Source organism: Peromyscus leucopus, chromosome 4, assembly GCF_004664715.2.
Source record: "Peromyscus leucopus breed LL Stock chromosome 4, UCI_PerLeu_2.1, whole genome shotgun sequence".
NCBI classification, from domain to species: domain Eukaryota; kingdom Metazoa; phylum Chordata; class Mammalia; order Rodentia; family Cricetidae; genus Peromyscus; species Peromyscus leucopus.
In genome coordinates, this window is record NC_051066.1 from 35,312,606 (window position 1) to 35,384,694 (window position 72,089).

The 72,089-nt window shown below is 39.8% G+C and overlaps 1 protein-coding gene across 1 annotated transcript; it reads right to left on the reverse strand.

Annotated features, from left to right (window-relative positions):
• Positions 1–760: 760 nt before the first annotated feature.
• Acvr1c (activin A receptor type 1C) lies at positions 761–44,881 on the reverse strand. Its single transcript, XM_028873479.2, has 8 exons — positions 44,282–44,881; positions 23,282–23,521; positions 16,993–17,223; positions 13,915–14,082; positions 12,433–12,589; positions 10,088–10,212; positions 8,703–8,833; positions 761–3,380 (listed from the first exon to the last, which is right to left on the reverse strand). The coding sequence occupies exons 1-8, from the start codon at positions 44,433–44,435 to the stop codon at positions 3,255–3,257; spliced, it is 1,332 nt and encodes a 443-aa protein (XP_028729312.1). The 5' UTR covers positions 44,436–44,881; the 3' UTR covers positions 761–3,254.
• Between the last annotated feature and the right edge of the window lie 27,208 nt (positions 44,882–72,089).

Below are 72,089 nucleotides of genomic sequence, written 5' to 3' on the forward strand. Positions count from 1 at the left end.
ATTGCCCTGAGTTTGCTCTGCCCCAGTAAGTCACATGGTGGCAAAATTCCAGGACAGTAGACTTCTCTTTTGTTTAATCATTCTGCAACACTAGAAGCATTCGAAATGATAAGTTATTGTGAAACTTCTGATCTAATGAATGTATTGTAGATTTTTCATTTTAAAATAAAAGCTGATTTTAAATTCTTCAGACATTGCAATCAGGTTACTATTTTCATACAATTATGGAAATTTAAAATGCAAAGTTAATTGAAAGTATAAAGATGAAAAGCAAGTGCTAGGCTTAAAATAGAGCACGACAGTCATGTTTCACTTAACTCTCAAGGCAGAACATAAATTAAGAATTCTAGATGTGACATGCCAAATATTTTAGACACAGAAGAATGCATACAACAGAATTGGTACTGATTACAAACTTAAACGCACGACTTATAAGGCAACGAATTCATGCTCAAATGTCGACAACAAATAATGTGCCTCATATTTCAAGAAGTGATGCTGTGTATAAGTCCCATCATTTCTGCATACAGTACTAAAATTCATAATAGCATTCCTAAGCTCTATGCTATACCCAGAGCCAAAATATCCATAAGGCGCAAAACAATGATGTCACTGTGCACCTAGCCTAAGGAGATATTTTTGCTCACAACAATATTTAAAAGGAACAATTATTACATGACATTCCATTTAAAACATGTAGTATCAAATTGAACTGCATAGGTATGTACAGTAAATCTGCCTTATTCTCTAAATGTTACTCTATTTTTAATAAGTGAGCGGTTTCTATGTCTAACTGTGCTGAGAGTTAAGGAAAAACTACGAGTTCTGCTGCTTCCCTTACACATTTGCCGCTCTGTCCTTTAAGATTATTTACTCAGGAATTACAGTTCAGCAGCATAAGAACAAGCGAAACGTCTCAGAACACACCGATGTGCAGATTTCTCCACAGTGAAATCTGAATCAATAAAATATAAGTTACATTCGCATACTCTCAAATAAATTATAAAACATAATGACAAAAAATAAAGATGATAAAACACCCTCTCTCAAAAATCTAGTAAGTATATTCACAAAGCAGTGTGGTAAATAGAACAGGATGTATTAAGTTTTTATTAAAGATTTGAATACAATCATCTAAGTCAATCATTTCATTTCCTTCATGCAGAAACTGTGTGAAGTAAGGTAATAAACACAAGCCAGATCACCCCTTCACACAGTTCCTTTTAATATCCATTCACATAGGCGCACCTTTTCGATACTGATAATATAATTAGACTATAATATCTAAATAAAGATCCTTTCTAAATGTGTTGCAAATTGGAAGTGATTTTTTTCAGACCTATTCTAGAAAGCATTGTCACACAGAACTCAAGACATCCCACTGCATATTTTATCTGTCAATTTACTTTCTTCCCTCATACTCATACGCTTTTTCCCACTCCCAAATTAGACTTTAAAATCCCTGAGGGCAGGACCTATCTATCTTTTTATTCCCTCTTGTACCCAATATTGTGGCAAGTGAGTTATGGGGTGCTCTGTGCTTATAAATGGATGAATGCATGATTGAGAATGGAAATATAGGCAAACCCCATAGTCATCAAGGCATTTTGTTTCTCTTATCTCAGCCTAGACAAATGAAATGAATCCCATATCATATTGCCACGGTGAAATGTACACACAAAGTTGTATTCTTGTGGAAAACTTAGGTGCATCCTTCAGAACGGGACCCCCCATGTTATACTGTGTAGAACATCTAAAAGCCAAAAAGTAAAATTTTGCCCTACCTGTAATGAAAAGACTGCACTATGCTTGATCAAATATTTGCCCTTTTAAATATCCAGGTAATGTGTCTTTACTGCCAGAACCCTCAAAGGATGGGATGTGCTAGTGTGCAGCGTCACTCTGCAAGATCCTGTCAGAGAACACATCCAGGCAGAAGAATGTTCTGAGTAATGGAGTTTGGGAACACTGAAGGACATGCTAAATCACCTTTACTAAAGCAGTATAGTACATTGGAATGAAATATCAGGTGTCCTGTTAAATATTTCATACCTCAAAAAAGGAGAATAGAGGCAGAGCCTCCAAAACTCTCTACTCACAGTTCTCTTAAAAGGCTAAGAATGTCTTCTAATAACCAATGTTGTCCTCTCTGTACCAGTCAGAGGTTAAACTCTTCTGGGAGAGTTCTCTTAGTTTTTCTCAAAATCTTTATCTTCTTGTCATTTTATTTCTAAATATGTACCCCAAGGTAATTACATCTTAAGATATACATCTCTAGACAATATATGTTTATACTTGGTCAGTCTTTGGCAATGTTCAGAAAACATTTTTCTCATTAAAGAATGGGATAACGATGACATTTTTTTATGAGGAAATGATAGTAGATTGGTTTTGAGATTCTAGCAAGCCCGTTCTGGTCTTACAAAATACTCTATATAGTGTCTCTATGACTAAATTAAAAGTATTATGACTGAAGATGCTCCCTCCCGCTTAGGGAGAAAAGAACTGTGGGACCTGAAGGGAATGTGGAGGGCCAGCCGACTTCACAGTGTTTGATGTCACAGGCGTTGTCACCATCTCTGGCATGAGCTCTGTGACTCTGAAACAGTTCACAGTGTTCAAGACGTCAGGGACTTCTTTATGATATCACAAGCAGCAGCTCGGGTGGCTTTCTAACTACTTTGGGAATGCTGTCATGGTAATGAAGAGAGTGGCCAGCAGGGAGGAGAGCGCATGCACGGAGAGAATCACCTTGCTCTCAGAACCCACTGATGATCTCCACCGTTTCAGGCTTTCGATATTAACATTCTGAGCAAACGTTACTTTTCAAGGGTCCAGATAGCTTCTAAAGTTCTATTTTCCTATAATATGCCCTAGTTCACATTTTTTGTATATTTTCATCGCGTTTGTGTGTGCTCCTGGTTCAAGTAAAACAACAATTTGTTTTGTTTTGTTTTACTATCTTATGTAGCTTATTTTATATTCATAACATATTCCTCCTTAAATAAAAAAATGAGTTGTGTCACCTTTAAAAATAAAATTAATGACAACATGGAGATTGGAAAAGTCAAGACCTGCCCATGCTTAACTTTAGAGTTATCTTTTCATGCTGCCTTTGAGACACCTAAACACTGTCATGAATCATCATTGAGGTAGAACTAAAACAAAACACGGCAAAAAGAAGCAAAAACATTTACACAAAGCAGGAGACACAAAAGGATGCTGTAGCCAGTTTCCTTTTGTCTTCTGTGGTGCTAGACTTTGCAGTCTTCCTTGACACATAGCTGAGAAATGGTCTTCTTCACACGCAGGGCTGTCAGGCGGGCTGCCCCATTGGCATACCAGCACTCACGCATGATTCTTCCCATGACCCGGAGTGCCTTCAGGAGAGAAAGACACCAAAGGGTTAAAGGTGCACACAACAGAGTGCAAAAGAAGAAGCAAAATCATGAATTGGGGGTGATTGAGGAAACTGGGCTAAACTTCTGTAAAATCTTTTTAAAGAGCACAAACATCAACCTTTTAAAGATGAGCTTAAATGAAATCATTGATTCCGAGACATAATGATGGCAATGTCCAAACTCTTCTAAGAAGAGCAATGATCGCTAAGCACTGTGGTGCAAGCTCACAGTACCAGTACTTGGGAGGTAGAGACAGAAGCAGCAGGAATTCAAGGCCAGGCCAGCCAGATAAGGCCCTGTCTCAAACCAAACAGCTAAAAAGTGGCATGAGCCATGGAAGGGTTTGGCAATGGTATGAATTCCCAGTTATATTTCATCAGATGTGCACACACATGAAAAAAGTCATCAAGCTGAAAACTAAGACTTCCACTTTTACCATTCATAATTACATGTTGCAACTGATGATCTTAGAATAAATATAAAAAGTCAGTATGAATGAACTGGCAAAGAAAGAAGGCAGATACTGTGGTGGTTTGAATAGGAATGCCCCCATGTACTCATGTGCTTGAATGTTTGGCCTATAGAGAGTGGCACTATTAGGAGGTATGGCATGTTGGAGTAGGTGTGACCTTGTTGGAGGAAGTGTGTCACTGTGGGAATGGGCTTTGAGGTCTCATATTTGCTCAAATTACCCCCAGTGTGGGATATAGTTCATTCACTTCCTGTTGCCTGAACATCCAAGATGTAGAACTCTAAGCTCCTTCACCAGTACCATGTCTGCCTGCACGCTGCCATGGCCATTGATAATGTCCATAATAATGGACTAAACAGCTGAAACTGTAAGCCAGCCCCAGTTAAATGTTTTCCTTTATAAGAGTTGTCCTGGTCATGATGTCTTTTCACAGCAATAGAAACCTTAACTAAGACAGTTCTTAGAGGAACAATCAATGTAAAAGCGTGAGACATGAAGAGTCCCAGGGAGTCACTGAAGCTGGCGGAGCTCCAAGTGGCATGTGCTCATCTTCTGTTCTAGAAAAATCAGAGATGAGGACCATGTGTGAAAGACAGAAAAATCAGCCTAAAGCAAAGAGAAGATTTAAAGATGCCAAAAAAGGACCTGAATGTAAATATGAATCTTGAGCTGTTAAGATTGTCCAGCAGGTAAAGTCATTTGCAACTGAGCCTGGCAACCTGAGTTTGATCTTGGGACCCACATGGTGGAAAGAGAAAACTGACTCCTGCAGGTTGTCCTTTGGCCTGCAGCGTGTGCCCTGGCACACATATGCATTCCCACTTACATACAAGAAAATAAACATAATAAAAAATAAATGTATGTTGATGAATCTTCCCCCCAAACCGAGTTTGTAAGGAAAACACTTACTTTAATTTTGAGTGAAGAGAAAAATAAAATCTGCCCTAGTTTCTTAGTAAACCTTAACTCATAATAAAATTCTGCACTCAGTGATGGGGAGGGATACCAATAAGTAGGAACCAATCAAAAGACTAACTAGCAGGATTAGATCCATAAAACATCAGTGATAAGAAATGTGCATTAAAAGAGAAATAGAAAATCTCTTAATAAAAAAAGGAGAAAAAAAGAGAAATAAAACTTGAACAACCTGTAGGGGAAAAAACAATACTTTCAGAACTAGTGAAAGTTCTTGGTATGAAAATAAAGAATCCAGTGGCTAAGTTAAATGGCAGATTAGACATAACTGAGGCAGAAGTAAAGAAGTGGAAAGAAACCTAGGGGATCAAGAATACAGGTGCCAACGTAGGGAATATCCATGAAGCAAAGTAGAATCTGGAAGGTTTAAAAGCAGCCAGTGAGTTTCCAAAAATAGAAATGAAGACAAGAGAGAAGAATTATCTGAAGACATATTATTACAGAACTTTCTAGAAGAGAGGAATGTCACAAATCCTTAGAATTAGAACAGTCTTGGTTCCAAACAAGTTTAACCTCAAAGCTGAGTGTAATGGTGGGGCATGCTGTGTGATGCCAGTACTGAGATGCTGAGGCAGGAGGATTCCTACAAGTTCGGGCTACATAGTGAGAGCTTCCTTCAAAATTCCTATAGCACCTGTGGACAAAAAGGCTGGCCATATGAAACAGAGAAACTGCAGAGCACAAAAGACAGAAGTCCTTAAACCAATTAGAGGGGCTGGAGAGAAGCCACAGCCGTTAAGTGCATTTGTTTCTCTTGCACAGGACCTGGGTTTAATTCCAAGTGCCCATGTGGTGACCATCCATGACTCCAGTTCCAAGACTTCCCTGGCCACCGGCTATGCACATGATATGCATACATACATGCAGGACAAATATTCACTCACATAAATATAAAATAAATTTAAAGTCAGTAGAAAAAGCATTAAGAGGCAAATATTTATTAAAATCAGAGTCCATTTTTATTTAACCTAAAAAAATTGTATGGAGCAGTTATCACATTCAAGAGTGAGGAAAAAAAAAGAAGTTTTAAGGAGAAAAGGTTGCTCACCACCACTTGCAGGTAACTTAATACCAGAGATCCCAGGACCACAGTAAGAAAGAATAAGCAGATTGCTGTGCCTGTCTAAGTGGACACCACAAAAGAATAAAGAGCTATATACCTTCCAAACTTTTTGAACATATATATTTACATACTGTGATGAATAATTCTCTTTTTAGATTTTTTTTTTTTTTGTGTGTGTGTGTGTGTACCAGAAGAAAACATCAAATCCTCTTGAGCTGGAGTTACAGACAGTTGTGAACCACTAAATGGTAGCTGAGTCCCGAACTCTGGTTCTATATGAAAACAGCCAGTGGTCTTAACCACTGAGCCATCTCTCCAGCCCCTGAAATAGATAGTCTAATTGTCAATTGGGCAGAATTTAGAATCACCTTGGTAACACATTAATTTCCAGAACGGTTGAAGAGAAGGAGGAGGATCTACCTCAAATGTAGGTGAAGCATTCCATGGGCTGATATCCCAAGCCGAGTGAAAAAGAGAAAGCAGCTGAGCATCACCATTCTCTGTGTGCTTCCTGACTCTGGACACAGTGTGTAGTGGTTTGAATGAGAACGGCTCCCATAGACTCATATGTCTGAACACTTGTCCACAGTTAATGGAACTGTTTGGGAAGATGAGGAGGCGTGGCCTTCTTGGAGGAAGTGTGTCACTGGGAGAGGGCTTTGAAGTTTTAAAAGCTCCCACCATTTCTTTCTCTCTCTCTCTCTCTCTCTCTCTCTCTCTCTCTCTCTCTCTCTCTCTCTCTCTCTCTCTCTCTGCCTCATGCTGATGGATCAGATGTCAGCTCTCAGCTACTGCTCCAGCACCATGCCTGCCTGTTGCCACATATCTTACCGTGATGGTCAGGGACTCTAATCCTCTGGGACCATGAGACCCCAATTAAATGCTTTCTTTTTTATGCTGCCTTGGTCATGATGTCTCTTCATAGCAATAGGAAAGTAACTAAGACACCCTGTGACCAGTTGCCCCATGTTCCCGCTGCCATGCCTTTTCCTTCAAACATGAGCAACAACTAACTGTTCCTCTTTAAGTTCTTTTTTCATGGATTCTGTCACAGCAACCATAAAATTCACTAATACATATGGCAACAGCACCTTTAATAATGGTAACTAAAAATCTCATATGATAACCAATACTAGAATAGACAAAGAAATCCTATTATATCCACAAGGAAAGATGTTACACAGCAATGAAAATGGACAGATTTCTCTTATGTACACACATATGGTAAAAAAAATTAAAAAGAATATTTGTAATAAGCTTTACTCATAATTTTCATAAGTACATAAATGCAAATATTTTTCAAGATACACACACATATGGCAAAATAAATAAGATCAGAGAATAATAAGAAATTATTAATATTAATATCAGCCACTCAGCAAGGCAGAAAATTCCTCAAAGATTTTGGAATGTTTTGCTTTCCAAACTGTGTATTCATGAGTTTTCATCTAATTATTATAGTTTAAACTTTAATAGTTTATATCCCCATGTACTTAAAACTAATAGTAGCTGGGTGTGGGGGTGCACACCCTTAATCTCAGCACTCAGGAGGCAGAGGCAAGTGGATCTTTATGAGTTTGAGGCCAGCCTGGTCTATAGAGTGAGTTCCAGGACAGCCAAGCCTACACAGAGAAACCCTATCTTGAAAAAAAATAATAATATTAGAAAAATTAATTCTTTCACTTACATTATACAAGGCTCAAAGCTTGCTTCTCAAGTAAGCAGAGTTGAAATAACTACACAAAAGACAAAATTACTAAGACTTGCCTTCAACAAAAGAGCTAAAATCATGGAAGAAGGAAACGAATAGGGTAAAAAGGTAACTGCATAAAATGATCCTGTAACTACGAAATAAAAAGCAACAGTGTCACACAAAATGACCCTATTTTTATATTCAAAGAAAGCAGAAAGTAAACAGTAGTGGTTGGAAGGGGAGGTTGGAGCACATCATACGGGGAGAATGCTGCCTTTTCTCCCTCTGTCAGAGCTTACGGGAGGCAGAATGAGGACTGAGGACTGTGTGTCCACTATGCTTTGGCCACAGTCCTGCATTGCTTATGATGACAAGACAGATAACAACGGGATCTAAGGTGAGGGGCTTTTCTGATGAGAAGGGTTAAGCTTCAGGCAGCTAGAGATTAGGCATAAGTTACCGATTATAATATTCACTAGCCATTGGTTTGGCCCATGCCCCTCACTTCCCAGCCCCTTGCAGTGTGGTGGGACCATGTGACTGGTTCTATGAGGCATGAGTGGAAACTGTGTATCCCTTGTGCCAAACACTGAAAAGCCAGTGTGTGCAGCCCTGTTTCCTCTGTTTGCCGGATACAGAGACCAGGAAACTGCATGGGGATGGCAACACCAAGGGGCAGTGAGGATGACTATTGAACCACCTCGGTGAAGGCATATGTCCCAGACTGTATCACTTAAGCTACAGAGGACTTCAGAGAAACACTAATGCCCTGTTGTCAGAAGCCACCAGGGCTTCAGGGGTTCATGCCATGGACACATACTGCTAAAATAAATAAATCCCTCTAAAGACATTTAAAAGAAGGCATCCCTCCATATATGGAATAAATTGTGCAACTGGGTTAAGAAAGAACAGCATATTCTCTGGAAATCCTCACTGATACTAATCTGAAGAGTAAAATGGAAAGATATACATAAGAACATAGCTTGTGTTGACCTCCGGTGGATGAACAAGAGGAAGGGAGGGAGAAGAGGGAGGTGGAGGGGGAAGAAGAGGAGAGAGGAGGAAGAGGACGCAGGAGGGGGGACATAATAGCCTTACTTCACAGCTTTGCCACTGGTTTGGAATATTTGGTCGGAACTTCTGGTCACAAACAACCTTCCTCATGTCTTCTATTGAAGGATCCGAAGGCACCATGTCATAATAAGGCAACTGGTACTCCTCAACAATTCCTACAAGAAATTTACAAAATAAATTTTCCTACATATAGAATCCATAGTGATGTGTATTTCAAATTAGTACACTTAGTTCTGCAAGGCACACATCATATCCTGGAAAAGTAGAATCTCACTTTTGTTAAAATAATATATCACTATAAAGCAGGATTCAGTTCAAATTACTCAATTAAATATTTATGTAAAGTTATGACATAACTTTATACTATAAAACAAATTTTATAAAATGTAAAATTAATGTAGTTATTATATGTAATACCTAAAATCCTGCATTAATGTATATAATTTTATAATACACAATAAAGTAAATATGTCTCCAATAAAATGTTGTGACTTTTATTTTCATATATTATCATTTCATGGTTCAAAAATAACCCTAATTGCCATATTTATAGCATAACATCAGTGCACTGTAAATAAAGTATATTTATCTATCAAAACAGCATTTTGGGTTTTTAGGTTGCTGGCTCAGCCCATGAAGTACTGCTTCCAAGCCTGGCAAAGTGATCCAATCTCCAGATCCCACAGGGTGGGAGGAGAAAATCCAATCTCAGAAGCTGTCCTCTAACCTCCACATGAGCTCATTACCATAGCATATGGAGGCACACAGACACACACACACACACACACACACAACTGCTAAACCAAGGAAGGCTTAATCCTAAGTGTGTCTCATAAGAGAATACTCGGTAAACTGCTTTATATGAGCATTTAACTTTTTCTGCACTGATGCAACAATTTCATTAGACTGCATTAGCAGGGGTTCCCTTACCAATTTCTAAGCTGCAGGGAGCAGTAGAGGGCAAGAGGTGAGCTATCACTCACTTCCCCACTCCATTTTATCCATCCCTGTGTTGTATTTACATCAGAGGAGAGAAAAGAGGAAAAGCCTGAGCAGCGGAAGGCTGCCAGGCCTGCTGCCTTGGCCAGTTACTTAGCTTCTTCGGGATAAGAGTAGGGATAGCAGCTGCTTGCAAACTCCAATCAGATCATTTTTGAAGGACTCAAAAGAATCATTACAGGCATCAGAATGATCAGAACTGTCACCCACATCTAAGTAAAATTCAAAAGATACCCCACACACACACTCTCCACAGGACACTTCACTTCTGTCCTGAAAAAAAAATTACTGAAAGGAATTCTCTTAACTATTCAGAAACAATCCAGTGTACTAATGGGAAAATACAGAAATTCACATCTTGTACTCGGTGTTAAAGGAAAGGTAACAAAAGAATATCTCCAAAATCTTACCTCCAATCGAACACCTTCGAGCTATTTCCCAGTAAACCAGCCCCACAGAATAGATGTCAGCTCGCTTGAAGGACTCAAAGATGCTCACATTCATTGTATCATCAAGCATTTCAGGAGCCATATACCTTCAAAAATGTGCACATTGAGATTCGGTCCAGTAAACCACAATTTTAATGCATCGTGATACAAAACATAAATTAAGATTGCTCGTATCAATTTCAAAGGTACAGCTCAGATACCATAATAGGGTGAAATTAAAAAACACAGTTATTGATTCAACCATCATTCTTAAACATTTTAAATGAAATTAAAGGTCACATGGTTTTACATTGTAGAAAGACCACCAGTAGCCTAGTACTTGGAAAGAATAAACTGGGAAGGTCAGTGAGCAAAGCATTCAAGAACAGAGATGGAGCTCAGCATCCTAAGAATCTGTCATCACAGAAAGTTCCTGTCTGACAAGCGGTGGGCTTCACTCACCACAGGGAGCTCAGTCTCCAACACAAGGAAGGCTAGATGCTCTTCCACAAATACCTTCTCAGAATGAAGAATTCTACTATACACTGTGCCAAGAATAGTATAGCCTTGTTTGAACAAAGCTTAAGGGTAGAAGTCCTGGAGTCACAGGGCCTGACTGAGCCCAACTGGCCCATACAGAGGTGGGCATTTTCCCAGAATATATACTCTGGAGTTCTTTTTCAAAGTGTTGGACTCCCCGAAAGGAAACCAGCACCCAAGTCCTGCCTGAGGGCCCCTGATGCAGAAACAGTCCGGCGGGTGTCCTTAGTGAGAAAAGAAGAGGGTCCATTAAGACTGCTCATTCTGTGCATGCTTCCCTGGAATGTCTCTGTGACCTCAATCATGTCTACCAGTAGACAGCCAATGGCTTGCAGGCACTGTCCTGAAATCTCAGCTGGCTTAGAGGCCAGCTCTACCTCCTTAGAAATTCTCTATTCTCCTTAGAAACTCTCTATTCTCAAGTGCTGTAATAAGCTCAGGAAAATATATTGATTGTTGTGAATTCAAGCTCAAGAGCTCTGGAATTATGAAAAAGTAGCATGAAGCATGGAACTCAGGTAAAGGAGAGAGAGAAGACAAGCTAAGGAGCCACCTGGTGGTCAAAACAATGAACACACCAGAAGTTCCTGACTGATGATGAGCCTGTCGTGGCCACAGCTGTGTGGAGTGTGCTCCTTATCACTCCATGCTTTCTCCTAGCTTTATTATCTTCTGTTCCTTGAAAGTGAAAATTGTGTTCAAATGCATATTATCTCAAGTGCATCATTCTGGGAAACCAAGGACAAGTTCAGCTATGGGTAAGATATAAATTGATACACTATATCTTTGTGTGTTAAGGTAATAGACTATCACACATGTGGTTTTATTATATAGAGTCCCTAACCTATCTCCTCAAATACATTGATTTTGCATGTGTTCTTTAAAACCTGAGCCTATACATCAAGACCTGACTTGTAGCTCACTGATGAGGCATAAAAGTGCTGGAGTTCCTAAAAGGATGAGTATCAGCTCAGGACTCCCAAGGCCAAGTTCTCAGCACAAAGGAGATTGATGTTATGGGAATTTGGTCATTAGGGGCAGGGAATAAGAGACAAAGATAGAAGATAGAGGATGAGGGAGAAGGGTAAGGGAACAAGGGAGAGGGCAGGGGTATTTGTCCTGGAGGACAAAGGACTTCCTCTGGATAGAGAGGAGACAGATGTGGGTAATAGGAAAATGATGTCTTATAAAAGTAGAGGGGAAACCGCGTGTTAGGATGAGGTGTTTAATTTTAATTGGGTGTGTTTATTAGGTGAGCCAAAGGAGGCTTTTGATTGCTGGACCTCAATACTTTGATAGCTGGATCATGGTAGTCAGCTTCCAGAGGAGGAAGTAGCCAAATAAGGGGATAGAGCTTGGTGGCTGGCTTTAGGAATGCAATCTAATAGTTTTTAGCAAGGCCAGAGAATGGGGAAGAAGTTCAAGGCCTGCCAGAGCCATGTTTGCCATGTTCAAGCTGGCTAGAGTCCCTTCAGTTCCTATATACGACTGAGGTGGTTTCTTTTCTGCAGGAGAGACATCCAGAAACTGTGTCACATAAACATGGCATGCCATCTTCTCTTCCACCACAACCCTGGACTAGACTCTGCACTCAATGGCTACTTCACCAGGACAAAAAAGTCAGCTCTCCCACTCTGTAGTCATTATGGCTTCTCAATGTCTCCACAAAGAATTCTTTTTTTTTTTTCAGGTCTAAAGTTCTTCACATCTGGATACACACTATAGGCACTCATGGTGTTTGATCAATCATATAAACTCTAGGAAGCTACCAGCGAAAGTCATCTTACCTCTTCGTTCCCACTTTGGGATTCTGGGGTATGTCTATAGTGTTCATGATTGAATCATGTTTCACAGCCAGCCCTAAGTCAGCTATGGCACAAGTGTCACATTTTTTCACTAAGATATTCTTTGACTTTATATCTCGATGAGCGATAGCAGGCTTACCTACAAAACATAAGAAAAGTGTATTCATATTGTCGCCTACTGAAGACAGAGTCTTCTGAATCCAGTCACTTAGAAGACTTAGTTCAAAAGTCTTCCTCTCAGACACATCTTCCCTGACTGCACCCCACGTCCAGAAGAGCAGCAGTTTGTTTTGGAGGGACATGCAGTCTTCTGGCTAAACTCCAAGCTAAGTGAGGGTAGTCTCTTGCTTTATACTCAAGCAGTTCCAATGTACAGAGCACCATATGACAGTTGTGGACACTAACAACGAGGTTTTCAATAAATGAGTTCAGGTTACTACTATGTGTGTTCCACAAGAGGGCAAATGTTTTCTAAAAAAACACATCTCAAAATCTTACTACTCTACTCTAGCAATTCTCAAATAAGAACAAAAGACCCATAAGGGTCCTTAAAATTACTACATATATACCTATCTGGTTCACGTCATCATTTCTCCAATTACTTCAACCAAAACCATATACTGGGACAAATGGGATAAAGAGCATGTGTGAAATAAGCTGGATATTAAAACTATTTTTAAAAATGTAAAACAAAACCACTATTTCCACTACATTGCGTTAGAAAAAAAAGTTGTAAAACATTTGGAAGCTGTTATTTACATTAATATTCAATTGGATAATTACAGTTCTTGAAATAAATAATTTTTTAATTTCTCAATGAAAAGTTTTTAATATGGAATGGATTAATAAATATAACCTACAGTTACCAAAATTTTGGGGAGCTCAATAATTTCTAAGAGTATAAAGGGGTCATGAACTGGGTGACCTGTTTGGACTAATGACTTTTGAGTCAGTTTCCTATAGGCTCAGTAAACTGGCAAAGCAGAGGATATTATTTGACTTTCAAGTAGGATATTCAAATATTCTCTTTTTTTTTTTAATCTTTTTGAGACAGTTCCAGCCTAGTATGGAATTCACATGTAACCCAGGATGGCATCAAACTCATGGAAATCCTTCCGCCTCAGCTACCCCCACCCACCCTCAAATATTCTTTCATGGTCTTGTTATCTTTCCCAGCCAAATTTTAATTATCAAAAGCAAGCATTTATATTTGCAGAATGTGGATATATAGCCTTTGCCGGCAAAAGAACACCTTTTGGTGTACGGACTAATGGCATGGATGGAGCCACCAGGGATAAAACTACATCATGAATAACGTGTGGTGCTGAGTATGAGAAACTTGTTTGCAGCATGACAAGAACCTCACTTTTATGAAGTACCTCCATTGTTTCTCTGTGTTTGATGACTGTAAAGAACTAAAACAAAGTCAATCCAAGGGCCAGCTTTCTGGAAGGAGATACGTACCTTGAGTACCAACAATCTCCATATGTAGGTGAGCCAGACCACTGGCTATGGAAAGTGCCAGCTTGATCATCCCAGCCACGGTTACTATGTTTCTATTCAGATAGTCATATAAGGAGCCCTGTTCATGATACTCTGATACAAGCCAAAGTTGAGTCCAAGTTCCATTATCTAATGAGAAAACGTCACTTGTTGTAAATGTTGAGAAAGCCAGCAAGCACTTTTAACAACAACAGTATTTAAAGTTCATCTGTGCCATTTATGAAACAAAGTTAATTCTTTCAACAAGGAAGCTGAAGCTGGAGAAGTAAAAGTTCTCGATGAGTTATTGAAGGTGTGGGTATGGGGGAAGCTTCCATGAAAACGCAAAGTCGTGGAAGGTGGTTCTAACAAACAAGCAACTCTTTGCCTGCTTGCCTTCATCAATAGTTGTTGGTGGGAGCTTTCACAGTATATGGGAAACTTTGGAAAGGTGAACTGTGGGAGCAACTTCTGAGAGGCTCATTTGGCCTCAGCCTTGCCCATCACTCTTAAGCTTTTCAGAAAGATTAAACTAATAAAGACAATACATATAACAAATTTACACAAAGTACTATTTCTACCACAGGAGTGTTGATGTGCTAACAATGCCCATGATGTTTGCCTTGAAAAATAGGAAATGAATGCTCCAAACAGTTTTAAAAAGAGCTATCTTCTATGATATGATGGCTAGATAGTCTCAGATAGCACATCCATTTAAACAAAAACCTAGCATTTTATGAAGACTTTTAACAGATGAAAAATTAGCCCGAAGTTTCTCTATGTCGCAGCACTTCAACAATTAGTTGTAGCTTTCGATACCAAGTGTCTCCGGCGGCATAGGCAGCCCTGGCCAGTTCTGGGACTCAGATGGACTCTGCAGTGAGCGTTTTGCTGAGATGTGTTCCTGGCAGGTGCTGTGTGCTCAGCAGCTGTGTGTTCTCCAGCCATTTCATTTCCACAACCAGGCAGGAAGAAAGCTTCATGCCGTACAAAAGGCAGGACAGTATAAAGTTCGCTAATGACCCACCCCACACTAACCTCACCCTCAGACTCTCCCTGCTGACGCCTGCACCTGGCTGTGCTCTCTCACAACAAGGTCCTTGTGAGACACTCCGCTACAATGTAAACTGTAAATGTTACATGAATAAAGAATTTGTGAAGATGAATGTGATGTTAGAGACCATTTGGTATTCGTACAAAATGGCTGACAAGGAAGGACATGACTGAGAAAAGCCAGTTAAGCAGAAGGAAACAGGAGCTGGAGAGATGGCTCAGCCATTAAGAGCTCTGGATGCTCTTCCAGAGGACCCAGGTTCAATTCCCAGCACCCACAGTGCAGCTCACATCTGTAACTCCAGCTCCAGGTAATCCAACACACTCACACAGACATCCATGCAGACAAAACACCAACACATAATAAAATAAAATAAAATAAAAACAAAAGGAAACAAAGATGAAAGATGACCTCTTTGTGACAGGTTTGTATGTAAGCCAGTAAGCACTGTGATTAAAATAGTTCTTCAAGGTGAGTTATGTGGCTGGTCAACATTGTGCTGATACCACTGCTTGTTAACCTGACCAGGAAATAACACAGCTCAAGATTAGCAGAGGGAAGTGGTTCTGAACCTTGGAACAGTGTCTGTTTTTTCAAAACTCTGGATATGGTGTTAAAGTATATGTCCTTAAGAACTTGGAAAAGGGGGCTGGAGAGATGGCTTAGCAGTTAAGAGTACTGGCTGCTCTTCCAGAGGAACTGGGTTCAATACCCAGCATCCACATGGTGGCTCCCAATAATCTGTAACGCCAGTTCTAGGGGAGCCAACAACCTCTTGCAGCCTTGCTGGGCACTAGACACAGACATACATGCAGGAAACTACCCAAACACATGAAATAATAATAATAATAATTAGTAGTGGTAGCAGCAGTACTATCATTACTATTATCATTAGCAGCAGCAGTAGTAGTAGTAATATTTGTATTAGTATTATCATCTCAAATTTACTCTCTTTCCTTACAAATCATAACTAAGTAGCATAATTGTGGTCAACAAATGCTAAGCCTCTCTTTTGTCATCTAATTAATAATAAATAAAATCATGATAATGTTACTATTAGACAAAACTAATTTTTTTTTAAATTTCCCAGGCAATAGTAGATGTGTAAAATTCATAGATATTTAGTTTAACCTTTTTGTATGTGTGCTTTTTGATGAGATTGTAACTGTGGCTTCATCGAAGTTCTTCATAGATACTGATTAAAGTTCTAATTTCCAACCTGACTGGACTGAGTTTTCTCACTCCTGTCTGCATTTCCCTTTTGTTGTACAACAAATGGGCCAAAGCATTGTAGGAAGAGGAAGAGAAGGAGATAATCCACTAACTGCATCCCTTCCTCTCCACCCAACGCATGTGCAGTATTTTAAGAGTACTGACTTTAAATACCAGATAGATGATCTGTTTTATTCCAGGACACTAAAACAGCCCACAACTGCTTATCTGTCAGAGTTAAACTTGAAATTCTGAGGTACAGTCAAGTTGACAATGAAAGAAAACTATCAATCTCCTGCCCCGTTCTCTCAGTCTGGAGGGGACGTATGCTGAAAACTGTACACACAACGCCTGTGATACAGATTCCATCCCAGCTGGTAAACAGCAGCCTCTAGAAATTCTAATACCATCCCACAGCAGCACACCCAAATGCTCTCCACAGTCCAAGATGCCTCTAGATGTTTGCATGACCCAGGGAGACTGAAGACGGGATAACTAGGCCAGGAGGCTTCCTGAGGACCGACTCCAGTTGCAGATGGCTGGTCCCTGACCAGTACCAGTTATCTAATATTTTGAAACACAGGCTTCACTGCATTATCACGACTCCACACTGACCATTTGCTGCTGCACTTCACTGCTTGGTTATGGGCATTTACTTGTTGGAAAAGAGAAGAGAATTTTCTCGATAAAGAAGATAGACTTGTGTGTGCTTTCCGGCGTCAATGTGATGGCTCCCCTCTATCTCACATGCAATCTGACATTTTTCTTGCTGACCGTGGTGAGAGCGACCTTACCTTTGTTGTCAGCTGCAATGAAGCCAAGGATGTTCTCGTGTCTCAACATCACTGTCTGATAAATTTCTGCCTCCCGAAACCAAGATCTTTCATCTCTGGAGGAGAATATTTTCACAGCCACATCTTCCCCACACCATCTTCCATGCCACACTTCCCCAAATCGACCTTTTCCTACTATTTCTTGAAGTACAATAGTCCTTGCAATTGTTCTTTGCACCAAAAGAGGCAGACCTAGTCAGGGGAGAGGCAGACCAGTCATTCCAAACAAAAGTCACAGTGATGGCCGCTATTACATAAAAAGCAAACACCTAAGCACGTTAGTAATTGTATTAAAGTTGATGAAATAAGCATCAATACAACAAACTTTAATGACAAGTCATGACCTATAAAATGTCCTAAATTATTAATTCCTCTTCTCTTATTTACAAACAAAGTTTTCTGAACACAGCATGCTGCTGCAGATATCTGCTTTCTAAGAATTGTGGCAAATCCCTTGAATTTCCCATAAAGCCAGTCCAATTACTAAGGACTCAAAGGAAAAACATGCATGGCTAACACTTAAAATAAAATGCATAGCTCCTGTACTACTGTGAAAGGAAAAGAATTTTTTGTGGATTTTTTTTCAAAACAAAATTAAAATGTGCATGTAAGGAATCAAATTCAATGACTGAGTGAGATAAGCATGTTACAGTAAGAATCTGTGAAATAAATAAATTCAAGGAAAACCTGTTCTGTGGATGTGTATAATGCTCATGATTTTTTGTTATAGTTGTTTTGAGACAGGGTCTTACTATGTATCCCTGGCTGCCCTGGACCTCACTATATGGACCAAGCTGGCTTCATACTCATAGAGACCTGCCTGCCTTTGCCTCCCAAGTGCTGGGACTAAAGATGCCTACCACCATGCCCAGACTGGTTGTCATTTTTAAAATAGTGACTCTACTTCTAAAATTCTATCCTATAGAATTAACTCAAAATGTAGAGAGTCCATGTAAAAATATTGAATACATCATTCTTATCAATATTAGACAAAAAGGAAAGCTTTCAAGTAAGAAGACATTTGTGAAATATGATGCAGATACACAAGCACAGATAAGTAAAGACCTAGGTTCCAATTTCAGCTACAACATCTAGTCACCATGGTCAGGTTACTTAAGTTCCATGAGCTTTAGCACCATTCTCTGGGAAATGGGACAGTCTGAGAGTTAATAGGAGGTTAAGCAGTTAGCACTGTACCGGGCATAATGCCTGATCAATAATGGTTACCCTCAATCTTACAGAAACATCAGCATGGATCATCTAAGATTAACGCTGATGCTGCTGCCAATAAAGCGCGTTTCAATGACACTGGAATCTGCTCTGCTACAATGTTAAATGAGAACAGTATAGTAAATTTTATCTTTATGAGTGTGTAGCTTTTCAAACTGCATAGACAGAAGACTGAACCATTTGGTGGAATCAGAGTGAGTTATAATATTCTTCCTTCTCATTTGCTGTATTTTCAACGTAAGGTCCATAAGAAGGTTTTATTATTCCTATAATTGTATTGTTAGAAAGCAAATAGTTAAAAAGGCGACAAGATGAGTGTATTCTAGAATGCCAGCTGGGTTATTGTCACTGTCCTCAGGTGGCTAGAGAAAGTAATGCCATGTGGCTTCTTGGGGGCAGTGTCCCCTGATCCAAGAATGAGCCAGTGTTTACACAGATGTTCTCATCTCCAGGAGAACCACCCACAATGGTAAATAGGCACAGACTATAAATTCATTGGTATGAGCCTCAACAATTAGTCACCAAGCCCCACAGTCCGAAAGTTCTTTTGGAACCATCTGGTTCAACCTCATCATTTATCGATGAGAACATTGGAGCCTGACAGTAATCAGACCTGAAGAGAGTCTGCTGCTGCCGAAGGCTGACCCAGAATGCTTTGTCCCCCATATGAGGACAGATCTGCATTACTTTTTGTGGGAAGGAAGACATCCGACAACAAATAGCCATGGTTGTCTTTCTAGGCTTCCGCCAGTTTTTGGCCCAAAGTGATACAAACGATTATTCAGTCAAATCTCAGTGTCGCCCTCCCCACATCATCACTGACAAAAAAAAGAAAGAAACCAGTAAGACGGTGTTTTCACACTGCAGTTAATGCAACACCCAATTGGCAGACAAAGGACATCACATCATGTAAGGGGACCAGTGGGGTGAGCCGGGGGAGATACTGCTTCAGCTGACTCAGTACCTTCCAAAGCAAAGAACAAAGTGAATCTGAGTAGTTTTTGTGCTCCACAGCTTCAGGCTGCGTTTGAACAGAAACTTTGACTCTTGCCATGAGTTCATTTTAATCTTTTCTCCAGGGATTATAGAAGCCGATGTCTGGCTTGTGTCCCCATCTGTCAGAACATTCTACCGTAAGACAAAGAAGCAGGCTTTCTACTTCCGTGAAAGCTGCCTGAGACGGAGCCCACTCTCAAGCTCGGTCCAATAAAACATCATTTATTTTCACTTTGCAGGCTCTCCATCTCTTTGAAATTTGTCCCTGACCTGGTCAGGGCTAAGCTTCGTAATCAGGGTTTTTCAGTATCTGACAAAGCTGCCTCAGATTCAAGGTCACCAGCCAATTGAGAAAGGCAGGAAGAAAGCAGGCTGGTCCAGCATCCTCCCCACAGGCGAGCTATTGTGGCAGAAGCGTTGCCGAAGGTAAACCTGTTCTCTGATGATTAAAGGCATGTGCTTTGAGCTAGGGGTTACCGCCAAACAAGCTGGCTTTACAGAGACAGAAATGCCTAAAGCTTGTTCGAATGTGTCCTTAAGAAGATGTATTCAGGAGCAAAACCTGGTGATGCAGGCCTGTGTCCTCAACTATTTGGGATGCTGAGGCAGGGCTATCCTGGACAAGTTAGTGACTTCCCCTCCCCCCACCACACACATACAAAGCCTAGGGATGTAGCTCAGAGAAAGAACACTTGCCCAGCTTGTGATGTGTGAGACCTGGGTTTAATCTTCACAGCAAAAATAAAAAGAAATTATCTGGCCTTGGGCATGGTTTTCTTCTTCCTTCGGCAAAATGTCTTAGTATAATCTCAAAAGGAAGAATCCAGAAGCCAACAGATTCATATTCATGCTCAAAGATACACTTTTAAAAACATTTAACATGAATTTTTCTTTAATTTTTGTTATATGTATAATATAAACATATGCATATAACATATATAAATACAACCCAATGAGTCCATGTGGTGTTTGTCTAAGTGTGGGGTCCCATGAGATTTGAGGCCCCATGAGATTTCCCCTTCCACGTTAGCATGTTTATTGGTGTTGTCCTTGTTCAGATCTTGTTCAGGCAGCCATGTAGTTGAGGTATCATATATGAAATTTCCCTGGCATTTCTAGGAGACACAATCTCATAGAAGACTTCCTGGTCCTCTGGCTCTCACAGTCTTTTCTCCTCATCTTCTGTGATGTTCCCTGAGCCTCAGGTGTAGGAGTTGTGTTAAAGATGTATGCCCTGGAGCTGAGCACCCTGGCATCAGTTATTTATGGGTTTTGAACAGTTGTAGCTCTCTGTAATGGTCTCTCCATCTGCTGAAAAAACTGCTTCCTCGATTCGGGATAAGAACTATACTATCTAGGTCTGTGCCACATGTCAAAATTTTGGTCTTCATGTTCAGCTCATGGTGCTTATTAAAAAATGTAATAGCATTTCTTTATTTGTGTGTGTGTGGGGGGGGAGACCATAAGGAGGGTGTAGTCAAAGAACAACCTATAGGGGTTGGCTCTATCCTTCTAGCATGTGGGTCCTTGGAAATGAACTCAGGTCTTCAGTCTTGGTGGCAAGGGCTTTTACCCAGTAAGCCATCTTGCCAGCTCATTACTCCTTTCTTAAATTAAATATCTAGGTTTCTGTGTATTAATTTGTATTCTTTTTACATGGAGGAGAAACCCTTGGTCAGATTCAGTACACTTGGAGAGTAGGATAATATATAAACAACCTGACCAAAAGCACCATGGTGGAGGAAAGGATTTATTTGGCTTACACTTGCAGATCACAGTTCAGCACTGAAGGAAGTCAGGGCAGGAAATCAAGGCAGGAAGCTGAAGGCAGGAACTATGATGAAACATTGCTTGCAGCGAAACTCTCTGTGCTATTCTCGTCTAGCTTTCTTGTACAGCCCAAGACCATCTGCCCATGGCTGGTACCACCTACAGTGGGCTGTGCCCTCCTCCATCACTTAGCAATCAAGACAATTCCCCTATACACATGCCCACGGGCCAACATGACCCAGGCAATCATTCAGCTGAGGCTTGTCCCTTCAGATGACTCTAGGTTGTGTCAAGTTGACAATAAAGACTAACTAGGATGGGACCTAATATTATCAAGTGAATGAAAATATTTCTGTGGGCAATAAGTAGAAGGTTATTCGGTCCTTTGAGAATGATAAAGAAATGTGTTTCTAGAAATTAAGCATAAATCAGAGTTCTTTGTGCCTAGAATGTTGGCAATACTCAAAATTTTGGGATATAGTAGATCTCAACATATAATATCCCAAGAAGCTGAGTTTAAATACTGAAGAATATTGCTTTAAAAATAAGCCTTTTACACAGCGACATAATTTGAATTCCAACTTTAAATGCTTGTAATTTCGGGATTTTGCTTTCATGGTTTCTTTTGTAAAAACATCTCACTTGATGTTACAGTGACAGCCTGGACCATGAGACTTTTCTGGTCAGCAAAATTGTGGTCCTTTCTGATGTATCCAGAGTGCTTCCTATTAGATATGGGGGACCATACGAATGTGATGTTGTTTCCCCACCTGCCTCTGTTACTGTGTCTGCCTGGGTGCTACTCACACCCACCAGAGGGGGAGTTCCTCAAAGCTGTGTGTTTTGTTTTGTTTCCTTTCTTTTCATGTTTTTCAAGGCGAGATTTTGCTACATAGCCCAGGGTTAGTCTCTAATGTGGGAGGCTTCTACTGTAGCATCCCTAATACTGAGAATACAGACAGAATACTGAGAATACACCATCCAACCCTGGTTGGAATAATGAATGGCACTAATGATCCCTTTAAAGCAAGAAGGGATGTTGGAGCTTCTGAAGTGGCTTGTCTGGGTGTCCTCTTGGTCATATTTTTGCAAAGCCAAGAGCCAAGAGTCTCTAGAAGTTCAGATGGGAAGAGAAGAGTCCTTGTAACTGCAGGGAAATCCTGCTCTGCTCCTACTCCCAGAAGTGTTTTGTGCTATGGAAAAAGGCTCTTTTATTCCATGATGCAGTCTGGCCCTTGGAACTTCTTCATCAGTCGTCTGAATCCATTAAAGAAGAAAAGGTACTGGTAACATAATGATAACAGTGACTAGATAACCTTGAGCCACAGGAGCCAGCTAGGAATGCAGTGAGCTTCCTTCAGATTCCCATTGCCTGGCTCCCGGAATATAATGTTGAGTTAATTCCAGGGCAGCTCCTTGCTAGCTTTGAAAGCACATCTGGGGGTGGGATTGCCTCCAGATCCAGAAGGCCTCAGTGACCACAGACAAATATCCACAAGGAACACTGTGTTGTTAACTAACACATTTCCCTATATCTCGTGGACTTAAACCCAATACTCCTAACTCCTCTGTTTCTATTAAACAGCTGGAGAAAGCAGCAGTGACAGCGCCAACCATGGGAGGAGGTAGAGGACGACACAAAAGCCAAGAGAAATAAACAAAGAATCAAATCCCAAGGAATAAAAAAGAAATCGGACCCCAGAAAGCTGCATCGGACATCGGAGAAGACTCTATCATGACAATGCTTTTTTTTTAAAGTAGGATTTTTTAAATTATTCATACAATATGCTTTAATCATGTTTTCTCCTCCCCAACTCCTCCACACCCAACTCCATGCTCCCCTCTGTGTGTGTGTGTGTGTGTGTGTGTGTGTGTGTGTGTGTGTGTATACGTGCATGCTCGCACACATGTCTGTCTGACTCTCTTTAAAAAGAAAAGAAGACAAGGAAATGGAATGTAGTTTTATGAAGAGATAAAGGAGAAGCTAAAACAAGATTAAAGTGGGGGAGGTACAGGGTAAAAGAGAGAATGTGTGGAAGTACAGCTAATCCTAAAGGCCTTTTGAAAAACTATATGAAAATCTGCTACTGTAGATGATTTGCATGTAATCCTTAAAGAGATTTCTATTCGTGAGTTTATTCATTATGTACCTCACTGAGCACTTTAGCTGATGAGTTCATACTGGACACTTTGAGCAAAAAGATTGTTCACTGATTTTTAGACAAGTGTTTGCTTACTGAAAACATAAACATACCAGAGCCTGAACCGGAGGCAGTGGCGTCATAAATCAAATCTTTGAGTGTTTTTCCCGCGTTTACCAGGCTGTACTCTGCCAGAGGTTCCTCCACGTTGTGTCTCTTGGTCTTTCTGTATGTGCACTGGCGGTCCTGACATGCCCATATTGTCAGCATGGCAGCTATGGAGAGCAGGCAAACAGGCACGGTGATAACCACCGTCAGCTCCGTGGGGCCGAGTCTGGGGGCATTCGGCGATACTGCAGTTTCAAAAGAAAGGAAAGGAAGAAAGAAACAGAGGGATGGAGGGAGAGAGAAAGAAAAGAGAGAAGTCATAAATCAACTCAAGTAAAACTTTTTTTGTTTTTGTTTTGAGACAGGGTTTCTCTGTGTAGTTTTGGAGCCTGTCCTGGATCTCGTTCTGTAGACCAGGCTGGCCTTGAACTCACAGAGATCCGCCTGGCTCTGCCTTCCAAGTACTGGGATTAAAGGTTTGTGCCACCACTCTCCGGCAAAACGTTTTTGACATTTTCTTTTAAAAAAAAAGTATTTTTCTGTATTGTTAGAATTTGTTTGTAGTAAATATTTGAGAGTGTTGTAGTAATTCTAAAACCAAAGATTGTTTTACTTTTTTTGGAGGAGACAGGATCTCATATAACCCAGGTTAGTCTGAAACTATGTAGCCACAGATGAGCTTGAACTGTTGATCCTCCGGCTCCCATCTCACCAGTCCTGGAAGTACAGGCATGTGCCAAAGGCATAAGGACATATCTGTGTGAAAATTTCACAGTCAAGGTCATTCAGTACTTTGTATGTAAGTTGAAGAAAATAGTTTAAAAGTACTAACATTAAAAATATGTATTTTGGAAATTCCAAGTGCAGTCACCAAAATTCCTCACCTAGAATATGTGACCATAAAAGTAGGGATTTAAGTTCATTGGCAAAGACCACAGTGCAGGCAAAGCTAAGCAAAAGAGTGAGAGGTGACTGCAGCTCTTACTATGGCAATGGGAGGCAGGGGTGGGATTGTAAAAAGCATTGGCTTGGGAGATTTTTAAAAACCTTCAAAATATTTGATACTTTCATTTTTCCTTTCCATTTGTTCTTCTGCAGTCCTGTCCTTTCAACAAATCCATCCATCCATCCATCCATCCATCCATCCATTCATTCATTCTACAAATCATCACCAGGCTCTTGGACTGTGTTGCTATTATTCCCGGTGCTGGAAATAAAATGGTGAGTGAAGAGCCCAGTCCCTGCCCTCCACCCACATGCACTCTCACAGATGCAGACAGCTGAGCAGAGGGCTGTGCAGCATGAGTGGAAGAGGGGACACATGCCACGCGGATGAATCAGCAGAGGCGACATGGTGATAGCAAGATGTCACTCCTGACTGAGTGGTCCTAGCAGGCCTCTCTGATGGAGACAATGGAACAGAGCAAGACTGAATGGCAGCCAGGGACCCAGAGGTGGGCACCTGTGTGGTCAGTTCAGAAGCATGTCCTGGACAGCAAGGGAGGAGACAAGGACGTGGGATCGAGGAATTAAGGGGAAACCTCGTGTGGCTAAGGGAAAGATTAGGGGTTTCGTTTTACAAGGAAGCTGTGGTGAGGTTTTGAGACTTGGTCAGACTTTTATTCTGAGTGGCCGCTGTGTCAATAGACACTAGAGTAAGAAGGATGAAAATGGAGACCTGCCAGAAGTCCAGGTCGACAAGCCTGGTGGAAGTCAATGGTCTCCTCTAAGAGCCGTACCAAGAAGTACTTTCATGGAGCTGGGTCCCGAGCAACAAACCTGTTCTCCCAGACACAGTAGGATTGAAAACTCGAGACCAGTCTTGGCTACATAATTTAATCACCTCAAAATTTTAAAAAATTAAAAAAAAAAAGTTTGAAAGATTTTGAGAATTTCTTCCTAGTGTCCACTCACTTCCTGGAACCTTGCTATGCTTCCCTTCCGGGCAAACATCACCACATGGCTGTCAGGTCATCAGCTCATCCATCTCTTATCTGATTCTCTCTGAGGATGAGGAGGAAGCTGCCTGCGGTACTCCTACCTGAATCCCCAGTGCTTACAACAGTGTCTGACACATAGCAGGTCCTCAGTAAGGAGGACTCAACCAACCATCAGGGTCACTGGAATGTTTGACTAGTTTATCCCTGGTAAGTAAGATCTCTCTCATAGAAACATCAATGTGATCACTGAAACCAGGTAAGAGACAGACGTAATTAGGGCCCGGGGAGGTGACTTCATGGGCCTCGCTGCCAAGTGTAAGGAACAGAGCTCAGAACTCATCTAGAAGATAAGAGGGCATGGAGGCCTGCTGGCCGGTAACCCCAGCATTAAGGGACAAAGATAGGATCCTCCTTGAAGCAGGCTGCCTAACTAGACGAGGCAAGTGACCAAGGTCTGAGTTCAGTGAGAGACTCTGCCTTAATATATAAAGTGGAGACTGACCAAAGAAGACACCAGATACCAACCTCTAGCCTTCACACACACACATACACATAAGGGGAAAGACATAATTATTTGCAGCCGTCTTTTTAATGGAAAGTTCATCTTGCACTTCAGATTTTTCTTTTAAATTTACAAAAACAGTGACACATAAAACATTCAGGATGACAGACACTTTCTGTAGTTAAGCAGTTCACTTGCCCCACCCCCGAAACTGGTATGTTGTTTGCTTCCTTATGGCTCGCTGAGGACTGCCTCTTCAATTTTATAGTCATGTTTTTGCTCCAGCAGTGCTGATTTCTGTTGCTTGTTTTGCATTTCAAAACTTGTATTTATGCATATTTATATGTATGTGTGTGTGCCTGTATGCACCAAACATGCACCATATGCATGCAGTTGCCTATGGAGGTCAGAAAAGGGTGGAGGAACAACTGAACTGGAGTCACAGACAGTTGTGAACTGTCCAGTGTGGGTAATGTGATATGAACCCAGGTCCTCTGAAAAAGAGGTATGCACTCTTAACCATGGAGCCATCCCTCCAGCCCTTGATTTTTGTTTTTAATAAGCCTTGATATGTACTTGACAGATTGTTGCAACAGAATTGGGGAGATGTGAGTTCTCAAACACCAATAAGATCATCCCAAACCTCTGGAGAAAGAGAAGTCCTACGTGGTTGTGGGTTGCCTCCCTCTCATGCTGTACCTTGAGATAATTGCACCCTCCACACACAGAGTTGACTCCGTCCAACAAGGAAAGGTCCAGGGACCATCCACTGAGGGTATAACACCTGTACTTTAGAGTCCAAATAAATGGCTGACAGTGGGCTTTATGAATTATACTGTCCCTCAGATGTCTTCCTTTTTATGGTCAAAACCAGAGAGCTTAGTGCATTAATGATACTTGCATTTCATTCATGATATAGCAAATATATATATATATATATATAAATATATATATATATATATATATATATATGAGAAACCTTTGAAAATTATTAGTTTTGAAAGTAAAAACATCAGACTCCTCCTCAGGGTGTTCCTAGGTGTTTCTTCTTAGTCCCAGCAGCTGCCAATAGCTCTCAGTGAGTAAAAGGCTCATAAGCACAGGCCAGGCTCTTCTGCTTCCACAGTAAACTTTAACTGGCCACCACGTACCTTGTATATTCCCAAACTCCTCTGGAATCATTAGTGGTTACACGGGTAAATGGAGAAAGGTTGGCCTGGAGTGTTCTTCAATGGGTGCTAAAAGTGTTCTCTGACAACTTGGCTTCAGAACCCCTTAACCAAGTCCTTGTGACTTGAAATCTGCTGTTGTAAAAGAACATCCCCATCCATTCTATAAGGATCGCTATTTTTCTGTATACTCACAAAGAATTCTAGGTGTTCAAAAAAAGCTGCCAAGTGTATTCATCTTCTGAATTAGGTCTTTTTTAAAATACCTGTTTCCACATGTTAACATCTTCTAACTTCAATTCTATCGCTGGAGGCATTCATATAACTACATTTAATTTTGATATCTCCTATTAGGAGCCACCAACATAAGCGCTAGCCTTCAGAAACTATTGATCGTCTTTATTTTGGTAAAGCTCTATTAAGCAGAGCTCAGCTCATCACTATGGCAACTAATAGAGGTCAGCAAACCTGAAATCAGAGTCACCTACCATGGCGCCAGCAACTCCTCTCAGGGATGTTTACCGATGGCCAATGTTTCTCCCTTTATGAACAGATCTACTGATATAGGTTGGTAAAGGGAAGAAAAAAAAAAAAAAAGATTACTCAGCTAGAAATAAGCTAGCAACATCATCCAGAAAGGACTCCTTAAACACTGAGCAATTGTAAAAGCAAATGTTTGCAAAACTGCCTTGAGCCAAATGTTTCTTGTAATCTTATAGGAAAGAAATAAAGAAAAAAATGTGCCTACAGCCAATGAGTAGGGATAGAAGACAACAGTACCTAGGTAGGAAAAGCGTTTTTAATACAAGATAGCTCTGATGTAAATACTGCTTTTGGAGCAAGTTCTATGTTCTTGATCATAGGAGAACTTATTATTTGACAATTTCTAATGAGTGATTTTTTTTCAGTGCCTGTAGGTGTGCACTGACCATGAAAAGGGTAGCTGCAGGAGGGGACACGTGACAGCCCACAAGTGAGGTCTGGAAAGCCCTGTATCACCAATTCAAAGCATTTCCTTCCTAAGCCAATCAGATGAAAGAGAATGGGAAAGACACAGGTACTAGGCCAGCTGTGTGAGAATCCAGCTCACACACATCTACAGTGCCCTGGAACCTGATGAACTGGGGAAATAAAGACAACTGTCCTTTGGTATTTATGGGGACTAATTTAAAATTCACACTCAAGCCCCTTATATAAAATGGAATAGCACTTTTACATAACCCACTCATCACTCCTCCACATGCTTTAATTTGTCTCAGATCACTTCCAAAAACTAATACAATGTAAATGCTATGTCATGGTCACATGGTGTGAGGACTCAGGATAAAGAAACAGTCTGGAGCGGTGTGTATAAACACATTTTTTTTTCCTAAATACTTTCAGTGTGTGGTTGACTGACTCCGTGGAGGCAGAACTCATAGATATGAAGGGCTAGGTATATTAACACAGTAGAGAAAAGGAAAGAAGAAGGAAGGGGAAACAGAGGGGAAAGGGAGAAAGAAGGGGAGTCAAGAAGGAAGGAAGGGGAGGAGGGAGGGAAGGAGGAAGCTATTTAACTTGTGAATTTTGCAACTTTCCCTCAATGCCTAGCTGGAGCTGGCGGTGACAGTCACCACCAACCTGTACACAGACGGAGTTCAGATCTGTCATCCTCTCCTGGGACTGCTCTCCATGTCAGCCACCACCCCACCACTTCCCATTTCTTTCTTTCTTTGGGAAGCAAATTCAACATGTTGAGAGAGAGAGAGAGAGAGAGAGAGAGAGAGAGAGAGAGAGAGAGAGAGAGAGAGAGAGAGAGAGAGAGAACATGGAACATGGACATGGTCTCATGTTTTCTCAACTCCTGCTGACTCTTACTCTTTCTCAAAAGGAGAAAAAGTCATTGATGTTCATTAGATCTACATGGCCTCAGGCTTAATAAACTTACACTTCCTTGGTACCTATTGATTGGTTAGTGAGTATTACTATATGAGATTGATTAGGGTTAAGTGGAATTATGGTTAAGTTAGTGTGGCTAAATGTATTCGATCAAGTATTTCAAAAAGTCCATATTGCTGTTACCTTGAAAAACTTAGTCCAAATCTACATTCAATTTACTACAAACTCCTTTCTCTCCCACCTTGAAATGGTATTTGCCTAAATAAATGAAGATATACAGTGAGGCAACCCAGAGAAGCTAGAGACTAGACAAAGAGGTATGCACTGGCCAAGTGGTTATTTTCAGACTAACTCAGGCAGACAAGAGCAAACCAGGGCTTCCACAAAGGACAGTTTTTACAAAACTTCTCAAGGTTTGTGCTCCCTTGCCAAACATCATGGTAAAAAGAGGTTACAGAAAATTAAAAGAGCCCCAAATACCCTTAGAGGAACCATGTTAATCACCTCTTATTAAAGGCTCCTTTCATTATGTGCAGCTGCATTTGGCCTGGAATGTGGAGTGGAAGGAGCTGGGGGCCTAGTTCACAATCCAGAGCTCCTCCAGCTGACCTCACTCGGACCACGTACTCTTCAGCTGCGGCAGATAGATACCCACATCGCCACCCTGCATCTCCTCCTCACAACACACTACTTCACAGCAATGACCATAAGACTCGGGAGGAATAAGCCAGGAGCAAGCTCATTTAGCCAGATCTCTCCATAATACTTCACTATACACAGCAGCGAATGTTCTTGCTTCTGCATACACTGCGAATTGTGTTAAACAAGTGCTGTGATCAACAGACACTTCATGTACTGAACCATGAATCTAGACATTCTCCCAAGCCTGGCCAGGGACAAGATGTTGTGGAATATTAGTTTAAAATGCCTTACATTCTTTTATGCTATGGAATATTTGTTTAATGATACAAAGATGTGTTGCATTCTGTTACGTTGCATGTGTTTAACTCTTAAAGTTGTGTTACTTTGCCTAATCTAAAACACCTGATGGTCTAACGAAGAACTGAACAGCCAATAGCTAGGCAGGAGAGAGACAGACAGGGCTGGCTGGCAGAGAGAATAAATAGGAGAAATCTAGGAAGAAAGTAAGATCTAGAAATGAGAAGAGGCCAACCACCCAGCTACACAGAAAGCCATGGAGTAAGAAAAAAGGAAAGGTATATAGAATACAGAAAGATAAAAGCCCAGAGGCAAAAGGTAGATGGGATAGTTTAAGTTAAGAAAAGCTGGCTAGAAACAAGCCAAGTTAAGATCAGGCATTCATAAGTAAGAATAAGTCTCTGTGTGCTTATTAGGGATGTGACCCCAAAGAGCAAAGAGTAAAACAACTAACTACAACAAGACTAACAGAAAGTATTTCTGCTTTTGAGCTGGAACTGTGAGCTATTGACACAAGTTTCTTTGCTCAGTGTTCTTTCTAGAAAAGGCCCTTTGTACACACTATTGTCATCTGGCCAAGTTTCATAACTTTTTAACAGGAAGGTGGCATCGCACACAAAAATATTTCCTGGACAGCTCTACCAGGTGCTTCTGGCTTTGGGGGAGTGTATACAGAGCACCAACAGGCTGCAAACTTTTGCCACTAGCATTTGAATTTAAGAATACAAATGATTTTATGTTTATTTTTAAAAAAATAGGAGCATTGGGTTGAAGATTATAATTTTTGACCTAAGAGCATTAAAAAATAAAAACAAACAATAACAAACCCTTCACTCAAGGAGCGGCAAGATTAACAGAAGATTGGAAGAGGGAAAGAGAGATGGCTCAGTAATTCAAAGTACTTCTTGCTAGTCCAGAAAACCAGCATGCATGAGGAGGTGCAGAGATCAGGGGAGGCACAGCTCACAACACATGTCTCCAGCTCCAGAGAGTGTACCCACTAGAGTACACTAGAGTGTACCCACTCAACATACGGCATACACTCACACAGATACACACATCCATACACAGGAAGTTTTAATTACTAAAAATATAAAATGTTAGAAAAAAACCCAAGTGGGTTTCACAATTCATTTTCCTTAATTTCAGACAGCAAAGGGCAATATTCTCTTATCTCTGCCATCAAGACACATATCTCCATGGTGCATGTGTATCAGGAAATTAGATGCCAGTTATTCAAAATATAGTCTAGGCTTTCTTCCACTAAAAGGAAATCCTCTCTATGGGAAAAGTGAAAGACTCCCTCCCTCACAGCAGAGAGCCTTGCTCAGCAAAAGGTACTTAAAATATTGATGACCAGGGAAAAGCCGCACGTCTTTGTCCCAAAGTCTTCACTGGTATAAGGTCTAATGTATCCCACAAAGCAGCTTGCTCACTTGGATAAGCACATTTTGACCTCGTTCAAGGTCCAATCCTAGCCACCAAAACAGATGTGAGTGAAGCATATAGGTATTTACATGCACAGAGCCTTGCATGATATAAAATGCTCGATTTGAAATTGGTTATGAAAGTTACATTCAATCTCCCATTACATCCTTATCAAGGGAATTTTCTAATTTAAATCAGGGCACTTGTTCCTGGAGACTAGAAATGCTTCTTCTGGTAAACTCTCTTTGAATGTTAGAGTTAATTGAACTTACAAAAATGTTTTAAAATATAGCACCTTTCACGTCCTGGGGTGAGGTGGGGGATCCTGTCTGGCACACCTGTCAGGTGTACACTGAGTCCTTCAGGAGAGCTGGGAAGGAAGGGATTTGCTTCTGTGAGACAGCAGCAATCCCACAAGGGGCCAGCAAGGTTTTCCAGCATGCACTTGCCACCTCCTTCCAACTGTAGCAAGGAATTTGTCTCTCAAACAGGAAGGCAAAGACAATGATGGATGTTTTAAAAGGAATGAAGAAAACGGGATATCACCTCCACAAAGAATACACTCGCTAGTGGATTCTTCATTTTTCAGAAATTGTAGTATATTTTCAAATTATTGGTATTTGATCAATTGATCCTTTAGGCAGTTTCTCCTTCTTCAGATGAAAACTGTCCATTTGATGGGGTCTTATTTAGACATGCCCCTGAGGAATGAGTGTCTCACACCTCACACAACTGATAAACAAGTAAATGAATCTTCCTTTTCCTCTTCACACAAGTGAGAACAAGACAGAAAATAAGCATTGTGCAAAAGTTAGCAAAGCACCCACTTTTAATGTTGTACTTAACTTTTCATTTAAAATGACTATTTAAGTTAGTGAAAAATGAAATAGTTGTTTTAAAATAATGTGTTGCAATCTAGAAGGGGAAAAAATGAGAAATTACAGTTCCACTTACCCTTATCCTGCACTGTACGTTTTGTTAGCAGAATAGAAACAAAGATTGTATAGCTTGAAGGTTGTTGTTGAATAGTCTATTTCCATATGAAGAGCTGTAATTAGTGTAAGCATGCTCCAAACAGCAATTCCTCTCATGGTTAACCCTATAAATCACCAGCTCCTCTAGCCCAAGCTTCCTTGCTTTGTACTACATAAATTTTCATGGATTTTGATACTGCTCGATAGCATAACAACTGTTTCTCTAGGGGTGCTCTGATACCATCACTGAGAGTCACCAGAGAATATTTGTTAGAAACCAAAATGCAGGCTGACCACAAAAGAACAAAGTACATTTGTTCACATTGGAAAAGACTTTACTTAATATTAAAGGGGGGAAAGCGAGATAGAAAATTGCATTAAGCTGAACAATTCAACTATATTAAACTAAAATATATTATACTAACCTGTTGATTTGGGGAACTATGGATGGCTCATAAACAACACAAATTATTTCTCATAGTTCAGGCAGCTAGCAAGTCCGAAGCCGAAGTGCTATGAGATCCTGTGTTTGGTGACGGCCTGTGTTCTGGCTCATGCAGGCACTGTCTTCTGATTCCATGTGGTCAAAAGAGCTACCTTACGTATCTTTTATAAGGACATCAATCTACTCCTGAGCACTCCACAGAAGGCCCCATATCCTGATACCATCACCATTGGATTAGGCTCTTGAAACAAACATAACATGAGTTATGGGATATTTCCTCTGTGTCTGTGCTCTGAAGAGCCTAGGTGGGAAATGCCTGTTCTTGGAAGTGTGGCAGGATTTTCTGGTGGATCTTCTAGGGCACTGAAGCTTTCTTTAAAGGAATGTTTTCAAATAACTGACTCAAGGTCTTTAATATCACAGGACTATTTTCATTGGTAAACTTGATTTTTATAGAAATTATCTGCTTGTTACCAGGACATATTAATATTAATTATAAGTAAAATTATGCTAATTGATTGATTATTTTGAGGTATATTAATTCAAATCTACCTCTGAGATTGTGGATATATCTTTTCTTCCTTATGCTTGGTAGTGCATTTACACACACAGATAAGATACATGAGAGGGAGATAGAGAGAGGGAGACAGAGGAAGAGGGTAAAAGAGAGAGGGGGGAGAGAAATTATGTTCTCAGGTGTATTCTTTTTCGTGTGTGTGTGTGTGTGTGTGTGTGTGTGTGTGTGTGTGTAGTGCGTGCTCTTCCACAGAGCTACACCCTTTGACCAGACCATTTTTAACTCCAACCACTCTTTCACATTAAAGTTTATTCTGTCTGCTATTAGCAAAAACAGTAAATGATCACCTTTGTTTAATGTATAGGTTATATGTTTTCCATTAGACTGATTTTAATGTTTCTACAAACATGTAGATAGATGTCTTTTTTTTTTTTAATTAGGAGGCAGAGAGATGGCCCATCAGTTAAGTCACTTGGAACATTCGACAAAGTGAGTTCTCTCCCTGGAATCCACATGATGGAGGAAGAGTGTAGCAAGAATCTTAAATGGTCTTATTAATAAAATCAAACCTGAGGCCAGCTATTGGGGTGAAAGCTGGAAGATCAGAGAAGCAGAACAAGCCACAGCTACCTCACTTTGCCAGTTCCTCAGCTGATCCTGTTTCCTCAGACTGGAAGCCTCTAAGTCCTCATCCAGAATGGGTCTCAGCTGAACTGTAGTTCAAAAGCCTAAAAGCTTCACCAGCCAAATGCTTAACCAGCCAAATGCTGCTAATTCCTGGTCTTCATGCCTTATGTACCTTTCTGCTATCTGCCAACACTCCCTGGGATTAAAGGCTCACTTCTTGGGATTAAAGGTGTGTGTCACCATGCCTGGCTGTTTCCAATGTGGCCTTGAACTCACAGAGATCCAGAGGGATTTCTACCTCTGGAATGCTAGGATTAAAGGTGTGAGTGCCACCATTTTCTAGCCTTTGTATCTAGTGGCTGTTCTATCTCTGACCCCAGATAAGTTTATTAGGGTGCACAATATTTTGGGGAACACAATACCACCACTGAAGAGATTCCCACAAAATGTCCTCCAACTACCATATACACACTATAATACATGGCCAACAACTCACATGAGTATGTGCATACATATAAACAAACAAACAAACAAATAAATAAATAAATAAATGTCAATTTTTATGACTAAGTTGGGCCAGATAAAATGGCTTACAGGATAAAGGAATCTATTGCCAAGTCTGATGACCTTAGTACAACCCACATGGTGGAAGGAGAGAACTGACTCCCACAAGCTGTCCTCTGGCCTCCAGAAAGTTATGGTACAAGAACGGGCACACACACACACACACACACACACACACACACACACACACACACACCACATACACAAATAAGCTCTGATTGAAATTTTTACTTGTTTACTATTGTTTGTATTTTTATTTTTTTTTATTATTGTTTGTATGTTTGATGGTGGGGCTGAAGCGTGCACATGCCCCTGTGTCAGAGGCAGTTTTCCTGGAGTCAGCTCTCCTTCTGCCTTTATGTGGCTTCCAGAAATACAAACTCATGTCAGTAGACTTAGGTGGCAAGTGCCCTTTCATACGGGGCCATCTCACCAGCCCCACGGATACATATTTTTAAAGATTTAATTGAACTACTTTTTCTCTGATTTGGGAATCTTTTATTCTAACTAGCATGCTTAACTTAGTTACCTTTAATTACTTGCTTTCAAAATACTGACCTACCCTTTCGCTTTCATTTGTCTACCTGTTATAGTCTTTCTTGCCTTGACATCTGCCATGTTGTTTTCCACATTCCATCTTTCATTTTCACAAACTACAAAGAATATTCTCCTTCTATTCTTTTATATGTGTGGGGAGGAGACAACAGTCATAGGAAAATATATTTGAGCAATGCTTACTAGTAGCTTTATGCTCGGTCTAGGTCTAACCAGTTCTTCAGAACACTAACTCTGTGCGTGCTTCTCCTGACATTCATAGCATGCTACCGTTAGGTATAATGAGGGGTTTATATTATTCTTAAGGATCCATGGGCATTATTTCTTCTGATGCTCAACATCATGTCTAGTCAGTTACCTAGCCCTCGCCTGTCTTTCCTACATGTGTGTCAGAGCTGGGCTCTTTCTAGACTGGAGTGGGTCCCCTAGAATGTCCTGGGTCAGAGTTCTCTTAAGGCCCAACTCATTCTATGTCCACTGCTGCCAATCTTTCCTGCCCTTGCCCCCTGTGCTTCAACGGTCACTTTTCTGAAGACAGAGTCTGTGTGGCTGGCCATTTTCTCAGAATATTGGTGACCTAATTCAAGTCCCTGTCTCTTTACTCTTCACTATTGAGAGGTCAACGGCCATCTTTACTGTGTCTCCTCTGAGTTTAGTTTATTTTTTTTCTTTGCCAAATTTAAGGCTTTCCCTTTGAGTTTGGTGTCCAGCAGTTATACACCATGTCAGGGCTTTCTTCCCTCTTGTCCTGGTGATACTTATTGAGTTTCTGAGATGTGTGGGCTCATGTCCTTCATAGGTTCTGAGCAACTAACTATGTAGACAGTATTTTATCCCGAGGTTTTTGTTTTGTTCTCTCTGCTCCTTGGTACCATCATGTAAGACCTCATGCTAATCCTTTTGTTACCTCTCTTCACATTTTCCATCTTTTATTCTCTGCACAACACACAGGAAACAACTGCTTTTGGCCCAGACTTCAGATTTATAATTTATCTTGAGTCGTTGAAGCTATTCCTTCAGTTTTTTATTTCTTCTGCTACTGCTCACATCTACTAAGTCACTCTTTTATGGTTCCTTATTCTCTATGAATTTTTTCAAATTTATCTTTATTTCCTTAATCCAAGGAGAGCACAGAGTCTATCATTTCTTCCTAGTAATTCCCTACATACGTGTTCCTTTAAACACGTTTCTATACTTGTAAGATTTATTTAATTTTTAATGCATATGAGTATTTTCCTGCAAGCATGTATTGTGGTGCCTGCATTCCTGGTGCTCATGAAGACCAGAAGAGGGCATAAGAACATCTGGAACTGGAGTATAGACAGTTTTGAGCCACTATATGGATGCTGAGAACTGAACCCCAGTTCTCTGCAAGAGCAGAAGGTCTCTTAACTGCTATTCACAGCCCGTGGTTCCTCCTCTTGCTCTCTTATGTGCCCTTGTGTTGGTTATTCTGCACTACATACTGATCGTGTGCTTCTCTGTCTCCTCCAGGTCTGACATGAAAGCATCTTCATCCTGAGCACATGTATACTCCCTTCCAGGGTCAGTTGGCCTGACTGACATTTTCTGAAATATAAGAAAGTTTTTATCTGGAGAGTCCTATGTCATCCCACCATAGTAAGCAGATCCTGAAGTCTGCCAGAAGCCAGCTCCTGATCATGGGGTGTCAGGAATGTTAGAATTTCTGTTTTCTGCTCTGTGTAGGACTAAGCTAAAAGTCTTGCCTGGGGTGAGAAGGAGATGAGATTACATGGTTGGTTTAGACTTACAATAAAGAAAGAGACTTGATAAACATTTGAACATACTCACTTCAATTGGATTGCCTAACTTGGCGAACTAAGCTTCTTGACATTATGTTCTTGAAACTTGAACACGCTCATAATAAAACACAGCATTTGCTTCATTAATGAGGGCAGATCCACATGAGTCAGAGAGGTACAGCTACAAAGATCAGAATGGTTAGTGAGAACGTCCTCACTCGCAAAGGTGCTCACAGGACAGTGATGTCATTCAGTTCCTTTACTAAGAAACCATGCACCCACATTATATCCCAATTTCTTGACATCTTTATCAATGTGCTCGTTCGCCACTTAAGACACTATTATCTAATTTCCTGATGACTCTTAGTTGAAAACATCCTGAGTAGTCTAATGGGTGGAAAATTGTATATGGCCACATTAATATCTATCTCTTCAGCTATTCGTAAGGTTGAACACAATTTTGATACTCGATCACTTTGGAATTTCCCTGCCGCTCTGCTGTGAAAATACTAGTTTGGTTGCTTGCTCCTGCCTCGGTTTTTCATTTAAAACTGTTCTCTCTTTCTCCTTTCCCCTAGTCAGTCAGTCAGTCAGACACACACACACACACACACACACACACACACACACACACACACACAGTATCTTCTAAATATGTCACTTTGTCTCAGTCATATAAGCTACAAATAGTTCTACCCAATATTTAATTTATATTTTAGTTTTATTTATGTTCTTTTCTCATTCATTTTTATTTTAGTTTTCATGTACTCAATTATATTTGTCTTTTCCTTTTATAGATCTGAGTTTCCTGTCTTATTTAGGAACAGTTTCCATACTATAAAGTCATACAATCTTTTTTTTTCTAAATTTGCCTCTGACATTTAAATTGTTCTATATGTCACAATTAGATATTTAATCAAGCTGTAATTTATTTTTGTATATGTTGTGACACTGTGATACAACCCTGTTTTCTTCCAGATGGATAGATATTTATGCCAGTATCATTTCAAAAATAAGACATCCTAGAGTTGCCATTTTTGCCAAGTTCCACTTTAGATGGCCACAGGCACCCTTCCTGGTACAGTACACATGGAAATGCTAAATAAAATAGAAATGATTTTCTTCTGTTTTATGATTAAGGTCGGGGAAAAAAAATAAATGAATTACTCAGCAGCCAAAATGACGGTGGCAATCCAGACCACGCAAAACATGGTTGAGAAACAATGAGAAGTCAGCTCAGAGATGCCCGTGTAAAGCAGGCAACTGTGTATACCACTGCCTTGAAAACGAAACAAACGAAAATCTTCAACAGAGGAAGACAGGTGTGCAGACCTCTATCTCAACCACGGTTTTCATTAGGGCAGAAAGAAAAGGAAGGGACAGAGTGGGAAGAGAAGGAAAAGTGGAAGGGAAAAGAAAAGTGGAAGAGGAAGGGGGAGGGAAAGGAGGGAGGGAAGAAAGGAAAATCAGGCTTAGAACTCATTCTCTATGTTTACCTAAAATATGGAATGGATTTGGGTGGACTGCACTCCCCGACATTTGGCAAAAATTAATGTCAGTATTCTCTGGGGAATCAAATTGAGCTACGTTTCCACTGTTTCTCCAGATAAGGATCCCCCAAAACAAACTCACATTCAAAAATCACAAACAAGGCATTAAGCCAGGAAGGATGAGTCAGCAGAACCGAAAATAGCAGAAATCAACCCAAAGAAGCTGTAGACATTGAAATGGTTAAAGGTCCAAAATTAGGAGGGAAAAAAAGGAGGGGGGGAGGAGTTTACAAAATACAATTCATACCAAGAGTGAGGGAGAATTCCTGGAAAATCGATGACATAGGGAAGTTTGGAATGTTGCAGCTCTAGAATCTAAAACCAGTTTGTCTTGGACAATCTTCAGAGCCAATCTTTGCTCACCTCTGTGTTGGACCTAATTAGCATCCTGTAAATAGCAGATAAAGCTGAACTGAACACTGAACATCCTGATAAAGAGATTAAATATATATTTGGAAAGTATTCCCCACCAAGCAAAGGGTCAGTTCTGCCACCACGCTGCGTCTGAGGCCTACGCCCATTCCTCCACTGTGCGGTAACCCCTACTACATGTTTCCTCCACTGTATTTGAAAAGTTCCTTGATTTATGAATTTTCTTTGTTCAATTACCAAAAAAACCTTCCTGAAACTTGTTCCATGTTGGAAAGTGGAAATGTGGAATAACTTAAAGCCGTGTTCCTGGGCCGCGGCCACTCAACTTTGACTTCAGAGTAAACTTTCTCTTACTCCCTTTGAGGTGAGAGCTGTGTTATCGCAGTAACATTTATAAAAAAAATGTGAGAAAAACTGAGGGGAATGGACTATGGGACTCACAGATCCACTGTTGGGACAAATATACTCTAGAGTATAAAAAAATTTGTACTTATTATTTGTTTGCTCCATATACATACACAGCCCACCCCCCCCAGTGCATCCTAACACACGCAAATCAGTATATTCCCTTTGAAACAGAAATATCCTTGAAGGGCTAGGAATATTTGATTGACTTCTGAAAATGAAATATTCCAACCAAACTATCTTCTCTCCTTATCTCAGAAGAAGCAGAGAATAGACATCAGGCAGATGTCACAACTGTAGGGAGGACGGGGTCAAAGGGCACTGGACCAAAATGAGAAAGAGACCTCCCCAAAAAGGCAGCTGCTAAAAAGGCTTTCTCTCTCTGCTCTAAGGATAAGTAGGAAGAAGAGATGTAAAACATGCCTAATTCTCTTGTTTAATTCACCTGTATACTCTATATTAAATTTCAGACACGAGACCACATTTGTTTTGTGGGACTAGCATGTTTGCTGTTTGGAAAAGTTTGCTTTCCAAATTTTGAAGGAAAAAGCCTGTATGTGTGCTCACATTGAGCTTGGAAAATTATTTATGTCTTCAGTGATTTCTCAGCAATATCATTTTTGATAATCTTCAGGGAAGAGAGAAAATTTTCTAGTATTATGTTTCTACCAAAACATAAGCTTACTTCTATCAAATAAAACTTCCAACTCCTGAAAAGTATACTCATGTGTAAAATTAAACTAGAAGGTATGTTTTAAGGGAAAATGATTCAATTTAAATATGATCTAAATTAAATTTCAGTCTTAGTGATGTGAATTAATTTGTCTTAAATCTAATCAATTTTAGGCCATTTAAAAGGAAAATGTGTGAAATTAAAATAGTAACTAACATTTTGAATAGTTTTTATACTAGTGAATTGAAATAATAAATGCCCTTGATCCATTTACAAATTCTACCCTTTAAATATCAGTTAAAATAGTGTTTCTTAAACTGTGACTAAGCCTATCAGTGGGATCCAACCAGCACTTTTTTATTTTTTTCAGAAAATAGCAACGATTGAAGCACCTTACACATTTTAAAGATATGTTTTGTAAAATTCTTGTTCTCTGTCCACGTGAGGTGAAAAAAGAAATTAGACGAAATGAGTCTCTCTCTGTGTGTCACAGTAGGACCCTATAGAAAAGCTGTTGGAAATTGGCGTCAAACATTTCAAAGCACTTAGAGGAGGGAAGAAGGAGTAAGGGCCAGCAGCTGTCCAGTTGTGTCTTACTAGGGCCACAGCTGTGACCAGATTGGGTGGAGGAGGCACAGGCTTTATTCAAGGTAGAAATTTTTTCCCAAAAAAGCAAACCAAGAGGACATAACTACAAGATCTAAGAACAGAAGAGGGCCACCTGAAGCAGGTAGAGACTTGGTCCTTCATCAAATCAGCTATCTACAAATGGCCTGGGGGATGATGGATGCAAGGCAGGGAGAGGGGTGAGAGAGGGACTGTAGAGATGACTCAGCAGTTAAAAGCACTGGCTGCTCTTTCAGAAATCCTGAGTTCAATTCCCAGCAACCACATGGTGACTCACAATCACCTGTAACAAGATCTAGTGCCCTCTTCTGGCCTGCAGGTATACATGCAAGCAGAACACTGTATACATATTAAATAAGTCTTTTTTTTTTTTAAAGAAAAGAAAAGAAGGGAGGGAGGGAGGGAGGGAGGGAGGGAGGGAGGGAGGGAGGGAGGAAGGAAGGAAGGAAGGAAGGAAGGAAGGAAGGAAGGAAGGAAGGAAGGAAGGAAGGAAGGAAGGAAGGAAGAGAAAGGCAGGGAGCATGGGAGGGACAAGGATCCTCTTAGAATCCTGAAATGAAGTTCCCCATCTACATAACTGCTCCTGGTTAACTCTTGGCTTTCTTTCTATGGTTTGGGTCATGAACATGAAGCTCACTGTCAAGTACTGTAGAAATATCTCCCCACTCTTTAGAGCACTATTCTATATTCCAATATATGCATGATCACATTTGTAACTGATAGATCCATACCATGCAGAGCAAGGTCACCAACCACACTCTCTGATGACATGAAAATTCTGTCATTGTTGTCATGATCTGTGCTTAGCTAAGAAGTTTCAAATCTTCATCCATGTAGCTACTGTTCCATGCAAAGCTAAGAGCTATTCCTAGCCCCCCTGAAGAACAACTCTACACAAAGAGACCACATGTCCTATATGTAGCCCTATTCAATTGAGTGCCCATTTACATACAATGTCACTAAATGATACAAATTCTTAGTTTAAATAAGTATGTTTGAATTCAATGACATACATAGCATTTCTTATAAACATATTAGTTATTGGCTACAAAAGACATATTTCCTCTTCTATGGATAATGTTTAGCATCTAATTAATACAACCACTGTCATAGGATAATTTTAATAAAAGTCATAAAATGTTTGAAAAATGAATATCCACTTAGGACTAAGAACAAATTTCAACAATTAAAAATAAAAGACATTTCTTCCAATTAATACGGGGCACCCAGAACCTACAGCTAACGAAATAATTAATGGTAAAAAGACTGATGGTCAGGGATGGTAGACACAGTTCTATAAATCCTAGTACTTACTGGAGACAAGAAGACAGCCATGAATTTGAGAGCAGCCTGAGCTACATAGTGAATGCCAAGCAAGCTCTGTCTCAAAACAGAAACAGAAACAAAGAAATAAAAGGCAATAAGGGACCAAGCACTTTCCCTGGGACAGCAAGAGCCTTTGCTTCCATGGCCTCCAATAACCAGCAGCTCAGACATCCCCAGTTGTGCAAAAACACAAGAAAGAGAAACGAAATGAACACACATCAGAACAGAGACTTTTACAATGACTATATTCACAAATAATGGAAAAGTCCAAAGAATCTTTCAGAAAAAAAAAGCAAAGCAAAACAAAAAGAACACTAGAACCAATATATTATCTTCACTATCTTGATGTGAGATCAATTAATAAGTGAGCTTTTCAACATAGGAGAAATTAACATTTCCAAACTGAGATACTAAAAATGTCATTCGCAATCACATTGAGTAGTTTAGTAAACTCAATGAACTATGCCTAAGATGTGTTCCCTGACAACTACAAACATGACTAAGAGTAATTACAGAATGAAATAAGTAGGGAAACATACTATGTTCATGGATCAATAATGTTAACATGACAGTTCTCTCCAGATTATTTTATACATCCAGCTCAGTTCATCAAAATCTCTGAGTGTGTTTTGCAAAAATAATCAAACTAGCTAAATTTAAATGAAAATGAAAATTACTTATCATATTCAAATAAGCTCTTTTTAAAACAAGCTAGAAGAGTCACACATCCTAATTCAATATTTATTAAACACCTGTTGTTTAATCAACACAGTTCAGTAGTAGCTTAAGGCACAGAAAAACTATATAGCACAAAGCATCCATAAATGTACCCATTTAAACATATATACACATACACACATATATCTACCTTATTTTCAACTAAAGTAACAAAATAACTGTACATGGAAATGCCAGGGCTTTTACCTTTTAAAGATTTATTTATATTTATTTTATGCATAGAGATGTTTTGCCTTTGTGTATATCTGTGCACCAAGTATGTGCAGTACCCACAGAAGCCAGAAGATCCCTTCGAACTGGAGTTACAGAGGGCTGTAGGCTGCTGTGTGGATGCTGGGAATCAAATGTGCGTCTTTGGGAAGAGCAGCCAATGCTCTTAACCAGAGAGCCATCTCTCCAGCCCCAAGGTCAGAGCTTTCAACAACTGATGTGGAATGTTAAAACAACTTTCTACCCACAAGGGAAAAAAATAAATTAAAATTATACCCGTGCCTTGTCGTTATGGGCTGTGTCATTTTACACAAATTGAAACTGAACATTCCCTAAATATAAAAACTATAAGGACAGTGGTGGTGCACACCTTTAATCCCAGCACTGGAGAGACAGAGGCAGGAAGATCTCTGTGAGTTCGAGGCCAGCCTTGTCTACAGATCAAGTTTCAGAACAGCCAGACAGGGTTACACAGAGAAGCCCTGTCTAGAAAAACAAAACAAAACAAAACCCTAAATGTTAAAGATATAGTAACATGAAATAAGACATCTTGAAAAAAAGCAAGAGAATTAGGAAATCTAATTACATAATTCATATTATTTAATAACACTTGTTTTAGAAGTATTTAGAATTTTTGATCAAGTAAGTGAGTTACACACACTAACGAAGTTCATTGTGATTTTTCAGTACAGACCTACAACTGCTCTTTTGAAGTCCAATATTGTGTTTACCACTTCAATAGTCACCTAAAAATTCTCAAAATTCTTTCAAGTACCACTGTGGTACCCATTCCATCCTTTAGGGAGTGCTGTTCTAAGTATTACTTCCCATGGTTCAACCTGACAAGTTATGGTCGGCCCATTCCATGTCCTAAAGCCAACTACAATGTTAGTTTAGATCATACTTCCTCCCTCTGTCTTCTACACAGCTCTCCTGGACTTGGTAATGATGTGAAACGCTGTGGGAGTTTCCTTCCCTAGTTTACGTGAGAACCAGAGGCATGCTAAAGCAAGGCTTTCCATTGATTGTTGGTTCCATCAGTGACAAGATACAAAAGGTGCATGAGAATGAAGGGGGAGTCCCATTGGCTGCGACAGTGGCTTTTTTGAAAGCCATGCTCTGCCAGTGAGCGTGAGTACAGGACAGGGCTTGAACAACAACCTCTCTTCAGGACAAGATGCTACTTATGCAGCTGAGCAATCAAAGGATCTTGGTTGATAGAATGCAGATTCCACTCAGATCAATTATGTATTCTGTGGTACCCTCAAACTCAGCCAGGAACCAGATTTCATTTTTTAAAAATCAGTATTAGGGAGGAGGCATGATTTTAACATGATAAAGAATACACCCTTCAGTTTGATGACGTTTGATGCACATATGACCATTTCCATCATTCCAGAACTTTCTCTTGTCCCTTCCCATCTCCTAGGGTAGGTTGATGATCTATTTCTATCACCAAAGATTAAATATCCTTCTCCTTTCTTTTCTTTTATTAAAAGAATTCACAAAAATTGACATTTTACTTGAGGTCCATTAATTAATGTCAAAAAATTGTGATTCATGTGGCCAAATTTCCTCAAGATTATGGCACTATTGTCAATGTTCTGACAGTGATGTGCAATTCAAAAATTAAAACATCAACCTCAGCTAGACTCTAGAGAATTCCGCCCACCAAAAATAAGAAGAACCATAAAACACACATTTTCATCTCAAGAAACATTAGATGGTTTGGTTTCTGCCATGCTTATCGTCTTCCAAGAGTAAAACATAATTAGGAGTGAGTGTGGCTATGCAGCCCCTTACCTGTTGGAAGGTGCAGTGTGATGTTGTTGCAAAAGTCTGTGAAACAACATTCGGTTTTGGTCACGTTGTTGGAACTGTGGCAGAAGACTTGAGCATTTAATTCCGGGAGGGACACACAAGATTTGATCACCTGCTCTTTCCCATTGGTCAACATGACAGAGGCCCAACATGCTCCTTCAGTTTGGCAGGTAAAGTTGGAAGAGTCACACAAAAGACACACACACTTCAGTCCTGGAAAAAGTAAGGCAAGAAGCTTTAAAATGTAGAAGATGTCATGCAGTTACTTTGTGGTACTTGAGAACAGAAATTCAATCTTAACATAACTCGAAGACAGGTTTTAAAATGTGAAGAAGACGCCCTCTCCATCCTGTGCTTCATTAAACAGGCTACTCAATCAGTTATCCTCTGTATGGTTATTATAATTTATACAGTGGTTCCTATAGTTACTATGTTTTCCTAGTCCCCACTCTAAATCCTTCTCAAGCTCCATCGGTTTACTCCCAAATCGATAGTGCCTATGAAATGCTAGGAAACAGTAGCTCAGCAACAAGAAGCTGGCTGGCACAGCTTCCAGAACAATGATTCGAGGCAGGGGCAACTGCAACCCAACAAGCCAGCACGCTATATTCATTTACATTTCTCCAACCCTTTAAATGCATGTGCGGAACACAAAATGAATTATAGAAACACATAGGTCTAAAACTAGTGATGTTTATATTCTTTACACCTAAAGGTTGCTATTGTTGTAGGCACATTGAAGGCACTGATAAAACATTCTATTCCCCTTCCACTAAGGAATATATCTTAGAATGACAGCCATTTGAATGTAGATTTTAACCTTCAGATGTAGATTTTTAATGGGCACCCCTATTCCACAACATAAAGCAGATTGATAATAGAGTTTATCATAATGATGACAATAAAACTTTTAAAACTTTGATGTTGATAAATTAATGTTTAATATATCATCTTAAACATTCCCATTACCACTCACACTCACACCCTCACAAATGTGTCCAAAAGTATAGAGTCCAGAAGTTGTAATTTATTCATACTTATATTTCAACATATCATTTCTAAATATTGCAATTCTAAATATTTCTATTGTGACTTTAAACGTTTCAAAAAATGAATATTTGTTAAATGATAGCTACCCCCAATTATCTTAATATCCAAAACTTTGCTATATTATCAGTTAATAAAATTAGTCTTTAAATTTCTAATTGCTAAAACTAGACCTAATTTTATACTAACAAAATATTCAATTTATAAATGAGTAATCATGGATAAATACTCTTTTTATCAATAGTAATGAGCTGTAGGAAAATCACATATTCTAAGTTGGCTGAGATTCCAGACAGCCAGGTGTACAAAACCTAGTGATTAAGAAATGTGTTAAGGAGGCTGGAGAGACGGCGCAGCCATGAAAGGCTAAGGCTCACAACCAAAGAGACTAAAACACGTGTTAAGGTGGAGCACACCTTTAATCCCAGCATTCAGGAGGCTGAGGCAGATGGACCTCTTCAAGTTCCAGGCCAGCCAGGGCTACCTAGTGAGACCCTGTCAAAAACTTCAACACCCACAAAAGCATATTAAGTCAGTTTCCTTACATAAAAGAGAGATCCTACAAAGAGCAGTCACTAACCCCGGTGTCTCTGACTGTGGAATCATAGCATTTCCCAACCTGTCAAGTGTCTTCAACACCTGATTGCACAAGCTTTGTCATCTTGGACATTACTTAGTCCCTCTGGGCCTCATCTGGAAGGTGATAACTACAATGACAACATACTGCCTCATCGTGTTGCTGTGGAGGGTAAATTAATCATATCAATCTTTTGTGCTTCTTTCTGACACATAGGAAGTATGACACAAGTGTTAGTAACCACCGCTCCTAACATTCAAGAGAGTAAAACTAGTTTTCTTTCAGAAACCATCAACAGTACTCCATAAGCCCTGCAAGAATTAGCTGCAGGAAGGAGGCAACAGCCATTTCAAGGGCCTGACAAGTGTGTCTCTCTGCTCTGCCAGTGGGACTGGGTATCCTCATGCTTTTCAAGGTCCAGGCTAGGCTTTTCTCTCATCCCACTAGTTTTTAAGCAACTGTGAATAGACTATAAATCTAACAAAACAGGAAAAAGTTTGTAGTGAAGGAATAACAACTCAGGTTGATCTGTACAGTTTGATAAGTGTTGATGCATTTCTTAATTTTTACCACAGCCAGTAGACACAGGAAAGGAGGACCTCTGGCTTGGCTTTGTCCCTCACTTTCTGGCTGACATTGGGGAGGCACAGTGTCCTCTATAAATGAACCAAAGTAAGGGCGCTAAGCCCAGAAATCTTGACATCCCTGTAGAACACTATCTGCATTTTACAGATATGATGACTCTAAATTAACAGATCATGGAAAGCTAATATTATAAAGCATGAAAAACACTTGCCACTCTATGACTGGCCCATACGCTTATATGCATGGGGCTGAAAGTGGGTAGACTAGCTCTTTGACATACTATCTCAAACCCTTTGTCACTAAGGTCATCAGAATCTTAATGCTCTAGGCTGGAGAGCTGTCTCAGCAGCTAAGAACACTTGACTCTCTTGCACAGGACCTGGATTTGCTTCCCACCACCCAAATGATTATGTGTAGCTCCAGTTCCAATGTATCCATCACTCTTTTCTGGCCTCCCCAGGCACTGCATGCACATGGTGCCCAGACATATATGCAAAAAAAAGAACCATACATATAAAATAAAAATAAATAGATTTTTTATCTTAATTTTTTGTTTCCAGAAGGAGCTAAGCCAGGAAGTCAAGGAAATGAACTAAGGTATGTATAGACCCACTGAATGAAAACAGCAGTCAACCACTCAACATTTAAGCACATGCTGATCTCACAAGCATTTATCATGGTGTCCAATTCCCAGGAGAACTTGATTGTCAGTTACCTGCATTTTACAGATATGAAATGAGGCACAAAAAATCAAGTAATTGACTGAATGTACCAGTCTCTAGACTACACAAGTGATTTTATTTTTATCCCACCGAAACTGCCATGGTGTTAAGAACTATTCTGGTCACCCCACTAGTTTCTAGAGGCTAAATAAAATACAATGTTAATATAACAGAAATAAGTTAGTCATTATTACTGATATCTGAAATTTTGATCTGTATTATTTCAATGAAATTTAAGGCAGGGTGGATATTTTTAGGCAAATTCTATCTACCAGCTTACTGACAGGACAGGTGGTCAAACAAAACACAGTACCATGTGCCTTGCAGCTAGAACAAATAATCTGCCTTTGCAGCGTATCTAAATTCTATAGTAAGTAACCCTCTGAGGACCTCCCACTCACATCCCCCTATATTTCTCTTCAAAGCACTGACTGGATCTTCATAAAAAAAAAAACAAAACGGTTAGATAGTATTTATCACAGAGTAATTTGCCATTTCCACTGATTTCTTAACAAACTATAGAATTTCCTTCAGTTTAAAAGTAAAAGGCACAAACCAGGATAAGCTAGACTTTAGTAAGACATAGGAAACACCACTTCACCTTAAACCTTGCAGGATAGAAAACACAGACAAAATTGAGGATTTGTTAATGGTGATGGGCTCAAACATCTGTTCAATGACTCCACTTACTCCGGGTCAATGGGCGGACTACTGAACGGACAAGGAGCATCCAGCAAACTAAACGAGACCTAAAAAGTAAAAGTAGCACATGCCATATTCTATCTCTCATCTTTTGCTTCTCACCCGTCCACTCAGTGGTTGCATTTGTATAATTAGAGAATATTTACACCAACCATCCTCAGCACAGATTCATAAACTGCCAATTAAAATGGAAGTTGCCACTATTGATTTGATTTATGCTTTCCTACTTTGTTTTTTAAAACCTGATGTTAAATGAGTCAGTTGTTTCAGAATACTCCATGGCAAGATAAAGCTGGTTGTTAGCAGATAGCAGTCCTTCCTTGTGGTTCTTTATCTTATACTTCCCCTTAAGTCATATGGTATAAGACAGTAAATGAGGTTGAAGAGAGAGGCAATTACCCATACTAAGGAGGTCTATTAGATCTTTCCCCAACACGAAGACTGCACTTTTCTCCTGTCTCTTCCCACCCCTTTAATTATCTCCCTTTTTCTCCCTCTTTGCCAATTAGTCTGTAAAAGCCAAGACATCTGTTACCCAAAAGACATCTGTTACCCACATCTACCAAAGGATGTGCACATTCCTAATCAGATAGTACATTTTTATCCATATTTACACATGATGACTAGCACACCCTATTGACAGAAGTATAAAAACTATCAGGCTACAAAGTGTGTGTGTGTGTGTGTGTGTGTGTGTGTGTGTGTGTGTGTGTGTGTGTGTTTAGGTCCTATGTCATTAAAAAGATAAATATTTTTGGCAAATAATTTGGGATAGTACTTTCAATATATTGGCTTTATCTTACCTGTTACTGACATCTTGAGGCCATGTGCTTAACTATTTAGTGGCCAAATCAAACATCTGACTCCACACTCAGTCCTCTTCCCAAGTATGAGTTTGTTTTGTCCATTAGCTCTACTTTTAGACTAGACTATCAGGTCCAATTTTTTTTTTTAATTTGGAAAGTGTTTTAGGTGTGACCTGCCTAATGTGTGATCTTTTTATCATCTGTAGGCTTCTGAATTAACAAAGAGAACAATCCAAGCTCATCAAAGAGCTGAAAGTGAACCGGAAAGACACAATGACAAATGGCGCCAGAGAATCTGAAGGGATTCCAGAGCCTCAAAGCACTGCCCTGCTGCCCTTCCTGCCTCACTTTCAGACTGGTCTTATTCCCATGTTACTATGCTGCCCAGGCTGGTCCTAGACTTAGGGAATCCTCCTGCCTCATCCTCCCAAGTGCTTGGGCTACAGGTTGATACTATCAAATCACACACTAATATTTCAAGTAGTGGGAGAATCCTACTGCTTCACCATCCACCAAAACTTCTAGTGAACGTTAAAGACCATACATACATACAGTAAAATAGTAACATGATATGAGAAGATACTGTTCTTTCCAATACTGGGAAATTTTAAGGAAATGAAGAGGGGTTATGGAAACCTGAAGGTATCACAGGCTCTGTGAAAGATATTAGATGTTCAATGACAGTTGATTAATTCTCTAATCATAGTATGTATACCCACTATGATAAAATAAGTACACAGGACCAAAGGCAACTCTAGAGTTCCATGCTCAGCAATCTGAAGACCCCACAATCTTTCCTGCAGAAATAAAAATATTTCCAAATAATATGTTTAAGGCCCCAGACTTTTTGGTCTGTAGGGGTCACAATCAACCAGGAGCCTAGTTGCCGCGTGATCAGGTACCATCATATCAAGTACTACCTGAGGTCTCTGGGCACAGGCACAGAACAGAGGAAAGGCAACAGTTCTGTAGCATGCCTTATGGCTGGGCCAGGCAATGGTAAACCAAGGGCACTGGGCAGTTGGGCACCGTTCTGGTGAGAGAGTACAGAGTGGGGAAATGGAAAAGAGGGAGAGGTGGAATGGGTCATGGGCTGGAGAGAGGAGGACCTGGAGAGGTGAGGGTGGTGAGGAATTGGCTGAAGTAAATGGACAGCTGGCCAACTAAGTCCAGAGAGATGTCTAGGTGTGGGCTATGACCAGGGGCCGGATCTTAATCTGGAACACTGGAGCAGTTGAGAGGGCCTGTGTTGATGTCTGTGGCACCAGTCACTACTGGTTTTTGTGGTATGGGCCACCATCTGGGGCCATGTTGGTGTCTGAGTGCCACACTACTATGGGGGGCCATGCCACCTAGGACCATGGTGACATCTGGGCTGGCCTGCTGCCTTGGACCATGTCTGGGTCCATGGTCCTACCACAGCCAGGGTCTGTATGAATGTCTGTGGTCACATGCAGGTGGAGTTTTTTTTTCCTACCTGCTAGTTCCCAAACAATTGACATGGAAACTTAATATAAATTATAAATGCTGGACTGATAGCTCAGGCTTGTTACCAGCTAACTCTTACATTTCAAAATAACCCATATTTCTTACCTACCCTCTGCCACATGGTGGTACTTTCTTTCAACACAGCACATTCATCTTGCTTCTTTCTGCATCTCTGAAGACTCCCAAAACTCTGCCCTTCTTCCCAGTGTCCTCTGTGTCTTGCTATCCTGCCTGTACCTCCTGCTTAGCTACTGGCCAGTTAGTTCTTTTATTAAACCAATCAAATGCACCTTGGCAAAGACACATCTTCATAGTGTACAAAAAGATTATTTTATAACATGTCCTTCCTTTTGTCTAAGATGGAGGAAGGAAAAATAGAGAAGGTCACTGGTTGCTTCTCTGCAGCTTCTCTGATCAATAAGGCTTTTACCCTGATAGACTCCCAAATTTCTATTAATAAAAGAATAATTAGATAAACACTTCATCTGGCATCCAATGTGTGGCATTAGATCACGTGGTGGCAAAGCTGCCAGCTCTCATCCACTGCCACAGACATTGCTCAGGAAGCTTTTCCCACCCTCCACCAAAACCCTGTGAGTTGCAGGTTTTGTGACCCAAGCCCCAAATGCCACAGTCACAACTACCCACTACCAATGACACCCTCTCACACCCACTTTGGCTTCTACTGCTGCTGCCACCACTGCACTCCCTATACCCCCAGCTACATACTAGTCACTTGCAGATGCCCTCAGCCTGCACAGTAGCAGCCCATGTGACTCTGCTGCCTGGCTAGCCTGGCTGCCTGGGCAACCCCTCCAATCTGAGCACCAAGACTGGACAACAGCTAACTCTCTCAGGACTTGATCATTATCTTATTCTTTTTAGGTTCCTTAATGATGCCACCATCCCCAGACAAGAGGAAGTAACTTTAAGAACACAACATCCACATTCCTAAGAGGTAGGGTGGGTAGGTTTTGGTTGTTTTGTGGATTACAGATGTTTATCATCTTCTAGGGGTGTTAGTTGCAAGTTGTGATTGGTCATAGTCAGGGAGGAAACGAAGCAAAGGAGATTAGATTCAGGGATCTCATTCTGAAAAGAAAAAGGGGGAATATAGGAATGATAGTATAAAAAGATAGATTATTGAATTTACTTTTAAACTAAAAAAGTAGCTACTAGTCTTAATTTTACATTGGTATGGATTTTTGTATATTGATACAAATTTAAGGTTATTTTGTTATACTGTATATAGGTTTTTACTCTTAAGGTATTTTTAAATATTGATACAAATTTGGGGTTATTTTTGTTATGCTGTATATGTGTTTCTACTTTTGTTTAAGGTATTATACCTATATAGCTCATTTAACAAAGTAATATAAATTTCTAATCCTTGAAAGTTATTATTACAAACTATTTAGGATAGTAAAGAAATGAGGATAATATTTAGTCTCCGATAACAATCAAACTTGTAGCCATGTTAGGTATGTTTTCAAGGTCAAACAGACATAGTTTAGATAGATGGGTAGTCTTCAAAGACTTAAGAGATGTACAAAATATGGCATTTAAAATGTTTTAATAACATAAGACTTTTCTTGACAATGAGACACATCTGCTCCTGGCAGTACCAATTTACTTCAAAAGAAGATGATGGGCATCAAAGAACTTTCATATAGAGTTTGCCTTCTTTAAGGCAGAAGCCAGCCATTTGAGCAAAGAAACTGCCCTTGTCTCAATTACTGACAGTATACTGTCCAAACTGGACCAGCAGGATAAAAAAAAAAAAAAAAAGTAACTTTGCCAAGACAAGGTAAGACAGTCCTTCAAAATCCCCTGCTTCCAGAAAAGTCTGTCAGATATTCTAGGCCTATAGGCCAAAGTTGGATGCCCCAATGTTACAGAAGAGTTTTGGGTGACTGTCCAGGCAGCCAAATATCCTTGCGGTTAGGTAACATTTCACCTTTCTGAGGTCTTGGATGAAGTTAAAGTTTTCCTTAGTTATGATAAAAAGTAAATTAAGTATAAAACTTTAGAATCACAAAGATAAAATAGATAATAGAATATCTTCTCTAATTTTGCCAAATACAAGTGGACTAGATATTGTAACTGTAATTCTTACTTGATAACTGTTTTTGTTGTATATAATTTTACTATGTTAAATTTAAAGCCTTCCTTTTTAATTAGCCAAAAAGAGGGAAATGTGGAATATCCCTTTATACTGTCTGAATATATGTCACTGTGATTGGTTTGATAAAGAAGCTGATTGGCCAATAGCTGAACAGAATAAGGTTAAGCAAGAGAGCCAAACTGAGAATGCCGGAGGAAAGAAGGGCAGACACAGAGAGAGGCAAGATGGGCATGCCATACTGAGAAAAGGTACCAAGCCATGTGGCAAAGCATAGATAAGAAATGCAAGTTAATGAAAATGAAAGAGTTAGCTAGTAACAAGCCAGGGCTATGGACTGAACATTTATAATTAATATTAAGCCTCTTAGGGGTTATTTAGGAAACACAGGTAGGACAGAAACTTCCACCAACAGCCACATAGATACCTAGGGCCTGGGCCTCAACCTGTGGCCATGATGGTATTTGAGGGCCATGCTGCCACCAGAGACACCCTGACATGAGTGGCCTATGGTGTCACCCAGGGCCATGGTATCACCCAGGCCAGAGCTGCTGCAAAGGTCCATGTCTGGGTCTGTGGGCCTACAGCAGCCAGGATCTGAGTTAATGTCCATGGCTCCTGTTGTCACCAAGGGTCATGTAGATGACCAGCACCTGGTCAGCCTCCTTGGATCATGTAGGTTTCCAAGGACTGTGGTCCATCCAGGACCTTGCTGATCTGGGTAGCCAGTGCTGTCACCTGGAGCCATGGTGACATCCGGGCACAGGATGCTGCCTAGGGCCATGGCTGGGTCCACAGTCCTATGGAGGCCAGGGTCTGGGTGGTGTCTGTGACTCAGGTTGCCATTGAGGTCTTTTCAGATGCCCAGGGTCTGTGGTGATGTCTATGGCCCATGTTAACACGAAGGTCATTGGAACCATGCTGTGCTAAGTTAGTCCCACCTTTCACTAGCCCTGGGATAGCTGGTCCTGTACCTCACTGGATAATAGAGCAGGCAAACCTGGCCCTACCCTTCAAGGGAGAGCTCATCCTTGCACTTGGGAAAGATGGCCACACCCCTCATCATAGGCGTGTACCTCACCTAGGAAACACACTTGAGCTGACCTTGTGCTCAGGGACACAGTTGAGCCAACTTTGAAGGCATGAGAGCAGAAGAGCTGACCCCTCATCTGCCATGTAGTGGCATGTGTGAGGGAAAGATGCCCTTCCCTCCTCACCCATTCCCATCTGCAGCAGGTGACAGAGCTGGCCCTGGGATGACAGGAGAACTGCTAACTACCGAAGAATTCAAAGCTAAAAGATGTACAATCTATGTGGTGTGTTTTCTTCCCATCTTACCTATGAGTTGTTCATACGTGAGTCCATAAACACAACGCAGGTGCTGCTTTCACATTGATTCCTTCAGGAGAATATCATGAGCACCATATTGCCTTTGTTATCACTGTTTAATGGAACGCACAGGGCTTTCCTCGGTGAAAATGGACAGTAGACAGCATTTTCTTATTTTTAGGCATTTTGATTGTTTTTTTTTTTTTGTTTTTTTTTTGTTTTTTTTTTTTGTTTGTTTGTTTTTTTTTTTTTTTTTTGCAAATAAATAACATTGCACCAAGCCTTTCCTAGGCAAGAGTCCCAGACTGGAATTACAACATCAGACATTCTTAATAGCTATTGTGAAAGAACTTTCCAGAGCTATTGCAGTTAAGATTTCCACTGGTGGTGTACAAAAGCACCACAGGACACATGTCACTCTGTCTCTGCAATCTAAATAAGATGACACTTGAAAGTTGTAGCTTATATTAATTTTCATTTCCTAGCTAAAAGCTTTTTAAAAAAAAGAACTTTTTGCTCTTTTAAAATATTTCCTTTGGTTTTCCTGTTGGGTGAGATTCTGGTCTACTGTGTTCATCTCCTGTGTGAATCTCAATTTCTTTTCTAACTTGCAAGAGCTTTTTGTAAAGATGGAAGCCCTTTATCGCACCCCACTTACATACTTATTGCTTTCTCTCAGCCGTTGTCTGCCTTGTGCTGTTTGTTTGGCTGCCTCTTGCTGTGCTGAGGGTGGAAAAGCCACATCATCATGAATTCCAGGCAAATGCATGAGTTTTGGGTGTTTTTAGTGATATCTTCTCCTTGTCAAAAAGAAGTCAAGTAATATAGACACTATTGAAATGAAAGTAAATTATCCATAGCCCATACATTTCCAAAATGACTACTGTTATTGGCTTCCCCAAATCTATATAGAGTTCATATCTGAATATGTGTAGTGGTCTCTTTAAAATTTTAGTATTATAAATATAAACTCATGTTTTCTTTGAAATTTCTTCCTTGAAATTAAACCTTGGCAAATCGTCCAGATAGATACGCTCTAAATATTCAGTATTTTCTTCCCAATTTACTAATAGTCAGGGACAGTTAAATTTTACATACATATGGAATTTGCATGTGTATTGAATGTATTGCTGATATACATTTCTCCTTAGCAGATTCTGAGTGAACTGCTTTAAATGTTTAAGTGTTAAACTGTTTCTAAAATTATTGTTCGTCATAGGCCAAGCCCTGGGTTAAGGAAGAGCGTGGGGGAGGTAGGAGGTTAATGGCTTGTCCTAAAGGACTTTTGCCCAGTAGGTATAAGGGTCGGCTTGTTACACCAAGCATACTTGAATACAGGATGTTGGGACACTGAGGTGGGGCATTGCTTCACCAACTAGGGCTGGGGATAGAGACTCCAGCCCTGCCGCTGTCAGACAGGCAAACCACAGCAGCCGGGGAAACCGCGGCAGCCCTCGCCCACCAGACGGGCATGGAGTGTCTCGCCTGCCCCCTCCCTGTCAGCGGCTTCTGTCACTCCCACTCTCCAGCTGGAAGAGACTCCCAGCCTGCCGCCCACCCTATCGCCACCTCCGGTGTCCCAGCCCCCGCGGGGGCCCCAGGCGTGTGCCACCGGGAATGTTCAGTCCTTTCCCCTGGCCCGCAAGAGGGTTTCTGAACCTCCTGCACCCAGGCCGCCTCCACCTCCTCTAAGGTCACCGGCCCTGCAGGGCGTTGGAGAAAGCTTCTTAGCCCTACCTCGCCAAATCCTGCAGCCAGTGCTTTGTCACCTACTGTAGAAACCAGCCCAAAGGGACGAACTCCTGGGATAGGATGGTTTGGGGGCATCCGGATACCACCTAGTGGCTGCAGAGACAGTACGCAGGCCACTGGGCCACTTTTTACAGTGACCTCTACTCAGATCAGTCTTGATCAAGCTTGATTTCCTTTAAGTTTGCTTTAAGTTTGCCCTGCGTTACTGAAACACGAACCCTAGGGAAGTGTGCTGTCACTGAGACGACCCTAGTCCCTGGGTCTTTTAACATAGGTCTTTAAAAGCCATGTTTCCTTAATAGGAACTTAAAATAAAATCTGACACCCACCCCTAGCCTTCTCTTGATTGAAACTCTAGAATTCTACCACTGCAGAATGAGCCCCATGTGATTTATTTTATTTATTTATTTATTTATTTATTTATTTATTATTGAGACAGGGTTTCCCTATGTAGCTTTACGCCTTTCCTGGAACTCACTTGGTAGCCCAGGCTGGCCTCCAACTCACAGAGATCCGCCTGGCTCTGCCTCCCGAGTGCAGGAATTAAAGGCGTGATAGCCTCCCTCCTCTCTTATGTCCCTACCAGAAAGGCTAGACATGCATCTCAGGACTAAGGATGGTCTCTTCCAAGACCAAGGACTATCTGAAGATTTTTCCAAATGCCAAAAATTACATTTTAGAATATTAGATTCATTTCAATTGTCTTTTTCTTATACAAGTTGTTGTTAGACACTTCTATCAGAATCTTGTTTTTGATCAGCCTACACATATAGGTCACTTTACCAGGATTTGGAGGATGGCATACATTTTTAAAAATGATTGCAGACTAGTAATAATTTAATCACATCTGTTTTAATTGATGGTAAATTGCTGATTAGGAATATACCAATATACAATTTTAGTATTGCCTCAGTGGAAAATAATCATCAATAAGTCAACTCCAGCAGATTGCAATTTTGAGCAACACCAAGTGATATTACATGGCAAAGTGTAAAGACAATAGCATTTCAGGAGTCCTGAGCTAGTCAAGGCAGTTAAAAGTCAAGTTAGGAAATCTAAGGTTCTAACCCTGGTTTAGTCACGTGGTCTTTGAGGATTATATTTCAACCAATCACTCTGAGAAAGTATTCTGCTAGATAATCATTAGTGTACCCTTCAGATTTAAGATTCTGTGACTCTAAGAGATGGCTGCCTCAGAGGCTACTGTATAACTAGAGCTGCATGTGTGAGGGAGGGTATAAGCAGAGAATCAAGGACTTTCTACCTCGGAATCATGGGGTAGGAAGAAAAGAGTGCCCGAGAGTTTATCCTAATAAGGCTGAAGCCAATCATCAGAATTCATCATTCTGAGGTCTCTAAAGTTGTGGAGGTCTCGGCCTGATGCTTTCTCCCTCTCCACTGAACTAGAGAACCTGAGACCCAAATGGGAGAGGATCAAAAGGGTGTGGTACTGAAATGGGAACTGGAGCATGAGGCACATATGCAGTGGGTTTGGGGAAGCGGACGTCAAACACCGTCAATGATCAAGACAGTGAGAAACTAAGGAATCTCTGCCTCGCTCCAAAGAAGCAATTAAAATTGTAAAGAAGAGGCAAGTGATCAGCTGGTAATTAACAGTTAAACTCCAGGGCTGGGGGAAGCAAAGTCCTCAAAAGTTCTCAGGGGCTCACTTATCAAAAAAATTTTCCATCACAATCCACATGTACACCTCTATAATGATCAGATATGGTGAAGAATAGATGATTCTAGAAATAAAAGGGAGCTATCTCAAGTAAGAAGTTGATCTAGCTAAAAATAGTGACAAGGGAGGAGTTGAAAGGGGAAGAGGAGGGCAAGTGATTAGGGAGGAAAAGTGTGTGTGTGTGTGTGGTGTGTGTGTGTGTGTGTGTGTGTGTGTGTGGTGCGCTGATCCTGTCTCTCTTTCCAATGTTAACCCCAACATTCAAAGACCTAGCCTGGATACTCACAAGAATTCGCACTGTTGAAGACAAAAGGGGAGTAGCACCTGGCCCTATCTCCAAGGAAGATGGGTAGGAGCGGGAGCTGATGAGTAGGAGGTGAACTTCTTAAATCCATAATTTAAAAAATATTTCTAAAAATGTAATTCTCAGACTTCTAGGGATGATCACAGTCACTTTAGGAGATGAGGTTACATGGCTTCTCCTGGTTCCTCTGTCTACCAAAGTAACATTCAACATAATTGTCCTCGCCTAGAGATGCACAAATAAGTGAGAACAGAGAGAAAATGGAACTCTGTGAATCCTCAAACTTTGTCTTAGCCAGAGAAAATGGAAAGACTAAGGCGACTGGTCCTGCATTGTACAACTCCTTTGGTATAAATCTATGTAAAACAAAAGTGATCAGAAAGGAAAAAGCTGTAACAAAGAAACGAACAACAACACCCCTCTCCCTGCTGTGCTGAGTTCAGTTTAGTCAGAATTTCACCAGGTTTATGATGAAAAAGACCATGTGCTTTGAAAAACTCTCCGCCTATAACTGAAATCCTTAGACCAGTCCTGTGACTTGAGAGGCTACTGTTCCTCTCTAAACAGGTCTTCACACAGCTGATAAAGGGGTCATTTATCTCATAGTGTTGTTCGAAAGATTAAAAGATGCAGGCAACACATTTAATGTGTCTGAGATAATTAAAAGTATAACTCTAGCTCCAGCAATTACAGATTATGGACTATGGATTATGGATTTCCAGCTCTGCACTCAACGCCTTAGCCTCATGCCTTGAAATATAACTGACAGAATTCTGGCAGATCTTTCTCATTTTGACTAACTCTGGCTTTCAGTACTACACAACCATAAATACAATAAAACCACATCCACACTGCAAAACAGTAACACCTGAGTGCAATCGTAGAGTAGAAATATCTGGAACACTAACCGTCTTACTCACTACTATACTAAAAATCTTCCTTTTCAATTAATTAGTGGTTTTTTGGTTTTTTTTTTTTTTAGATTTTACAAAGATTTACACAGAATAATAAACAAAGTATATGAACAAAAAGAAACTGTCAATAATATGGAAAGGATTCATCCCATTAATATTCAACAAAGAAAATAAATACAAAGATGTGCCTAATGTCAAATTGAAAATGATTTTATAAATTATAGTAACAATAAATAGGTGGGAACTTAAGACTCAGGGATCTTTGCAAAAACGGAGGCAGAAAGCCTGCAGAAGACAAATTACAGGGGGTTTTCTGTGAAACTGTGGTTCCTGGACATGTCAGAGTAGCTGGACCCATGAAGTCCCACCGACATGGCTGCCAAAACCAGACCTGAGCAGCGACAACACCGACAGACAAGCTGACGTGGGACAGGGAAGGCTCAAGAGGACCACACCCCAGACAAAGAACTGCAGGAAACAAGAAATGCTGAGAACAGAAGAAACAGTCTTCCCCAGGCAAGAGCACACCAACTGGTTATGCAGTACCAAATGATCATCCCTGAAAACATGCCAGCAAGTAACATTTTGCAGACTAAGAGAGCTGTATTTACATATTTGGAGGTGTGTGTGTGTGTGTGTGTGTGTGTGTGTGTGTGTGTGTGTGGTGTGTAACAACAACTAAATAAAAGAGGCCATGAATTTGAAAGAGTCCAAGGTGGAGGATACATGGGAGAGACTGGAAAGAGGAAAGAGAAGGGGAGTTGATATAATTATAACCTTAAAAAATAAATACACATATATAATTTTTTAATGTGAACAGGGTGATGAATAAAATTTAATCCTCATATCCAGATCAGGAAACTGCAGAGCCCTAAAACATTTGCTAATTTTGACATTGTCTGTAGATCTTCTCTTTTAGATGAAATAATCACAAAGTTTATTCAAAATTTATTGTTATTTATGAGACTAAAACATGGAAATAGGTGAAATATTCCCAAGTCACAATATTTGAAAAGATTTTGAAGTGTAAATATTGCTATATATCTTGCTTCTTAGTAGTACTTTATTATCATGGAACTTGCTGACTATAAATCTTTTAAGAGTAGAATCATAAAATATATGAAACACTGAAACAGAGACTGAGAAAATACACCAAAACAGTGATGCTGGCTGAGATGGAAAGCTGAAGGTGACTTTTACATCTTTCAACACATTCTTCTAATTTTCCTCATTGGACTCATATCAATACTATAATCAGAAATGAATATTATTTTGTTAAAGTCAACCCATGATCTGCCAAAGCGTTTAGTTCACATGGAGTAGCTAAAGATGTCATGGGGATGTCTTCACTCAGCTGTTTTGAATGTCCTTTAAAATAGCACTGGTGGCAGTCTGGGTGAACACCCACAGGCCCTGCTGCCATGGTGCACCACCCTACAATGATTGCAACTCTGTTTTCAAGTCCAAAAACAGGAATTGTACTCCAAAATTAGACTAGCATATTGAATTCAGGGCTGTCCATGAAATACCCACATAGATGATCATTGCCAACTACTCCCTTTCTCTATGGAAACATCTCTAATAATGCAGGCGCGAATCAACAGCCAAGGTAACCTGAAAGGTCATCCTCTTGTCATTTAGTTGTCTTGCGGAGGGTTAGGACAGACCTGGTCACTTTCCTGACTACAGAGGATAATCAAGAAAATGCTGACTGCCTACTGTATGCATGGTAATGTACTAAACAAGAGGCCCAGTAACCTGACTCAGCAAAATGGAGTCTGTTAAATGCGTTCATGAGACTGCAAATGCAAGCAAAATTCTCTGTAAGTAAGTCTAATGGTATAGTTAACTGAGCAAGGGAACCCACGAGCTCATAAGTGCCCCCTGGTAAGTGACAAATGACCTCTCCTGTTAAAACAAATACTTTCATTTTTAAAGGAACACATGAGCAACAATACAGTCACGAGGAGCTTTGCCTGTGCAGCAAAAGGTCCCTGTATTGCAATACCCTCTCCTAAGGGAACACGCTATTCTACACCAACAAATTAAATGTAATGTAATATATCTAAATTGGATTTAGTTTTTTCCTACTTTATGTCATTTTACAGAGTGAAGATGGTACATGCAAAAATTAATATATACAGAAATTATTTACCTACAAGGGAACTTATATGGCAAAATTATATCAATTATTTACGATTTTTTAAAAATATTTTACTTGTTTAATGTCATAAATGCATATGGCAACAATAATATAGAAAGAATTAAAATGAAAATTACATCTTTCCCAGAGGCATCATTTGGACCAATGGGCTGTTGTTCTTTCTGATATTAGCTCAGGACCTTAACATTAAGAACACACTGCTGTTTCTGCTTAAACAATTTGAAATATCCTCCACCAGCTCCTGATTTGTATATATTCTAAGTTTATATGCACCCCTCATTTGGGAAGGAAAGTCGGGTATAATGAGATGGAACTCACATTTGGAACACTTGTCCCTTCCAGTTTACATGGTTTGACAGAAACACTTTGGTCATCTTGCCCCCCTCCACCCCCACCAACCCAGAGCTCCTCAGTTTTTTACTATAATGGCTCTTCCCACCCGGCTTCTGGCAAGCAGGGATGTGTTCCGGTCCAGTGTGTCTGCCTTCTCCACAATGCCAAGTAAATGCAACCTTCTAAGACTGTTTCACTTTGCCTCAAGTGTTCTCCATCACTGAAGGCCTTGCTTGCTTTGTAAAAGGATGTACAAGTCTGTTTATCCACTCAATCGTTACTGGCTATCTGGTTTTTCTCCTGGTTTTTATGGATTAAGAAAAAAATTACGAACATAAACATAAAGATCTTCATGTGAAACAAGTTTTATTTCTCTCTGTAAAATATAAGAGTGGAATTAGTATGTTGTGAAGAAAGTGAGTGTTTATATAAATTTCCAAAGTGTTTCTCAAAATAGTTGCAACACTTTACATTCTAATCAGAAATATATGGAAATTCAAGCTGTTTATATCTTTTGAATAGTTTATTGGACTATAAACTATTGAATTGTGAACATTATATATATATATATATATACTAAGTACAAGTGCTTTACCAAGTAACTACACTTTTAGTTTGGATGACATCTAAGTTATGATTTTTTAATGGATGGCACTTTTAGAACTCTTACTAAGAAATATTGCCTATGCCAAGAACAGAAGACTTCAATGTTTTCTTTTAGAGTCTGGTTGTAGTGTAGATTTGATTGTTAGGTCCATGGTGCTTTGTGACACTTCAGACATGAAGTTATGCTTTGAGGATTCAGTTTGGTTTGGTTTACTGATGACCAGGTAGTCCAGAATCATTTGGTTTTTTTAAAAAATCATTTTTTCATTAAATTATCTTCCTTAGAAACATTTTATTACATTCACATATCCAGTGTGTGTGTGTGTGTGTGTGTGTGTGTGTGTGTGTGTGTGTGTGTTATGTATGAATATGCACACCATGGTGTATGAAATCAGAGGACAATTTGCCAGAGTCTGCTCTTCCCTTTGACCATGTGGGTGCCAAGAATCAAATCAGGTATTATAAGCTTAACATAGGTGCTTCTATCTATTGAGGCATCCAAGCTGGTCCTCCATTAAATTATCTGTCTACTTTTATCATAGAGCAGTTGACATATATGTGAGGACCTACCCCTTCTCTAGTCAATCACACATTCGTAAATACTGGACTTTGCTGTTGTTTGTTGTTACAATGCTGGGGTCATACCCAGGGTCACATATAGGCAGGTGGCCCACTACTGAGCAGTAACTTCAGTCATTGTTGTAGATTTTGAAGCCTTGAAATTGGGTATCATAAATGTTGCAATTTAGTTCTTTCCTTAAAATTTAGATATCCATGCCTGTGGTGGTTTGAATGAGAACGGCTCCCATAGGCTCATGTATTTGAAAGCTTAGTTCCCATTTGGTGGAATTGTTTGGGAAGGATTAGGATGTATGGCCTTGTTAGAGGAGGGGAGTGGGGAGCTGGCCGCTTTGAGATTTCAAAAATGTAATTTTGTTAGTTCTCTGTGTCCCATGCGTGTAGATCAGATGTAAGCTCTCATCTACTGCTCTATAGGAGAAAATGCAGGCATGACCTGGCAGCCAGCCTACCTGGCACGCTGCACTTCTAAATAAGAAGCATGGCATACCATGCTCCTGAAATCAGAACACTGAATTCTGAAGTAGTGTGAGCAGCCAGTAGCTGGCCTGTAGACGAGACTGCACTCTCTACGGTTCCTTCTGTGCTTCTTCCGCATACAGCCCCTGGTGGTATGAGCACTGACTATCCAATCCAAGGTAGTGTGCTAACCAGTCATAGACAATGGCTTCCACTGTGTAAGTGGTTGCTCACTTGCAAGAAAGCAGATGCTGTTCCCTGAAACTGGCTCCTGAGTGGTTCATCTCTGCACATTTTACTGACCGACCCACAGGCTTGTCTGTTAGGGGACACCCCAGAAGATGACAACACTACTCTAGAGTCATTCCTGCCTGATGCCATGCTCACTGATGATGGACATACACTCATCCTCTTTCTTCTATAAGTTGCTTTGGTCATGGTGTCTTACCAACGCAATAGAAAAGTCACTAAGATTAGGCTCCTTTACTTTTCTATACAAATTTAAAGTAAATCTGGCAAATTCTGTAAAAATTTCTGCTAGGATTTTGTTTAGGATATGACAGTCTAGGGTTAACTAACATATTAGCAATGTTTACAGCCAGGCACCATGGTTCACATCTAAAATCCCGACACCTGGAAAGCTGAAACAGACAGTGACTAGTTTGGCTACATACAGAGAACCTCTCTCAACAAAGCAAAAACAAATCCAAACATTTTCTTAAACCAACCTCCCATTATGTGAATACAACATATAACCTCATTTATTTAGCTCTTTAAATTCCCTCAATAGTGTTTAGTAGCTGACATTATCATCTGGGTTTTAAATATTTATTGATCTCACATAGTTTTCTTCTATAGACTGCTGAAATGTGATTTACAATTATTATGTTTTTAAATGTAGCATCAGACATGTCATTCCCAGGGTAAACCTCACTTGATTATAACTTATTACCCTATTATTATATTGTCATTAACTTAGCCTTGATAGCATCTTTTTTAACATCCTGCATTTTTATGAGAAATATTTGTCTGACATTTTCTTTTGTTTTGGCTTCTGAGTCTTACTGGCTGGTTTCGTGTGTCAACTTGACACAAGCTAGAGTCATCAGAGAGGAAGAAGCCTCAGTTGAGGAAATGCCTCCATGAGATTCAACTGTAAGACATTTTCAAGTAGTGATCAATGGAGGAGGGCCCAGCCCATTGTAGGTGGTGCTATCCCTGGGCTGGTGGTCCTAGGTTCTATAAGAAAGGAGGCTGAGCAAGCCATGGGGAGCAAGCCAATAAGCAGTTCCCCTTTCATGGCCTCTACATCAGCTTCTGCCTCTGCTTGAATTACTTCCTCCAATGTTCTGACTTCCTCCAATGATGGGCTATGATCTGGAAGTGTAAGCCAAATTAACCCTTTCCTCCCCAACTTGCTTTTTGGAAGTAGTGTTTCCTCATAACAATAGAAACCCTGACTAAAACACAAGTGATTTTGGTTCCATGAATAGAAAGGGCTCTCACCAGTTCTATACTGGAAGGATTTATAGAGAACAAATGTCTTCCTAAAATTTGGGGAGTTGGAATCTCCTTTGGCAGAAGGTTTTGAGCATCTTGGGTTTGCTTGCATCCCCTTTTAATTCTATCAATCCTTTATCCTGCTATTGAATCTCCTTAGCTGGGTGCACACACATTCAAGATTATTACATATTCTTGGCAAAGATATCCCTTTATTATTATGGAATTAGCCCCTGTAACATCCCAATTAATGAACTGTACAGTCAGTATTTGTTACTAATATAACTACTTCAACTTTCTTATGATTAATGTTTAAGTGAAATGAGTTTTTTCTACTTTAACCTATTTGTTCTTTATATTTAAAGTGTATTTCTTATATTCAAAGTGAATTTTTATAGAAAATAAACTGAGTATTGCATTTTACATACTCTGATGCTCTCAGTTTTTAAATTGTTTTATTTAAACCGTTTACACTTAGTGATTGTTGATATGACTGAATTAAGAGCTAAATATCTTGCTAATTGCTTTCTGTGTTTATATCTGGTTTGATGTCTTTTTTGTTTATTTATGATTATATAACTTTATTATCAGCTAATAATTAATTCAAAAAGTAAGAAAAGTTTACTGGTGTTTAAAATCTATTAGTCTGATTGTTGTACATTGGCTACTTGACATTAAAAAAATTCTAAAGTCAGAATTAAGTGTAATGATTATATCAGGGATTTATGAGTCATAATATATTCTTAATTAATAGTTTGTCAAAATACCTTTAGTTGCTTCATTTGATCTCAAGCATTTAATTACTTCTGCATTTTTGGTTTTTTATTTATTTTCATTACTGGTTTTTTATTTATATTTCCTTTAAAATGTTTTAAGTTGCTCTGAGTAAACAATACACCTTTTAAATCATAGTATTCTATACTTAGCATATCTTCAAATAATATTACAACATTTCACATGTGGTCTAGGGAATTTACATTTGTAAACTCCAAGTTCCCCTTCCTCTCTGTTCTAAGGCTCTCATACATTTTCCTATTTACATGCTATAAAGTCACAGAAAGTTGTTGCTGTTTTTGCATTAAAGACTCAATGACCCTTTGGAATGTTTATACACAAGGAAAAATGTATTTATATTATTCTTCATTTTTACCATCCTTATAGATCTTTACTTGTTGGTACATAACCAATATTCTGTCTGATGTAATATTTATGCTGTCTTTAAAATACTTACAAAAATGTCTTAAAGAGCAGGTCTGTGGACAACAAATCTAGTTTTATTTGTTTAAGGTTTTTAATTTCTTCTCTGTTTTAGAAGATAAAATTGTGTGTTATATAATGTTGAGCTTTGCTTAGTTGAGTGTTTTAGTCATGCTGACATTTGGAGCATCCTTGGTCTTTGTGTTTCTCCCTTTCAATTCCATTGCTCTTGCTTCATGCATTTGAAGCTCCACCGTTGGGTGTATATGCATTTGAGATTATCATATCTTCCTGGTGAGTGTCAGCTTTTGTTATTGTGGAATTTGCCTTTGCAACATCCCAATTTCTGACATGTACATTGATTACTAATAATATAACCCACTTAAGTGAGGAACAATTTACTTTGTCTCATTATTTCAGAGGTTTTTGTTCATGGTCATCTGGATTCATTGTTTAGGTCTGTTGCAAGGTAAAAACATGGCAAGAGGGCAGGCAGGGCCCTTCCTGGCATCCAGGAGGAGAGAATGAACAAAACCAGAAGAAACATAAGCCTTTCAACGACACACTCCCAGTGATCCATTTCATCCACTCATAATCTCCCTTCAGTTTCAACAGATCCTGACAACCCATTCAATTGTGAACCCATCAAGGCTCTAATGCATTCACTAGGTCAGTATCTTCATCATCCAATCACCTTCCAGTAGCACCACCACCTGTGAACAAAGTTTGGAGGGTACACTTCAGATGTAAGCCACCAGAGGTTGAAAGATTTTTGCTTGCTATAATTATATGTGACTTGTTTTCTGTTTTTTGTAAGTTTTCTACACATGTAATTGAAGGTGCCAGTAAGCCACAAGCCACGTAGCAAGGTATAGATTTATGGAAATGGATTAATTTAAGCTATAAGAACAGTTAGCAAGAAGCCTGCCATGGCCATACAGTTTGTAAGCAATATAAGTCTCTGTGTTTACTTGGTTGGGTCTGAGCGGCTGTGGGACTGGTGGGTGACAAAAATTTGTCCTGACTGTGGGCAAGGCAGGAAAATTCTAGTTACATGTAATGCATCTATTTTTTCAGATTTTTCTGAATCTCACCATTTAAAATATGAGGTATCTACTAATGTACATTAAAGGAGGAGAGATAGTTGTCATTCTGTTTGGTTTTCTGAGTTTCTGTGATTGTAATTTGAAGTTTTTCATTACATCTGAAAAATCATTAGCTGATATTCCTTCTATCCTACTTACACATGTATGACAGTACTGCCTGGCACACTGAGTGTCCTGTTTTGCTTCTTGGTACCTTTTCTTCTCTATCCTCTGATACTTTTTGTTTTAGCATAATAACTTTAAAATAATATAATTGTATTCATTTAGGGTAATTTCTGTCTTCAAATTTATGATACTTTCTTTAGCTGTGTTAAATCTGCTGATGAGCACATCAAAGATACTCTTTATCTCCTGTTCTTCATATCTAATATTTGCTTCTGCTGAATTATCACATCAGTTCATTCAATTTTCCATCATAGACTCTCATCACAGTTATCTTCATATATCAACACATATCTATATGCTATTTCCAACATCAGCATCATATCTAAACCTCTTTCATAAACATATTGTAGTTGATGTATATAGACTGTTTATAAATTTACCCATGCTATCATAAGGTATTTGCATTTAAAATGGAGTATGTTAGGGTAAAGAGGGACGTGTGATGTGAGAAGATGGGAGTGTGAGCATGAAAAGTAAGTAGAATCATCATATTGACTGAAAATGAACATTAAGTTAAGAAATAATAAATTCAAAGCAATCATTTAAAAATAACTAAAAGGTAGAATTAAGAAATCAGAGGCCGGGCGGTGGTGGGGCACACCTTTAATCCCAGCACTCGGGAGGCAGGCGGATCTCTGTGAGTTTGAGGCCAGCCTGGTCTCCAAAGCGAGTTCCAGGAAAGGCGCAAAGCTACACAGAGAAACCCTGTCTCGAAAAACCAAAAAAAAAAAAAAAAAAAAAAAAAAAAAAAAAAAAAAAGAAAAAGAAAAAGAAAAAAGAAATCAGTAAAGTAAATAAAAATGAAACACTAAAAATAGCACCACCTCTATAAAAAAGAAAAAAAGAACAACAAAGAAAGACAAATAGAAAGATAGAATGTTAATACCTATATCAATTAGTATGGGCTAACCACTCTAATTAAAGTCAGATAATGTCATTTGCCAAAGGATTAAATATCAAGAACCAAGTACATATGCTGAAGGACACTACAGTCCTATCTCACAGATTTCACAGCTATGATAAAAACATAGATAAGTTGTGAGTAAAAAGGTGGTAAAATAATATGCACAAGCATTATACATCATGACATTATTGTATGTTATATAGACATACAATATGTATATAGACATATGTATATAGACACCAAGATAATATTATTGAGAGACTCTTTCACTGAGCTACATCAAAGGGAGTTATCTTACAAAAATAAAATAGTCAATTCATCAGTAAGACATCTGTTATGGATGCATGTATGTCCAATTAAAAGAATTTCAAAATACATGAAGTAAAATTTGAGAAAACTAAAGACAGGCAGGCAAGATGGCTGAATGAGTAAAGGTGTTGACTGTCAAGCCTGACAACCTGAGTTCTATCAGGAACTATACAGTAGGAGGAGAGAATCAGCTCTCGCAAGTTGCCCTCTGACTGTCACACACAATCCAAGGTGTGCAAGCACATGCACATACACATATACAAACACACACACACACACACACACACACACATGCACACTCACACACATACACACCATAATAATATAATTAATAATAATAATAATCCCAACTCCCCTGAGGAAGCCCCCTGCTCTACCAGAGGTCATGCCTACAGCCAGAACACCAGGTAAGCCCCCTGCCCATGGACCATCAACACTCCCTCAGTGCCCACCCAGCCTACCCCCACTCACTCCTTCTCTCCTTGTCACCATATCCTGGACCACAACTCCAGTTGAAGCCCTCTGCCCCACCAGAGGCCAGAACCCCAGGTAGGCTGCTCACCAATGGACCGCCCATATTTTCTCAGTTCCCACCCACCTTATCCCCAGTCCCTCCCCTATCCTTGTCACAGTATCCTGTCCTCCAACTCTGGAGAAGACCTCCTGCTTGGCCAGAGGCCATGCTGATCACCAGAACTGCAAGTAGTCTGCCTGTTGCCACTCAGTGCCCTCCCCAGCCTAGCCCCAATTGCCTCACCCTCCCCATCAGCATATTTTGGCCCCAATTGCTGCTGAGGACCCTGGATAGACCACAGGCCACACTGGCTGCCAGAACTTCAGCCCCCAACTCAAGCAGAAAACCTGCTATGCCTTAGCTAAACCAGAGGACAACCCAGCCATGCGAAGTCCAGTTCCCAACTAGGTTGAAACCTGCTGCTCAATCACAAGCCCCTCTAGCCAGAAGACCAGAGAAAGGACAGAAATCAAGGAGTAAAACATACAACAAAGACAAACTTAGAAACTGGCACCTAGACCTACAATCACCTCAAACCCAGATGTCTAGATGCCAATAGAACACAGTCAACAATGGGCAAGGTGGTATGTCACACCAGAGCCCACCTATCCTACTACAAGTCCTGAATATTCCAGTGCAGCTGGAGCAGAAGGACATGACAGTAAAACCAACTTTATGAAGATGATAGCAGGAAATGGATAAATCCCTTAAAGAAATCAAGAAAAGATAAGAATTGGAAGAAATTAATAAATCCCCTCAAGAAAGCCAAGAAAAAAAACAGTTGAAGGAAATGAATAAAACTATTCAAGACCTGAAAATGGAAATAGAAACAATAAAGAAAACACAAACTTAGGGAATTCTGAAAATGGAAAAACTAGTAAGCAAACAGTAACTACAGACGGTAGCATCAGCAACAGAATACAAGAGATGGAAGAGAGAATCTCGGGTATTGAAGATACTATAGAAGAATAGGTACATAGGTCAAAGAAATGTTAAGTCCAAAAATTTCCGACACAAAACATCCAGGAAACTGAGGACATTAAAAAAGAGAAAACTTAAGAATAATAGGAATAGAAGAAGGAGAAGAAATCTAGCTCAAAGGCCCAAAAAGTCTCCCAACTAAAAAAGGTCCAGGGCCAGATGGTTTTACCATATAATTCTACCAGATGTTCAAAGAGCTAATGCCAATACTCCTCAAATTAGTCCACAAAAGTAGAAGCAGAAGAAATATTGCCAAATTTATTTCATGAGGCCGCAGTCACCCTGATACCCCACTCACACAAAGACTCAACAAAGAAAGAGAATTACAGACCAATTTTCCTCATGAACATAGATGCAAAAGTGGTCAATAAAATACTTGCAAACAAAATCCAAAAACACTTCAAAAAGATCATCCACCATAATGAAGTAGGCATCGTCCCAGAGATGCAGGGATGGTTTCAACATATGAAAATTAGGCAATGTAATCCACCATATAAATAAACTGAAAGGAAAAAACACATTGGTAAGGGGATGTGTTTGGAGAGACTAATGGAACTGGGGGGATTTAGGAGGCGATGTGGAAACCTACTGCTGTAGAAACTCCCTGGAATCTGTGAGAGTGACTATAACAGAGACTCTTGGTAATGGGGGATACAGAGTCTGAATCAGCCATCTTCTGCAACCAGGGAAGTCTTCCAGTGGTGGCACTGGGACACCAACCCAGTCACAAACTTTCGACATACAATTTATTTTCCTGCAAAATAAGCTGGGGAAATGATGATGCAGAACTTGTAGGAGTGGTCAACTATTGACTGGTCCAACTTGAAGCCCATGCCATGAGAGAGAGCCCACACCTGACACTACTCGCATGGCTAGTAACCAGATAACCAGAAGCTGCACAGCCCAGAGACCCAGGGTAGAACCTAACAAGACTGGCAAAAATAAACAATAAGATGATTTCTAATGATAGACATAGATCAGTGCCTAACCCAACTATCATCAGAGAGGCATCATCCAGCAACTGATGGGAGCAGATACAGAGACCCACGGCCAAACTCTAGACAGAGCCAGGGGAACCCTGCAGAAGAGAGGGAGGAAGGATTGTAGGAGCCAGAAGGATCGGGACACTAGGAGAACACAGCCTCCAGAATCAATTAAGCAGGGCTTACAGGGGCTCACAGAGACTAAACAGACAATCAGGGAGGCTGCATGAGTCTGACCTAGGTCCTCTGCATATGTTATGGTTGTGTAGCTTGGTGTTCTTATGGGACTCCTGACAGTGGGAGTGGGGGGTATCTCTGACTCTTTGCCTGAGCCCGGGACCCTTTTTCTCCCACTGGGTTGTCTCATCCGTGCCACCTTGATAGGAGGATTTGTGTCTAGTCTTACTTTAATTTGTTATGTTGTGTTCAGTGGATATTCATGGGAGGCCTGCTTTTTTTTCTCAGCAAAATGGAGGAGAAGTGGATCTAAGGGAAAAGTGAGGTAGGGAGGAGGAGGAGGAGAGGACGAAGGGGAGGCCTTGGTCAAGATGTAATGTATAAGAGAACATTTTAAAAAAAATCAAAGCAACAACAGCAAAACTAAATAATAAATAAGTAAATGAAAAATAATAATAGTAATGTTCAAGAAAGAACTAAAGGAAAAATTAGACAATTACTGAATATAACGGAAAAATTTCAACACAATTCTCTCAGTTAAAATATCCACAATTTGAGGCCAGGCGGTAGTGGTGCACGCCTTTAATCCCAGCACTCGGGAGGCAGAGGCAGGTGGATCTCTGTGAGTTCGAGGCCAGCCTGGGCTACCAAGTGAGTTCCAGGAAAGGCGCAAAGCTACACAGAGAAACCCTGTCTCGAGAAAAAAAAAAAAAAAAAAAAAAAAAAAAAATATATATATATATATATATATATATATATATATATATCTCCACAATTTGAACAAAACTACCAACAAACTAACCTGAAAGTTACAAAGCAGCATTCAAATAACCAAAACTTATCTACAAAAAAAAAAAAATAAAATAGCAGATGTCTTTGGGAGTGGGGCATTGAGGAATGCTTGGAGAAGGACACGAGGCAGTCAGTGTCCTTCACCATAGTGAAGTTAATCATTAATATCTCTTAAAGACTAGGTGGCTGCTGTTCTCAAAATGAATACACAAGAATATCATACATAAATATTTGGTCAAAGAAGAAAAATTTGAACAAATATTGAACTCTGTACAATATGCATGCTGAAGTATTTAGAAGGAAGCATGCTGCTGTCTATAAGTTACTTAGAAACACATCAAATCTATGAGTATTAACAGAAAGAGGAAAGACCAAGTGGGTCAGCATTCGGCAAGAACAATAAAACAATCAGTAATAAAAATGGAGGTAGAAAGTGGGTGACCAGTCCCCACAAAGCTATTTAATTTTGATATTTTAAGATTGAAAAGTTAGGTAATAAGTGACAGGATGATGGGAAAGTAAATTAAAAATGTTATTTAAAAAAAATAAAAGCAAACTATGATTAATTTCTATCAGAGTGCATTACCAAACAATGGGATAGGAAATTGTTCAGATTAAAGCAAAATGATCCAATTGATTGATAAAAAATAATAAATAGACAGGTAAATGGAAAAGTACTGCTCACTTGTTAATTTTTTAAACACAATCAAATTCTTAAAGCTACAATAATCAAATGTATTTGATGATTTATATGATATTTCAAAGGAAAATGGATGGCATTAATGGCACAAAAACAAAGAGAGATGAAGTACATGATGGAGTTCTTAAACTATGATCATTTAAAGATGGATGTAAGAATTTTGAGACAACAACCAAAACAAAGAGATGTGGTTTATAAACTATAGTGGAAATGATATATAATACCTGTACTTGGTCCAATATACCAGTTGAAGGCAAGGGGGAAAGGAGATTAACAGTTAAAAAAAAAGGCA

What these genes read in the sequence shown, in the direction of transcription:
- Acvr1c (XM_028873479.2), bottom strand. Translation starts at nt 44,435, where the DNA reads ATGTTGACCAATGGGAAAGAGCAGGTGATCAAATCTTGTGTGTCCCTC. An exon ending in CACACTGCACCTTCCAACAG is followed by an intron (nt 23,522 to 44,281) that starts GTAAGGGGCTGC and finishes TTGAAACTGCAG; the next exon opens with TATCGCCGAATGCCCCCAGA. An exon ending in CCCAAAGTGGGAACGAAGAG is followed by an intron (nt 10,213 to 12,432) that starts GTAAGATGACTT and finishes ACATTTTTGAAG; the next exon opens with GTATATGGCTCCTGAAATGC.